Source organism: Hordeum vulgare, chromosome 4H (assembly GCF_904849725.1).
Source record: "Hordeum vulgare subsp. vulgare chromosome 4H, MorexV3_pseudomolecules_assembly, whole genome shotgun sequence".
Lineage (NCBI taxonomy): Eukaryota > Viridiplantae > Streptophyta > Magnoliopsida > Poales > Poaceae > Hordeum > Hordeum vulgare.
Window position 1 is genome coordinate 214,435,571 of NC_058521.1, and position 72,089 is coordinate 214,507,659.

Here is a 72,089-nt window from a genome sequence, read left to right on the forward strand (position 1 = left end):
GACTACGTTACTAGACCGATAGCAAGTTTTATGTGGGAGAGTCACTTGCTAGCATGTCATCCCTTACTTGGAATTCTATGCACTTATGATTGGAACTATTAGCAAGCAACCGCAACTACTAATGTTCATTAAGGTAAAACCCAACCATAGCGATAAGAAATATTGGTCCCCCTTCAATCACGTATGCATCAATTTCTATGCTAGGTTGAAGCTTCTGTCACCCTTGCCCTCCAATACATAGTCTTATCAACATACTACTAACCCTATGGTGTGACCCACGCGCGCGCTCATATGATGGGCACCAAAGGACAACAACAAAAGCACAAGCAAATGAAACCAATCATAGCAATTCATCAATCACCGATAGGACACCGAAAATCTACTCGGACAACATAGGATGGCAACACATCATTGGATAATAATATGTAGCATAAAGCACCCTGTTCAAGTAGAGGGTACAGCGGGTTGCGGGAGAGTGGATCGCTAAATATAGATGGGGGAAGATGATGGAGGTGTTGGTGAAGATGACGGAGGTGTTGGTGTAGATCGCCGTCACACGATGATGTCCCGAGCGGCGTTCCGGCGCCGCCGGGAGAGAGGGGGAGAGAGCCCCCCTTCTTCTTATTCTTCATTGACCTCCTCCCTAGATGGGAGAAGGGTTTACCCTCTGGTCCATGGTCTCCATGGCGGCGGAGGGGCGAGAGCCCCTCCGAGATTGGATCTCTCTCTCTGTGTCCTCTGGTTTCTGCGCCCCGAGATTCTGCCTTTCCCGTTTCTTAAATTCCTAGAGATCCGTAACTCCGATTGGGCTGAAGTTTTAACACGATTTTATTCCAGATATTGTCTACCTTGGCCGCGTCTATGGGGCTTGTGACCCCCTCGGGCATTGTTTCACGTTGATTCTTCTTCCCAAAAATCATAAATATTCCAAAAAAAATCCCCATAGGTTTTTATTGCGTTTGGAATTCGTTTGGTATGGATAATCTGTGAAACAAAAAACATGCAACAAATAGGAACTATCACTGGCACTGTATCAATATGTTATTCCCAAACATAGTATAAAAAGTTGCCAATAGTGTATGAAAGTTGTAGAATATTGGCATGAAACAATCAAAAAATATAGATACGACGGAAACATATCACGCTCCATAGGGCACGCCCGAGCCAGAGGAGGCTAGTCCCAGCCAGGCCTCGCCCCCACACACGCTGTTTGAATTTTGCAGCCTAGATGACCGGAGCCAGAGCCGCGTCAGCCCCCTCCTCTCTCCCTTTCTCCTTCCCATGGTGATGTGTACCCGCGTACACCCGAAGTGGTCACTTGGAGTTTTCCACCGCGATGCACCTATGAGCCAGCGTCGCTCCTCCCGAGTCCTTCATACGGGCATGAACCTCACCCACGAAGACCATGGGCTAATTCCCGAGCCTTCTCCTCTTTGTTAGCCGTTGCAATGACCTCGCCGACATATCACCCTTCGATGGACCACGCCCCGTCTATATAAAGGCCACCCCGGCCACGCTCTCCCCTTTTAGAACACCTCTCCCACCTTCAATCGCCAACCCATTCACCCCATTTGAGGTCCTCAAGCACCACTGCTCAAGATCGACCGCCGCGCCGTCGCGTCGGGGCTCTGTTGATCTCGGAACACATGCCCGCTCTAGCCTCCATTCCACCTCCATCATGACTGCGGTAGGCTCTAGCTACACCTCCGCCACCTCCCCACTCATTTCCCATCGCTGAGCGTTGGCACCAACCACCTCTTGACGCCCTCCTCCCTAGCCTTCTCATCACCGGTGACTCCGGCAACTTCAGCCACTCCTTCAACCCACATCCGAACGACGGGAGTGCGAGGATTCCATTCCTGTGCTCACCTCCCCTCGCCATCGATGGAGCTGACGCCGGTGAGCTCCTCCTCCTTCCTTCGCCAGGTTGAAGATGTCCCTGATAGGGTTGGCCCATCTATCAGCGTTAGTCTCTCTCTCTCCTACACTCAGTCGCTGGCCACTAGGCCGTGTGCACCAGGTTTAAACCTCATGATGTGCACGCCTAGGCTGGCTGGCTGGTTGGCTGGTTGGCTGGCTGGGCCGACCCAGCTGCTGGCTGTGTCTGGCCTACGGTGCTAAGACCTTTTCTTTTTCCTATTTTCTGGGTTTTGCCAAAAATCCCACAAGGAGAAATATTCCCCCAAATTTAATTGTTTTCCACAGTAAATCTTGTAAAAATATATAGAATTTAATAAAACTACTTGTGTAATTTTTATAAAAGCTTGTATACACAGCTTTATTTTAAAATCTAGATTTGAGTGTATTTAACATGTGTTAAAATAGATCCTAAAACCTTTTTCACTCCAAAACCAGGAACAAATATTTTTAAATGTGAAGTTAATATTTTACATAATAGGTTAACATTTTAGGAGTGTTTTTTATGCTCTGTTTTGTTGTGGTTCTTATTATTGTTATTACTATCGTGACCGAAGATCACATGGTTGACGAAGGAGTTGGACCCGGAGACATCAAAGACCCCACAGACTTTGCTGACCATGGCAAGCAACCCTTTGACCATGCCTAAGAAACGTTTACTTGCATGTCGTATGATGCCTTACTTATGTATATATTCCTGTTGGATCAGAGACCCCATATTGTTGCGTTGTCCCCGAAGAACACTTCGTTGAAACTTGCATTTGGGCATGACCCTACCATCTACGAGGGTTGTGCATGTGGGATTTAGTTAGTTGTTAGTAGTTGCTACAGAAGAAGGGGATGAGTATATGCATTGTGATGATGAAGGGTGTCTTACCAACGCTTTTCAAAAACCCCTCGGGTGCCACTAATGCCTGAGGGTGATGGTGTTGAGATGGATGCTCAGTTGAGAAAGAGCTGGTGTACCAAGAAAGCTTTTGTGTGTGTGGTTTCAGAAATGGGATTAGATTTAAGATGTGTCGACCATCCCAACCTTACACGTGCAACTACGATACCCTTTGTGGGACGACACGTTGTTGATTAATATGATTGACCCTAGCAAAGAGCCTCCTATACTAGTGACGGGATTGACGTGGTCACTCTCGGGACGGGGTCATGCCAGGAAGGACGACAATGTTATTATTACTAGTTCCGGGCACACCGTTGGTCCCTGCATGGATGATACGATGTAGAGCGAGGCTCGTAAGATATACATCATGTGGGTTGTGTACAAAACGAGTAGACTCTTTGTTTAGTGTCATCATGGGAAAGGGATTGTCCAGGTGCTTACCTTGGGTATCTTATATATACCGCGAGTCATGCATGACATGGAAGTTTCTCGAGTCTCGTGGGTACAACGCGCAACCTTTGTAGAGTGTTAAACTATTCGAATTGTCGTTCCACGGTCAAGGATAGTTGGGTAATCCTTCTTAAACTATATCCAGTAATTTCTGGATAAACCAAGTGTGTGTGTGTGGGGTAAAAATGAGAAAATATGGTGACAAGGGGAAACACAATGATCGAGCTAAGTCCGAAGGCTTCACATGATGGGTGGACATGGGATGTCTGACCCGCAGTTGATATTGATATCTATAACCCGTTCATCGGGTTTCTGCTATGCCTTGTGGTGCATGTCGCCCAAGAATTTGATCATGTTGTTGAAATAGGAAAAACCAGCTTTACGCAAAAATCAGCATACTAGTGTTATGTCATACTTCGTATTTCCTTGTTCCATATCATGGCTTCTTGCAAGTACATTCAAAGTACTAATTGCCTTCTCACTGGTTATTTAATTGGCCAGGCATGGAAGAGCCGGAGTTCGGAGAAGAGTTCGTCAGGGACGAGCATCCGATCTAGGACGCTTCTGAGTCAAAATGCCTGTAGGTTAAGGCAGATGGCATGGGTTCACGTTATCAACAAAGTTATCCCCTTCCGGTAGTAGGCGTTGGTGTGTTGGCCTTCGAGGCCGTATTTATTTAATGATTCATCCTTAATGGACCTACTTGTATTCAGACGTTAAGTATGGATGTAAGACACTTGTTATTTAGTATTTGTGTGTTCAGTGAGCATTGATCTCTAGGATCACTATAGAGGTACATTCAGCGATCTCAACTTACAAGTCAGGGTCCCCAGACCTTTCGGGGAAGAAACTTTGTCTTGGGGTATTGATCTTATTTCCATTCAACTCCATTGTCATTGAACTTTTGTTCACAACAAGTACCTTGGTTCTTCCGGCATCCTTGCTTGCGTACGATCTCCACAAATTGCTTACTTCCAGCATGACTCTTGTAGACATACTTATCTATAATTCCTTCCAATAAATCTTTTTCTTCCTCAAGTGCAACTTGGCTAAGAGAATCATTAGTGGAAGCATTACTAGAAGAAGCATTTTTAGATTTAGCATTTTTACTACTCCTACTAGATGAAGAACCTTCCTTGGCCTTATTATTAGCTTGCTTAGATTTAAGTTGTAGCAGAAAATTAGACAATATTAATCGTTTGGCAAGATGAGAAGAACTCTTATTTCGAAGATCATCATTGCGCTTTAAGAAGGTCAAGCTCTTGCTCTAAATTTAGTTGTCAAAGCGTAGCTACTTACGAGTTCTTAGAAGATATCTATGGTATTATTGAGTAGATTCATGATCTAACTTACGAGTGCTTCGTTCTTTAGTTAAGCACTCAAGCTCCTTATCATCATCACATGTTTTATCTTGACTAGCATGATTATTATCAAGTTCATTTTGGCTAACATCACTAGTTTTATCAAAGAGCAAGCCATCATCTCCTAGTAACTAATCCTGATCACTATTAAAGTCAATGTATTTGGGGTGTGATACCTTTGAAGCTTTAGCCGTGAAGCAACATCCAGTTCCTTCATTTGGTAATAAAATAAATCATAGCATGTACCGACCCGACCTGGTAAGAATCGGAGTATCTGTGCTTACTATGCTAGTCCCTAGATTTACTTTCTAGCACACATATTACTCGTTGAAATAACAGAAAAAAGACACATCTTTATTACATCAATAGTCCAAGACTAAAATATTTCTTACAATAATGTGGCCTGAGACCAAATAAAACAAATACTGCGGAATCAAAGAAGTGTGTTTCGTCCATTGTGGTGGTGACTGTCGTTTCCTCCATTCCCATTGCCATTCTTATGACCATTGTGGTTGTGTCCATTGCCTCCATTCTAAGAATCACCATTATGGTAATGATGGTTGTACCGTCCAAACTTATTGGGTCCTAACTAAGAATATCCCGAGAAAGATGGAGAGCAAGGCTTCCGCTGAGTTCCAGACTACATCTTTCCTTGACCACATTTCCTCTTGCAATTTTCCATCTGCTGATGTTTTCCTTCTAGAGTGATAGCCTTGTCCACCTACTCTTGATAGTTCTCAAAAGTCGCTATGATCAACTAAACTCCCAGTTCATATTTCGATCCATCCAGAAACTTCTCCTGGTTAGCTGCATCAGTGGCCACGTCACTTGGAGCATCACGAGACAACCTGCTGAAGTCAACAACATACTCTCAAACTGTGCAACCTACCCAACACAAGTTACGAAACTCCCTCTTCTTGAGAGACATAACTACAGTTGAAACATGAGAAGTGCGGAACGCCTGCTGGAACTAAGCCGAAGTCACATTCTCCATGGGGTACATGATGGTGTAGTCCTCCCACCATGAAGCTGCTGGTTTATCTAGTTGGTGAGATACAGAACTCACCTTCTCCTGATTAGTGCATCCTACTATCGCCAGCTTCCTACCCATGTTGTAAAGCAAGTCATCCGCGAGGATAAGCTCCGGGGTGCTCATGCAAATTGGAGGATCCATCCTTATAAAACGGGTAAGGCTGTTAACTGGTGGTGGACGTGGAAGTGGCGGTGGAGGCGTGTTATTGTTGTTCTGGTTCATATTCTGCACCAACAATTGCATCATTTGGTTCTGAGTCTGAAGTAACCATTGTAAGGTGGGTGTCATATTGTTCCCCAAGCCTTTTCTTCAAGTGTCATGCCTTGGTGGCATTTGTTGGGTCAGGATAGAAGAGATATAGAGAGAATTAGTCCTAAGGGAGAAACACTACCCATATGTAAATGATAGCCATAAAAAAGAAATCACTCCCATTTAAAATTCAATCAAGAAGGTTCATAGGAAAAAAAATCTAAGGTGAAACATGTCACAAGAGTTGACAAGGTTTCATAAATAATAGAAAAAAAATTACTAAGCAAATATCGAATCGTAATCTCTTAAGGTGGTCTAACTCTACTCCTCGTAAGAAAATATTAGGTCTATCATTTCAATGTCAGCTCCAGCTGAACCATTTTGTATCTCTTCATCGCCATCCTCATAATCCTAGTCTTGGCTGACATAGCACCCATAAGAGCAGTCGTCCTAGAGATTCTCCCTGTGACCGAACTTTTCCATGGCATCCTCTAGCGGAAGCTTTAAGTTGTGAACCTTCTCCTGAAGCACCTTGATCTCCTTGTCGTGTTCCGCCAGAGAGTTCTGGAGGCCTTCTTCCGGCTCGGACTTGTGGGTCATCAGGTTGTGGGTGGTGATCATACTATGGTCCATCTATTCCTTCATCCTGCAGATGTGCTCCTCGAGGTCTTAGATATGTTATGCACGATATTCCTCTCGAATGTGCCCAACGTTCAGGAGGGCAGCGAGACCCTTGCCAGTGCCCCATGACTATACATCCAGGTTAAAGCTGATTGGCTCAGTGGTGTCTCCAAATGTTCGCCTTAGAATGTGGACGTCAATCCTCTAGCACATCTCGTCGGGAAAGTGGTCGTGAAGGTCCTACTTAATGTTGGCAGTGCAATGTGTAGGTATCTTGCGATATTCACCAGCTGCCTTCCGTAGGGCATGGTCGTGTTGGGCTGAGAAAATTAAATGATGACGGTAGACATCTACATTTGGAAAGAGGGGAGATATTAGTAATGAAGCAGGGAAAAGTATGAGACCAAAGTCGGAGGTATAAAAGAGTTGTAAAATAGTGTTCTTATCATATGGCTTCCCATTTTGTAGGGCCATGTCCTATAGTCAAAATGTGCTCTAATACCATCTTGTAGCGACCCGACCCGGTAAGGGCCGTATTTTGTGTGCTTATTGTGCTAGTCCCTAGATTGACTTGCTAGCACACATAGTACTTAATGAAATAACGGAAATAACACACATATTTTTTACATCAATAGTCCAGGAATAATTTTTTATTACAATAATGTGGCCCAAGGCCAAATAAAACAAATACTGCAAAAGCAAAGAATTGTAACGATTCCGTCACTCTACGAGAAAAATCTAAGTGTGGAATATCGACCTATTGCACCGTAATCCTCGTCGGATAAAGACGAAACGTGATAGGTTATAGCCATGTAGGTGAGTACATGGAATTTACTAGCAAGTCACATCATAGGAGTGTAATAAACCTACTTGTAGATGAAATTTGTCTAGTGGAAATCTCTAAGTTAGATTTTCGATAAAGGTGGTTTTATTCTACCTCTCCAAATAGGATAAGACTGAGATGTAAACCCCAACTCAGTCCATTCCCAAAGTTGTGTCAACCAAGTTGGTTAAATTAGGAATGATATCTCCTGGCAATTCCACAAGTAAAAGCTCAAACTGTCCAGAACCGGGGACACGGCTAATCGATTACTTTTCTCCACAAGACTCAACCACTTCCTTGATCGAAAGATAGAGACATAGTCTTTTGAAAGCATCTTAACCTATGAATAGGTGGTCACACCTACATCATCTAAATCTGCTAGCCTATCCTGGAAGAGGTCATAATATATACTCAACTATGCCAGAGGCCATGTTGTCTTCTGGTTGCACATGGAAGCTTCTATATATGAAAACACGTTTGATCCGTTTTAGCCTGGGCGGACAGACCACTAGTGTGCACTCCCACGGATTCACCATCAATACTCCCACTTACTTCACCACCATTCAAACCAATTTCCGCCCAAGTAGTTCATTAAAAGTATTGGTCCTATTTACTACTTTGTCACTCGTATCTCAATGTGAAAACACTCCCCAATCCACGTCTAGTTTGGCGAAGTATTACAATCTAACACGATGGAAACAAAGTTTGTACAATTAAGACCTACCTCAAATGAACTACTAGTTGCAAAGCATAGTTACCCGACATAAATCCCTACCATGTAATCCTACCACAAAGGCCTAAATGCATATAAAAACATAGGTAAATACAAAGCATGATCAAGATGTAAACTTGCGTTGGTGCTGGGTGAGAAGTTCTAGAGAGTGGTAGTATTCTTCTTCGCACTCGAGATAATATATCGCAAAAGTAAAATCAATTCACATAAGCAAAACATTCACATAGTCCAAAGTAACATGCAACAAAATACTCGCAAAAGACAAATAAACTCTTCTCTCTTAATTTTTTCTGGGCAAGAGAGAATATATAGAGCTGGAGTTGGAGGCTGCGGAGTCACGTGGGCCTCATGAGCCTGCCAGGCGCGCCCTAGGGGGGGGGACGCGCCTCCTGAGCTCGTGGGCCCCTGGATCCATGTCTTCGGGTAATTCTTGCGACGATATTTTTTCTATATTCCACAAAAAATCCTCGTCAGTTTCCAGGTCATTCCGAGAACTTTTATTTCTGCACAAAAACAACACCTTGGAAATTCTGCAGAAAACAGCGTCAGTCTGGGTTAGTTGCATGCAAATCATGCAAATTAGAGTCCAAAGCAAGGGCAAAAGAGTTTGGAAAAGTAGATACGATGGAGACATATCAACTCCCCCATGCTTAAAGCCTTGCTTGTCCTCCAGCAATTCAGTTGACGAACTGAAAGAGAGAAAAGAAAAACTTTTACGAACTCTGTTCGATCTTGTTGTTGTAATTATGTCTAACTCGTATTCGGATTTTTCGCACGATCATAAGCTAATCACATAAGCAATAACATTTAGGTTTCATGGAGTACTCATATCAATGGCGTAATCAACTAGCAAACGATAATAATAAGTTTCAAACATCAACACTTCAATCAAAACAATCATGATACAATATGAACAAATGGTATCTCGCTAGCCCTTTCTGAGAACGCAAAACATAAATGCAGAGCACCTTCAAAGACCAAGGGCTGACTGAACATTGTATTTCACGGCAAAGAAGATCCAGTCATAGTCATACTAAATATCAATTAATAGCGAAGCATAAAAATGACGGAGGTGCTCTCTAATTGGTGCCTTTTATAATAAGTGGATGACTCAACAGTAATGTAAATAGATAGGTCCTTCACAAAGGAAAGCATTGATTTAGAGAGGTACCCGAGCTCAAGCTTTCAAAACAGAGATAATTAATTTTGGCTGGCATGCTTTCATTGCCAACGCGATGACAAGAGTTTTCACCATCTTCCATGCTACACATGTTATAGGCGGTTCCCAAACAGAACAGTAAAGATCTGACTCCCCCACCACCGATCAATCACACTCCATGACTAGCCGAATCTTCAGGTGCCGTCCATACCAACAACAATCCAGGGGGAGTTTTGTTTGCAATTATATTTTCAATTTGATTTGAGCATGGAAATGGGCATTCCGATTACCGGCCCTTTCTCGTGAGTGATAGTGAATAAACACGTATCAAGGATAACACGCCTAGCATGGAAGATACTGACTGCCCCTTGTCACCACATGACCGGTTCGGGGATACAAAACAGATTATTATTTGGAGATTTAGAGAGTGGCACCTGCAAATTTACATGGAACGGCAGGTAGATACCGCATATAGGTAGGTATGGTGGACTCATATATAACAACTTTGGGTTTATGGAAGTGGATGCACAAGCATTATTCCCGCTGAGTACAAGTGAAGGCTAGCAAAAGACTGGGAATCGACCTACTAGAGAGTGACAAAAGTCATCGATATGCATTGAAATTAACCAATGTTGAGTGCAAGCATGAGTAGGATATAAATCACCATAAACATGAATATCGTAGATGCTATGTTGATTTTGTTTCAACTACATGCATGAACATGTGCCAAATCAAGCCACTTGAATCATTCAAAGGAGGATACCATCCTATCATACTACATCATAATCATCTTGAAATTCATGTTGGCATCCAAGACAAACCATTATAAGCTCCTAGCTAATTAAGCATGGCATCAGAAACTATGATCTCTAAGTTGTCATTGTAATCATGTTTCTCTCATAACAATGTTGAATTAGGAACGATGAGCTAGTCGTATTTAGAAAAACAAAATAGGTCGATTTCATACCAGCTTTTCCAGGCTCAGTCACTTCATCATATATCGTCATTATTGCCTTTCACTTGCATGACCGAATGATATGAATAATAATAAGAGTGTTCGTGCATTGGACTAAGATGGAATCTGCAAGCAAACTCAGAGGCAAAGACAAAGTAATATGGCTCTTTGACGGATAAACAATGATGCATATGAGAGCCACTAATCATTTTAATCATGGTCTTCTACCTCGACCCAAAGAAAAAGAAAAGTATTTACACAGGAAAGCTCCCAACAAGCAAAAGAAAAAATGGGAAATCTTTTTGGGTTTTCTTTTTAATTACCACTAAGCATGCTTGAAAGTAAACTTAGAACTAATTTTTTTTGTTTTTCTCTTTTTTAAACAAACACACGTGACGAATTCAAGCAAAAGAAACAAACTAGCATGGATGATACAATGGTAAAGTGTGAACATCGACTATCAAAGTGAATGTGTGAGCATGAATATAAAGTCGGTGAGAAACACGTACTCCCCCGAGCTTAGGCTTTTGGCCTAAGTTGGTTTAGTTCCACGACTGGTCCGGGAGATATCCAAAATCATAATGGGGGTTGTACTGGAACGCGGCAGCTACCGCCTGAATAGCTGCCTCACGGAGGCGAGCAGCCTTCACCTCCCTCTCATACTACGCTGCCTCTCCTCTCGTTATGTAATATCTCCGTTTTCCCTGAAAGTCAAAGAATATGGAAAACACGTTGTCGGTTAAATATTAACCGGTATAGGAGGGATTCATTATCCCTCTCAAGGAACTGATAATATATCATAGCGGCGCGATCAAGGAAAGCTCTATGGAGCGGGGGATCTCCTGTGCAGATGAGTATTCCAAGAAAATTTGCTATGCGAGTGGCATAGATCCCACCAAAGAAATCCCCTTCATTAGCATTATTATTTAGCCTCCTCGCAATTATAGCTCCCATTTGAAACTTCTATCACCCATTATTGCGCTCTTAAGAAAGGTCAGGTGCGCAGAGGTGAGTATGCTCATGCTTGCCGTTAATGCATCTACCTATTAAGAGAGAAAAATAATGTAAGGCAGGAAAATGGATGCTCCCCATGGTAGCCTACGTAATATCTCTAGTTTCTCCAACAGTTATACTAGAAATAAAATCTCTAACCGGAGACTTAGAAGGGTCATTGGGGCTACCCGAATTAGGTATCTTGCATATTCTATTAAAATCCTCTAAATCCATAGTATACGATTTGTCATAAAGATTTAACAGTATAGATGTGTCACGGGCAACTCAAAATTTGAATCTACGAACAAAAGAGGTACTGAGTGTAGTATACTGTTCACATTTATTGGAGATGAATTCTTCGAGCCTGGCGTTGTGAACAAATGTATCAAACTCGTCCTTGAAACCTACATCAATCATGAATTCATCGGAAGGCCATTCACATGGTTGCACCGGTGCGTTCCTCGGCTGATAAGGATCGGGCTCCCGAATCGCGAGACGGGGACCCCTTTTGCTTGAGGAACCACCATGATAGTTTTTCCTGAACATCTTCCTTTTTCTGAAATAATTCTGAAATTTTTAGTGACTCAAAATAAAAGTGAACAAGGCTTAACAAAACTCATAGCAACAACTCCTATAAGTGCCTAGAGGCCATATCATGCGTCAAAACTACTTGGGCACAACTAAAATTAACATGCAAAGCTCAATAACAGGGTCACCAAGGCAGAAATAATATGCGATGAATAAAGCACTAGAACAAAAACTAATTGGACCAATGGAGGAGTCACATACCAAGGAACAATTCCCCAAATCAGTTTGGTGAATGGGACTTTGCAGAAGGAGATCAAAAAATGCAGCAAAATGAGAAAGAACATGGGTTTGAGCTGTGGAATGATTTTTTCTGGAGGTAGGCGAAGGAGATGGGAGCTAGAATAAGTGGAGGGGGGCCACGTGGGACCCACGAGCCTGCCAGGCGCGCCTAGGGGGGTGGGCGTGCATCGTGTGCTCGTGGCCCACTGGTGCATCCCCCTGACTAGTTATCTATCTCAGAAATTTTTAAATATTCCATAAAAAATCATACTTCAATTTCAGGGCATTTGAAGAACTTTTATTTTCAGGTCACTTTTTTATTGAACGGAAAAAAGCAGAAAACAGGAAAATAATGCTATAATTGTTATTTTATAACTAAATAACATAAAGTAAAAGTTGGGAGCAGAAGGTTGTGACTTCTAGATTCATCCATCTCATGGTCATCAAAAGAAATTCGTCAATGAGGTTCATCAAGTCTCGTTGACAAACTTTTTTCGAATCACATAAAACCGGAGAATTTTTGAATAATCACTAGGTTACCTCAATGGGGATGTGCATATGGGCAATAAGTATATCATATTTCATCTTGATAGTAGGAATAGGGCATTCAAAGCTTCCCATAATAATTGATGAACATTTTTCAATAGCATTAATGCAATGAACTCGATATTGTTTCTTCGGAAAGTGCACCGTGTGCTCATTACCATTAACATGGAAATTGGCATTGCCTTTGGTGCAATCAATAACAGCCCCTGCAGTGTTTAAAAAGGGTCTTCCAAGGATGACCACCATGGCATCATCCTCGGGAATAGCAAGAATAACAAAGTTCGTTAAGATAGTAACGTTCGCAACCACGACACACACATCCTCGCAAATGCCGATAGGTAAAGCAGTTGATTTGTCGGCCATTTGCAAAGATATTTCAGTAGGTGTCAACTTATCCAAATCAAGTCTATGATATGAAGAGAGAGGCATAACACTAACACCGGCTCCAAGATCACATAAAGCAGTTCTAACATAATTTCCTTTAATGGAGCAAGGTATAGTGGGCACTCCGGGATCACATAGTTTCTTAGGACTCCCACCCTTAAAAGTGTAATTAGCAAGAAAGGTGGAAATCTCAACAGCAGGTATCTTCCTTTTATTAGTCACAATATATTTCATTTACTTAGCATAAGGAGACATTTTAAGCATATCAGTCAAACGCATTTGCAAAAAGATAGGTCTAACCATTTCAACAAAGCGCTCAAAATCCTCATCATCCTTTTTCTTGGATGGTTTGGGAGGAAAGGGCATGGGTTTTTGAAACCATGGTTCTGTTTCTTTACCATGCTTCCTAGCAATAAGATCATTCTTATCATATCTCTTGTTCTTAGGTTGTGGGTTATCAAGATCAACAGCAGGTTCAGTATCCACATCATTATCATTACTAGGTTGAGCATCATAAAGAACATCATTATCAATATTATCACTAGGCTCATGTTCATCACCAGATTGTGTTTCAGCATCAGAAATAGAAACATCATTTGAATTCTTAGGTGTAATAGTAACAGGTTTACTAGCATGCAAGTCCATATCATCTTCCTTTTTCTTCCTATTACCAGGATGACTAGGTGCATCAGTATTAACTCCTTGAGAATCTTGTTCAGTTCTCTTAGGATGGCCTCAGGATACAAAGGTTCCTGAGTCATTCTACCACCTCTAGTGACAACTCTAACATAATTGTCATTCAATTCATTAAGCAAGTCATTTTGAGCCTTAAGTACTTGTTCTACTTGAGTAGTGACCATAGAAGCATGTTTACCAATAAGCTTAAGATCATTGACATTTCTATCCACACAAGCACTTATATGATTAATCATACAAGCATTTTGTTTTAGTTGTCTGCTAACATAATCATTAAAACTTTGTTGTTTGGCAACAAAGTTATCAAATTCATCCAAGCATAAGATAGCAGGTTTATCATAAGGAATATCACTCTCATTGAATCTACGAAGAGAATTTACCTCTACAACCTGTGTCGGGTTATCAAGACCATGTATTTCTTCAATAGGTGGTAGATTCTTAACATCTTCCGATTTAATACCTTTCTCTTGCATAGATTTCTTGGCTTCTTGCATATATTTAGGACTGAGTAATAGAATACCTCTTTTCTTTGGAGTTGGCTTCGGAGGTGGTTCGGGAATAGTCCAAGCATTATCATTTCTCAAGATATTATTCAATAGAATTTCATCATGTTCCACAATTCGTTCCCTGAAAACACAACCAGCACAACTATCTAGGTGGTCCCTAGAAGCATTGATTAGTCCATTATAAAAGATATCAAGTATTTCATTTTTCTTAAGAGGGTGATCAAGCAAAGCATTAAGTATCTGGACAAGCATCCCCCAAGCTTGTGGGAGACTCCCTTACTCAATTTGCCCCAAGTTATATATATCCTGCAAGGCAACTTGTTTCTTATGGGCTAGAAAATATTTCTCAAAGAAGTAGTATATCATATCCTAGGGACTACGCACACAACCAGGAGCAAGACAAGTAAACCAAGTTTTAGCATCACCCTTTAGTGAGAAAGGAATCAAGTTAAGGATATAGTAATAGCGATTTTTTTCCTCATTAGTGAATAGAATGGCTATATCATTTAGTTTAGTAAGATGTGCTACAACAGTTTCAGATTCATAACCATGAAAAGGATCAGATTCAACCAAACCAAAGTGAGTTTCAGATTCATATTCCTTATCAGTACCAAAGATGGGTGAAGTAGCAAATTTGGATCATATTTCATTCTAGCATTCAGAGATTTTTCTTTCCACTTGCGTAATAAATTCTCAAGATTATAGATATCCTTACAAGCAAGGAAGTCTTCATCTACCTCTCCCTCCATAACATAACCCTTAGGTATATTAGGCAATTCTTATGTAGGAGAGCTAAGCCTAACAGGTGAAACAACAGGTTCCACTTCAATAATATCATCAGTTTCACAAGTATCATCAGATTCAGCAGTAACTCTAGCAATTTGTGCTTGAAGAAATTCACCTAGTGGCATATCATTATCAAGTAAAGCATCATCACAAGCATCATGGATAGAAGAAGTAGCATCATAAGCACATGCGACATATCAAAATTACCAGTAGGTGGTGGTGTCGCAAATTTACTTATAACTGAAGGTGAATCAAGTGCATAGCTAGATGGCAGACTTTAGTTGAGGGCAAGACTTTAGTTTTTGGATATCTCGGATTCCTCATAGTGATCAACAGATATAAATCCCATATGACTCAGAGAATAGAGCTATGCGCCCCGGCAACGGCGCCAGAAAAAGGTCTTGATAACCCACAAGTATAGGGGATCGCAACAGTTTTCGAGGGTAGAGTATTCAACACAAATTTATTGATTCGACACAAGGGGAGCCAAAGAATACTCTCGAGTATTAGCATTTGAGTTGTCAATTCAACCACACCTGGAAGACTTAGTATCTGCAGCAAAGTTTTAGTAGCAAAGTAGTATGATAGTAACGGTACCGGCGGTAACACTAGTAGTAGTAATTTGTATAGCAAGTGTGACAGCAGTAGCGATAAAGTAACTTAGCAAGGACAAGTATAGGAAAATCTCGTAGGCATTGGATCGGTGATGGGTACTTATGTTGAATGACATTCATCATGTAACAGTTATAAGATAGGGTGATTTGTAACTAGCTCCTGTTCGTCAATGTAATGTAGGCATGTATTCCGTATTTAGTCATACGTGCTTATGGAAAAGAACTTGCATGCCATCTGTTGTCCATCCCTCCCGTGGCAGTTGGGTCCTAATGGAAACTAAGGGATATTAAGGTCTCCTTTTAATACAGAACCGGAACAAAGCATTAGCACATAGTGAATACATGAACTCCTCATACTATGGTCATCTCCGGGAGTGGTTCCGGCTATTGTCACTCCGGGGTTGCTGGGTCATAACACATAGTAGGTGACTACAACTTGCAAGATAGGATCAAGAACACACATATATTGATGAAAACATAATAGCTTCAGATCAGAAATCATGGCACTCGGGCCCTAGTGAAAAGCATTAAGCATAGCAAAGTAGTAGCAACATCAATCTTTGAACATAGTGGATACTAGGGATCAAACCCCATCAAAGCTAATTTGATTACATGATAGATCTCATCCAACACATCACCGTCCAGCAAGCCTACAATAAGATTACTCACGAACGATGGAGAGCATCATGGAATTCGCGATGGTGGATGGTTGATGATGACGACGGCGTCGATTTCTCCTCTCCGGAGCCCAGAACGGACTCCAGATCTGCCCTCCCGAGGAAGAACAAGAGGTGTCGACGGCTCCGTATCGTGAAACGCGATGAACTCTTCTCTCTTGATTTTTTCTGGGCGAGAGAGGATATATAGAGTTGGAGTTGGAGGCTGCGGAGCCACGTGGGCCTCATGAGCCTGCTATGCGTGACCTAGGGGGGCCCCTCCTGAGCTCGTGGGCCCCTGGCTCCGTGTCTTTGTGTAATTCTTGCGCCAGTGTTTTTTATATATTCCACAAAAAATCCTCGTAAGTTTCCAGGTCATTCCGAGAACTTGTATTTCTGCACAAAAACAACACCATGGCAATTCTGCTGAAAACAGCGTCAGTTCGGGTTAGTTCCATTCAAATAAAACAAATTAGAGTCCAAAACAAGGGCAAAAGAGTTTGGAAAAGTAGATACGATGGAGACGTATCATAGGTTTGTGGGGGAACTACTCACATATCATCATGAGGGCAACAAGGTTGATGAAGAGGCCCTCCATGCTCGATCCCCCCTCCGGGAGGATACCAGAATGGAGCTCCAAATGGCCTCCTATCGGAATAGAGACTTGAAGTGGCGTAAAACGTGTTTCGGGCTCCTCCTATTGTTTTTAGGGTATAAGAGAATTTATAAGCCAGAGAACGGTGTCAGGGGGGCCACGAGGGAGGCACAAGCCATCAGTGTACCACCAAGCCGTGCCCTGTTGGCTTGTGGGCCCCTCGAGCGACCTCCAACCTCTTCCCGATACACCTCGGTCTTCTTTTGGTCCAGAAAAATCAGCAAAAAATTTCACGTCAATTGGGCTTCATTTGGTATGGAAAACCTCAAAAGTGAAAAACAAATAGAAAACAACAACTCGGACTGGGCACTGGGTTAATAGGTTACTGCTAAAAAATAAAATAAATTGGTAAATAAATACCCCAAAAGTATTCTAAAATGATAATAAATACCCCAAAAGTATTGTGGGGAAAGGCATTTTCTCAATTGCATCAACCTTAGCCTTATCAACTTCAATGCGTTTCTCAGAGATTTTATGTCCTAAGACGATGCCTTCATTAACCATGAAGTGGCACTTCTCCCAGTTCAAGACGAGGTTGGTATCTTTGCATCTCTGTAATACTCGATGAAGGTTGTTGAGGCAATCGTCAAAGGAAGAACTGTAAACGGAGAAATCATCCATGAAAACCTAAACAATCTTTTCACAAAAGTCAAAGAATATAGCCATCATACATCTTTGAAAGGTGGCAGGTGCCGAAGGGGGCAGGTGAAAGTGGTTTTCTCTTGATCAGATTGTGCAACAGGTATTTGCGAGAAACCTGAATAACCGTCTAGAAAGCAGAAGTGTGTGTGTTTAGATAGGCTTTGTAGCATTTGGTCGATAAACGACAAAGGATAATGGTCTTTCCTGGTTGCCTTGTTCAGTTTCCGGAAGTCTATCACCATCCAATAGCGAGTAATAATCCTTCGTGGGATTAGTTCATTCTTATCATTAGGAACGACGGTGATACCTCCCTTCTTAGGTACGCAATGTACTGGACTTACCCAATCACTATGAGCAACAGGATAAGTGATACATGCTTCCAGAAGCTTTAATATTTCTTTTCTGATGACCTCTTTCATCCTCGGATTTAATCTCCATTGATGATCAGCAACTAGCTTAGAATCAGGATCGGTTTTAATCTTGTGCTGACATAGAGTGGGACTAATACCCTTACATCAAGAGTATATCCAATAGCAGCACGGTGCTTCCTCAAAGTTTTTAGTAACTTCTTCTCTTCGTGATTCGAGAGGTGAGCACTAATAATAACATGATAGGCATACTTAAGAGTATCTGGTAACTATTTTAGCTCGAACACAGGATCACCCTTTGGTGGGGGAGGATCCCCAAGAAGTTCAACATGCAGATTATTCTTGAGAATAGGATATTGTTCTAAAACAATTTTATCTATCTCATCTCTTTCATCCATATGCATATCATTCTCATGCTCAAGCAGATATTGCTCTAAAGGATCCATAGGAGGTACGGCAATAGAGGCAAGAGCAATGATTTCATCCCTACCAGACGACTCTTTTTCATGAGGTTGTCTTCCAAACTTGGAGAAGTTAAATTCATGAGACACACCCTCGAAACTAATAGTGACAGTCTGTTTAACGCAATCAATATGAGGACTGACAGTGTGGAGAAAGGGTCTACCAAATATGATGGGACAAAAGCTATCTCGTGCAGTAGCTAGGACGAGGAAATCACTAGGATACTTCGTCTTACCACACAGGACTTCTACATTTCTCACAATTCCCACAGGGCAGATAGTGTCTCTATTAGCTAGTGTAATAGTGACATCAATTGGTTCTAACTCAACAGGTGCAATCTCATCTTTGATTTCATCATATAGCGACCGGGGTATTGCACTAACACTAGCACCCATATCACATAAACCATGATAACGGTGATCTCCTAGCTTGACAAAAACAACGGGCAGGCCATCTACACGTCTGTATTTGTCTTTCGCGTGAGGTTTAGCAATTCTAGCGGAGTTCTCACGGAATTTGATAACATGCCCGTCTATGTCTTCGGCTAAGAGATCTTTAATAATAGAAACACTAGGTTCAACTCTAATTTCCTCAGGGCGTGCAAGTGGTCTAATGTAACCCCTATGTATCACAGTCGGAGCTTTAGAATAATCCGTTTTCCTAGCAGGGTAAGGTAGTTTCTCAGCGTAGGCACAAGGAACAATAGGATCACTAAAGGCAATGACTTTCTCTTCAACTAGATTGGGTTTAACTATGTTGACTTCTACAGGAGGATGATACTTAAACCACTTCTCTTTGGGAAGATCAACATGAGCAACAAAAGATTCACATAGAGAAGCTACTATCTCAGAGTCAAGTCCATACTTAGCTCTAAAATCTCTATAAGTGCTTGTTTCAACAAAAGATTTAACGCAATCAAACTGGAAATTCATACCTGACTCCTTACCTTCTTCAATATCCCAATCTTCAGAGTTACATTTGATTCTTTCCAATAAATTCCACTTGTGGTCAATATCCTTCGTCATAAAAGAACCGGTACAAGAAGTGTCAAGCATAGTACGATCTTCATGAGAAAGCCGAGCATAAAAGTTTTGACTGATAATTTCTCTCGAGAGCTCATGATTGGGGCATGAATATAGCATTGTTTTAAGCCTCCCCCAAGCTTGAGTTATCCTTTCCCTGTCACGAGGCCAAAAGTTATAAATATAATTCCGATCACGATGTACTAAATGCATAGGAAAAAAGTTTTGATGAATTCCAATTTCTAATGATTGTAGTACCATGATCCAGTATCATCACATAGCCCATACCATGTCAACGCCTTATCCTTCAAAGATAAAGGAAATACTTTCTTCTTTACCTCATCCTCGGGCAAACCTTCAAGCTTAAATAAACCACAAACTTCATCTACATAGATTATATGCAAGTCTGGATGTGAAGATCCATCTCTTGTAAAAGGATTAGCCAGTACTTTCTCAAGCATACCCATAGGACTTTCATAGAAGATATTTTCAGTAGGTACCTTAGGTTGAGGAGCAACTCCTCGTGCCTCCGTTCGTGGTGAAGATACCCCGAACGAATTCCTCAAAGGAACAGCTTCCATAGGGACAAGTGACAATAAATTTCAGCACAGTATATAAATGTTTCCTTACCAAATTCCACATACCAAAGGCGCTTCACTCCCCGGCAACGGCGCCAGAAAAGAGTCTTGATGACCCACAAGTATAGGGGATCAATAGTAGTCCTTTCGATAAGTAAGAGTGTCGAACGCAACGATGAGAAGAAGGCTCTGATAAACAGTTTTCAGCAAGGTAATAACTGCAAGCACTGAAAGTAGCGGTAACAAGTGATGGTGTAGTGAGGTGAAACGTAGCAAGCAAAAAGTAACAAGTAACAAGTAGTAGCAACAGTGCAGCAAAGTGGCCTAATCCCTTTTGTAGCAAGTAACAAGTAGTAGCCAGGGGGTAGGCCGCGGCCACCAGGCTTGTGGGCCCCTGTTAGCTCTCCTCTAGCACTTCTTTCGCCCAATATTTTTTATATATTCCCAAAAAATTCCACGTTGATTTTCAGGGCATTTGGAGTTGAGCAGAATAGAGGACTCAGACTTGCTCCTTTTAGTCCAGAATTCCAGCTGCCGGTATTCTCTCTCTTCAAATAAACCTTGCAAAAGAAGAGAGAAAAGACATAAGTATGGTACCAAAAAGTATAATAATAGTCCATAAAGCGATAAATATCAACATGCAAGCATGATGCAAAATGGACGTATCAATGATGAGTGTCCCAAATGGTTCCTAGTCGAAAGGGTTGTGTGGATGTGGAACCAGTTGGACTAGCATATGACATGGTGGATGGTCTGGTCTCACTAGCCATGTGGAATTGGATGCTAGACGAATAACATGGACTTAAAAAGATCTGGTCGGATCTGACGTAGTCAGATCTGAATTGAGATAAGGTCTGAATTGGGCAGATCGAATTATGATACACAACGATCGGTCATTTGGGAGTTTCTAGTACAACTACGTTCTATGTCCTAAGAGCTGAGCTAGCGCATGTACTCGGGATGGTGACAGACTTGCTTCTGGCCGACCAAACGCTACTCCATGACTGGTTAGTTACAAAGGTAGGTTTCGTTCTTTTCCAAACCCGTGCGGTGAGACATGGTCGAGCAAGATGGGATTTGCCCCTCCGATCAGGAGAGATATACTCTCGCCCCCTAGGGTGATCTGACCTTGATACGCATGGCCATGCAACGAGTATTATGAGATAATCCGAACTGTTGGTCAGATTTACGGAAATGAGAAAGAGGTCATGTTGCAACAAGGATGACCATGTCACCTTGTGCACGATAACATATATCTTGTGGCGAAGGGAAAATAAATCAGCCTCATCAGACACTTGGAGTCGGCATGCTTTGCTAGAGGCCGCTACCCACTGGTCGAGTCGGATGTGATTTCACTCGCGACCAAGTGAACTAGAACCAAAGGGTCGCGCGCTTAAGGGAAGGAACACATGGGCTTTAGGGTCCATGCAAGGCCCAAGAGTTGAGCCCACACTGGACACCTAATGTAGTGGAGGTGAGGCACACTTATTCAGTTGATCGTTTCGGTGCCGTCATTAGGGCTTTGCATGTGTTGTAACTAGCCACCTCCACTTATCGCCGCCGATTGTGTGATATAGACATAGCCGTCCGACGAATGGTGTTCCTTCTGCATGCACGTATACCTTTAGAGGAGGTGCAGTTGCGCCGCTTCGGGGGAGAGGATCCGACGAACGACTGTTCGAGGGAGATCGGGCAAGGAGGAGATGGACCATGCGGATGCGCTGCCCCAACTCTACTTTCATGGCATGACACAATGCGTCTAGTGGTAACGATATGTGATCCATCTCTGTAGCATGTTTTTTGTTGTTCTGCGTGTAAGATTATTTAAAATTTCCATGGGATACACCTACGGTGGAACCCAGTAGTGGTACCACATCCTCTGCTATAGGTTTTTGTTTCAGATCGGATGTATATTTGATATGTGGAGGCGGCGGATGAGATCCGTCGTCATTCTTGAGATCGGGTATGGTCATGGTTGATGAGATCAGCTACACATCAGGATCGTTGAGGCAATATTTTTTGTCAATCAGAATCGATGAGGTCGTGACATAACGTACCCCTACCGATCGATTTACTCCATTGGGGTTAACACTGAAACATAAATCCCGATGACCTCTGTGTGTTCAGCGCCATGTATTTCGTACACGATCACACAAACTGGTAGAATGTGATTCTATGTATAAGTTTGTTTTGAAGGTTTGATGTGAATAGTATGGATCATGTGTTTGTGATGCATGTGTGTATATTAGTATGACCTGCGTGTCATGATTGCCAGTCGGCAGGAGCCAAGTGCTGTCATTATATTGTGATTCTCTCTAAATTCACTACTAATTGTAGTAGTTGGAGGACAGAGGTCATGTTCGAGGTTTTGTTGTCCTGGCATGGGACAAGATGGAGTTACGCCCTTGTCATCGTAGTGGGAGACGGCCATGGAAGGACGTCCATGAAGGAGCCATACTATTTCACATATTGCCGGTGCACTGAAGATTATGGTCTCCTGTGCCCCAAACTTGTGCACAGGCGTCGGCAACCCCTTTGACAGCACGGCGCGATGAAGGTTGGCAGGAGGATTAATCCCCAAGCTCACTAGGGCCACACCCCTCGAAGGGTGTGAGGAACATGTCCAAGCTACAAGGCCCCGACATTCGAGGCCCCGACAGGTCATCCTTGCCAGGAAGATAGACAAGGCCCCGGCAATTCCTCCTTGCCTGGAATATAGGCAAGGCCCTGGCAAGCTTTCCTTGTTGGGAAGGCAGACTAGGCCACTGGTGAGAGCAACAGCCAGCCAAGCACCCTTCGCCTGCCACGTGTTTCCTCCTGCCACAGTGCCACCGACTACCACAGCGCCAGCGCATCCCTCATGCGCCAGCACAACAACCAGGTGTCGGAACACCTAGGTAGGTGTGAATACCATCCTGAGGAAGGTCAGGAGAATGATGAAGCATTTACTGCCCTTGACACCATGATAGATGGATAACAGTGAACCCTGTTCACTTTACAGCTCATGAACCCACTGTTGAGCACTGTTGCTGACCCCTTTGCCTATAAAAGGAGGCCCAAGGCTCAGTTATAAGGGGTTAGACACTTTGGGCATCGGCCAGTATGAAACCACTGTAGCAAGGAATCCTACATCAAACACCTAATACAACAAACAAAGTAGGAATAGGTTTTTACGCACTAAGCGGCCCGAACCTGGGTAAAAACATTCCGGGTGCTGATCGCTAGCTCTGGTCTTGGCGTTACCCCTCTCCATGTTGAACGATCAAGGGATCCGTGGAGGTTCTGTAGCTGTCTCTCGACATCTTTGGCACGCCAGGTAGAGGGTGAGAGCATTTTTGCTAATCTGAGCAAGTTCTGCGTCGGATTTTTAGAAGGTGAGCGCACGGCCGCAGATCCCCGAAGTGGGACACAATGATGGTCACTCCACTCTGTTATGGCCTCCTAGCGCGTGCATAGGCGCGCTGCTGTGCAAGCGCAGGCCGGGGAGGCGGAGAGTCCAAGTCTGGCGCCATCAGGATGATGCGCTGCTCCAGGACAGTACATTGCTTTTGAGGGTGTGCCTAGGAGCTTCGGCGAGGCCTCCGACGCATACTCTGGCGGACGCACCTCTGCGGAGTGATGCATAGCCGTCAAGGATGCACCAACAGGTCCCAAAGCCCCGGCACGCACTCCAGCGAAAACGTTTTCTCCTCTGGAAGTGTCGCGTTGCTGCCAAAGATGAGCTCGGGGGCTCCGTGAGCACGACCTGGCAAAAGAGAAAAAGGAGTTACACCCTGGCAAACCCTTTCCTACGCGACGGTCAAAGATTTTCGGCAAGAGCCTTGCCGGCGAGGAGGTAGCCGGGGTGTGTAAGATCCGGCATGCCGGGGATCTGAGGCCCCGACAAAAGATTTAGACGTCGCGAGAAGAAGTGTCGCGGCACGATAGGTAAGTGACAAAAACTCTAGATGAGATTTTTTAGATGATAGATTGTTTCCATTCAAAAAATCCCAATCTTTGTATGACAAAGCTGCGTGCAAAGGAACCTTGCTAGGATCAGTGCACCTTGGTTCTGTTTCGAACTCGTTCAACGACCTGAACGGCCACAGAGCGCCTTCACACTGATTCGAACTTGCTCAACAGACTAAGCGGCTACGCAGCACCTTATTTCGCCTCAAGTCGCGGTCAACGATTTAAACGGTTGCACCGAGTGCGGCAAGGAGTCTTGCTAGTAACGTCTCCTCCAAGGAACTGCTAAGGAGCCGTTCCCCAAAGCACTAACAACAGGACCAGTCAAGCCGGCAAGCTTCCAGAAAACACAAGGGGTGTATCATACAAAAAGAGGGATCAGACAAAAGGGAAACAATATTTCATTCATTTGTTTGAGACAAACTCACACATAATACATGGATGAATTTTACTACGCCAACCTATGATATTGTCTTTGGCGAGGGGCAATGCTTGCTAGGAAGAAGTTCAAGAAGACAAAAAACGGAGAGGCGTGCGACTCAACCCAGGCTGGTTCCTCCTAGACTACCAGTGCGCAAAGGAGAACGGGGTCAGAAGGGACGGTGGAAATAGGAACCAGGGGCTCCCAGGAATATGGGGCAGCGTCGGTTTTTCCAGCGCGTCAGTCCCAACTCTGGAGGAGGAGAGCCGCGGACTGATGGTGATGGTGCAGCCGGCGGTTAGTTCGAGGTCAAATCCTCGTACCCAGGCTTAGCCTACCGAGGGTCTGACCCGTACCCGCCGTCGCCCCCATCTTTCCCTTACTCGTCGTTCCCACACGAGGAAGGGCTTTCAGTCTCGCTCAAGCTCTCTTCGCAGCAGCTGAGGCGTACACCTGAGCTCCCATATAGCTTGAAGGAGAGCAGGTTTTACGCAATCATCCTGAAGTGGAGAAAGTGCCCATCCCAGAGATTGTGGGAATGAGCGTATCTCTTCCACCCACGGCCAAGGAACAGGAATCGACGCCCCGGATGCTCCACGGCCACCGGTACGGCGCCATTGTCGCAGCCATGCCCCCGAGCCACAGCATCGGGAGCTTCTCTTCCTCCATCGCCTTGGCGAAGGCGTTGGGGCGTTGAAGCCAGGTCCTGATGCGGCCTCGCAGCTTGACAAGGAACTCCAACGGAGTCATTTCAACATGAGTATCCTCAGGAACGAGCCTCGGCGAAGGCGGGGGTGCTGGAGTAGCATCCCTCCTTCCCCTACCACGACCCCTCGCCCCTCCGCCACCTTGGGCGCTCGAGCCGTTCTCCGCAGTTGCGGCTCTTGAAGTTGTGGCATGAACCGAACGGGATCCTCTCGCTGCTCTCGCGGATTATGGTGGCCGCCCTCGTCCCCTAACCATAATTAGGGGCGAGCACCACCTGAATCTAAAGAAGACACCCAGAACAGGCTGGGGGTGTTGTGCATTTCAGGAGTTGGATGGATGAGCAAAATCCCCTTGCAAACAGCCTAATTTATAGGGCGAAGCACGGGGGCTAGCCCTCCTCACTCTAGAAACCGCCGCCCCTCTCACCCAATCTCCCATGGTCATGGGTGAACAAGGAGCCGCCCTACTGCACCAATGCATGCACGGGAAGGCCCTGCCGCGGCTGCGACTTTTAAGGCCACGATCGCCACTTGCGTGACCGTTACTGCGCATGCCTCACGCGTGGCAGGAACGCTTCGGGAGGTGGGACAACCACTGTGCGCATGCCTTCCCACCTCGTGCGTTCAATGCGCGACATAGGGAAAGACCACTAGCAACGGCTCCAACATACAAGATGCCCTGTCACACAGGCCCGTGCACCACTTTGGGCCTCGCCCAACAACGCTTCACACACGTGTGTGGCCCAGGCTCGGGGGCTCCTGTTGGTGCACTAAAGACAGGGGTCTCCTGTGCCCCAGACTTGTGCACAAGCACCGACAACCCCTTTCACGGTAGGGCAGGACGAAGGCTGGCAGGAAGATTAATCCCCAAGCTCACCAGGGCCACACCTCTCCAAGGGTGTGAGGAACATGTCCAAGCCACAAGGCCCCGGCGAGCCCTTCTTACCGGGAAGACATCCAAGTCCTGGGTAAGTCCTCCTGTCGGTGAATACTCACAACATAAGGCAAGGGTAGGCTAAATATGGTGGGAACCGAAGTGGCACCGAAGGACGCTGGGAACGTGGTTGGTACAAGCATGGAACGCACGATGTACCCAAGTTCAGGGCTGTCCGCAGAGATGATACCCCTATTCGTGCTGGAGTGTATGATGTATGGAATGGGACTACAAAGTGCTCCTGGAGCTGTATGCGCAGGAGGAAGAAGGAGCAGCCGGCTCGCGTCTACCTCTCCTCTGTGATTGGTGTGTTGGCTAAGTTGACTGACCCTCTGCATGGAGGGGGCCGGGGGGTTTTATAGATGAACCCACCGACCTACAATATGGATAAAAGTACAAGAGTGGGACCCGGCTGGCAGCCTCGCCGGCTGACCAGGGGGCCCACGGGGGTCTTTTCTTGTCGGGGAGGGGCCCGTCGGCTGCGAGGCCCCGTCTGGCTGTGGGACCCGCCCGCTAGCCAATAAGGCTCTCACGTAAGGTTGACGCATGATACGTGTTGTACGTCCGGCGTCGTCCAGCAAGATTCGTCATGGGCAAGCGGTACGGCCATCTCCACTGTTCCCACGCTGAGTGCAGTAATGGAGTGGGACTTTGACGCCCGACACTGTGCAGGGTGATGGATCAGAGCTGGAGGAGGTCAGCGGCATGGCTGCCAATGCTGGTACCTGCCTTGCATTCCAGTCCAGTACCTTTGCTGACACGTAGCCACCTTTAACCGTAGGGTCTCGTCATGACCTACGGTCTGATATGACTTGAGATCCCAAGCCAGCTAGCATGATTCGCTAGCCCGCCTGGGCACGTCCGCCTCGTCCCTTGCCGGCTGGCTTGGCCTAGGCGGCCAGGGGGAGATAGTCGTCTCGTCTCTAGCCGACAGGTGCTTTCTGGCCGGCCAAAGAATTCGCCGCCTCGCCCCCTAGCCGGTAGGTGCTTCCTAGCCGGCCATGGGACTTGGGCTTTGTAGAACTGTTTTGGTCATTCCGTATGGGCTAAAGGTAAAGGAGGAGGCTCGTTGAGCCTACCCCGGGGTTATCCCCTCGACAGTCGTCCCCGAAGCTGGGGACGCCCGCTGCTTCGGAGCGGGTGGCCTCACCGGCTTAATTGTTTGTTTTTGTATTCATGCCGCCTCCTACGGCAGGGGACGCCGGCTCGAAAGCCGGCTCGCTTCCAAGCGACGCTTGGGCTTCATCGTAGGCTTCATAAATCGCGCCTCGTGCCAGGCCTGACCTGACATGATGATGGTTTACACAGGTGACGGGACCGGGCCTCCGCCCTGGGTCCCGCCAGGACGCCCCCTCTGCCCCCGTGTGGAGGATCCTCTGCGGATTTACTCCGCGATGGTTAGGTCTCGGGAAGTGTTATCGCCCATAATAAACGGGATTAGTGGGGCTTTGTCTGCACCGTATCCCCCCCCCATGATCCTTCGTGGGGTTTAAATGGGGCGCGGGGGTACCGAGGAGGCCATTCGCCCCCTTCTCGCCCCGCATCGACGCCCTCTTCCTCCTTGAGACCACAGAGAAAGAGATCGTATGCCTTCATCTTCAACCACTCTGCCGCCGTCGCACCACCCGACGCTGCCAGTCTTCCCAAGCGCCCGGTGCCGCAGTCATGGCGAGCGGCTCCTCTTCAAAGAAGAGCGCATCCAACGGAGCTTGGCTCGGCAGTGAGATTTGTGACAGCCACATAGAGGCACTCCGCCATCGCCGGATGATGCCTCCGGCCTCTTTCGTGACAGTCCGGATTCCCAAAGCCGAGATCGCCCCGACGCCGCAAGAGGGCGAGATCGTCGTGTTCGACGAGCACTTTTACAGGTGCTTCGGGCTTCCGGCGAGCACCTTCTTCTCCAACTGGCTCACTTTCTTCGGCCTGAAGCCGCACCACCTGGCGCCGAATGCCATTCTCCAACTAGCCGCTTTCGTCAAGAAGTGGCAGAGAGGCTTCTTCGATGTGAAGAACGCCTGCCCTGCACACGACGTCCTCAATATGCCTCCCTTTGACATCGAGCCTCCGATGGTGAAGCTGAACTGGCAGGCTAAGTATCCGAAGCCGATTCCTGAGGTGGTGTAGATTGGTGCCTACCTTGATAGCTTGAAGAATCGCGGCCTCTTGGGCCGCGACCTGCTCACCACCATGATCACCCGCAGGATCCTGCCCCTGCAGAGGCGGCCCCATCTGGTTTGCTAGATGAGCGGCCGGTATGATCCATGCCGGATCTCCACCAAGAACTTCACAGCCAGCGCGGTTGATCGGGGTGTGAACCAGATCACCACCACCCGCCTGGATGATGGTGGGAACTGGGAGTTGGGGCTGGTCCCTTACGACAGGGCCCATCCGCCTCCGATGGTAAGCATTATTGGTGACGTTGTTCTTATCATTTTTCTTGTAGTCGATTCATCTTTTTGAGCCGGCCGCCGACTCCATTGCGTAGCTGTTCGAGAAGCTGCAAGCGCTCAACCCGCCTGCCACCATCGTGGTGACGTCTCACACCTCGGAAATCGAGGAGGAGGGCATGATCGAGCCTCGCTCTACCGCCTCCGTGGGTTCGTAGGATGCGCTGGACTCGGAGAGCTCTGAGCCGTCTGGTGAGCATCTGAAGCCCTCCATTGTTGATTGGATGGATGATGATGAGACACCCCCTCCTTATGTGATGCAGCCTTCGAGGAAGACTCTGATGGGGTGGAGGAGGTCACCAGCCCACCCCTGATGCAAGGTCGCTGCCATGCGGCCGAGATGGCCGGTCTTGGCGAGGAGGCCCGGAAGAAAGGCAAGGGTGCCACAGCTTCCGGACCGGCTCCCAAGCGAGTCGCGATATGACCTCCAGCCGGAGGACGAGGAGGCAGCGCTAAGAAGCGTCGTGCTTGGGCCGGCAGGAGGTAGGTGCCCATCATTGCAGGTTAAGGGTTCCCTTACATTCCTTTTTGCTTTGTCTCACGTGAAGACTTGTTCCTCAAAGCAACACTTGGCAGGGAGGCGGAGGACGTAGAGGAAGATACCGCCTTCGCCACTGAGCGAGCCGGCTGGGCAGCGGCTGGCACTGCCACAAGGAAATATAAGAACAATCTGCCCGCTGCTGGGAGGTAGTGGCGAACAAGATGGCCGAAGGCCCATCTCAATCCAGCCGGGCCGAGCAGCCTACCAAGAGGCGTACGAAGGCTAGACATGACCCCTCCATGCGTTCCTGCGTGGAGGAGCTGGCTAGCGAGGCGGCCCCGAGGCGTACCCAGAGGGCCGAGGCGGCCAACCCATCCGAGCTGGACGCCTCTATGCCAGTGGACCTCGAGGAGATCCCCGAGTCACCGGAGGCCGAGGCGGCGGCTGATGCGCCGGAGCTGAACCTGGACGCGCCAGAGTTGGTCATGGATGCGCCAGACGTGGCCAATCCAGCTACTCCTGCGGAGACGGTGCCGGCTGGGACGTCGACGGAGCCGGCCACCAGACCGACACCCGGAGACGGCACCATCATCGTTTCCAACCGTGGCCCGGTTGCTCCAGGAGCCAGCCTATGAAGGCTTGGCGAGCGGCCAACCTTGAGCGCCACATGCTGCTCGCTGGGACCATACTCCAAGGCATGCCGGAGCTGGTATCGCTATTTTCCACAAGTCGGTACAAGGTGGAGCGGTAACTCGCGTGGCTGACAGCGATCTGGAGTGCCTGGAGGAGCGCACCAGGGTGAGTGTTTTATCCTTTGCATCCTCCTCGTCTTGGATTTTATTTTTCTTCTCTTGAATCAGTGGGGGCGCGCCAGCGCACTGACTGGGTGTAGCCCCCGAGAATCGGGCCGGCCAAGCATTGGCCGGGCCGAATCTCTTCGAGCTTTTTCCTTGTCTTTGACTTTTTAGTGGGGGCGCGCTAGCGCACCCACTGGGTGTAGCCCCCGAGAATCAGGCCGATTATGAATTAACCGGGCCGAATCTTACTTTGCTTGTTCTTTGCTTTGCTCGTAGGATCTTTACGATGCCCAGGTGCAAGCAATAACGTGTTGTGGGCTCAGAACCAGGTGGCTGACGGCCAGGTTGTCGAACTTCAGGTCCGGCTAGGCGAGGCCGTCACGGAGCAGGACACCTTGCGTAAGGCGGACTGGCGACTCCAGCAGCAGCTGGCTCTTCTCCAGATAGAGAAGAAGGAGCTCGAGGCGGCCGCTAGGCTGAGCAGGAGCAGTTGCGCGCCACCCTCTAGGAGAAGGACGACTTCTATGTTGCCGACACGGAGCGTCTCAAGACGGCTCATCTCGAGGAGATGAAGCTTAAGGATGCTGCCCTAAAGGAGAAGGAGGAGGCCCTGATCTAGAGGCACAGACAACTGGCCAATGCGCTGGAGACGGCAGCGGCCCTGCAGGAAGAAGTCTCCTGCGCCACTCAAGTGAGCAAGGTGCGGGAGCTCGAGGCCGTGGAGAATGCCCACGAGACTGACAGCCATTTCGACCGTAAGTCCTATTTATCTTGTCTTGAATTTTCTTCTTTGATGCCTCCTCTTCTTATTCTTCTTCGCACCCTTTCCCCTATCCCAGGTTTCTTCCCTGAGACACGGGAAGCAGCTAAAATGACCGTCGAGGTTGGCCGTGAGGAGCGCTGTGTTGCTGGGCAGGAGGTAGTCGTCACTGTCGGCTGGAGCATGGAGGAGATTGACGTGGGCCTCCGAGCCCGCCTGCGTGCCCTGGCCGAGTTTGTGGAGCGTCTTCAGAGCATAGGCTCGTCAATGATCAAGGCTCTGTGGCCCCGGGATGTGGAGCCAGCGTCGATGAGCCGGCTCTCCCGTTGGCTTGCGGACGACGACCATCGCCTTAACACCTGGCGCACCTCAGCCGCGCGTGCTGGAGCCTACATGGCCCTGCGCTTGGCCAAGTCCTGGTACCGAAACCTGTACTTGGGCAAGCGTGTCGTGCAGCACGACGGCTCGGAGGGGGAGCTGCGGGCCGTGGAGGAGCTGCAGCGTGTGAGGGCCAGCGACATCGCCTCGTATGCCGCCTCGGATGAGCTCAACTTGGAGCGAGGTGAAGACGGCAACGTGGTTCCTAAGGACGTGCACGGTCTTCAGCCCTATGATGCTGATGGCAGCTCCGACGAGGCGGCCCGTGAGGTGGAAGACGTCGCCTCCAGCGGCGAGGCATATACCGACTCCGCCAAGGATAGAGCCGAAAGCTCTCACGGAGGAGACGACGCCACCGCCTCGGGAGCAGCCGGCGATGGTGAAGCCACCACTTCAAGAGCAGCAGCCGGGGCAATGGACGAGGCCGCCGCCCCTTAGCCGGTCTTGTTTTTTTTGTTGTATGCAATGAATTGTCAGTCCAACAGTTTAACCCACTTGGGGTTGTGTAATGAACTTTCGGCCATGGGCCAATGCTTTTCAATGTATGAATTCTGCATTATATTCGTAATGCCATACGTGCTGCTTTATGTTTTCATCTTTTGATTCCTTCTAGACTTCTTTTTCTCCAACCCGTTTACTCCCTCTAGCGTCTACCAAGCCAGCCCGACAGCCGGGAACCGGTCTGTGACTGGGTCAAGGCTTCTGCCTTTGGGAATATTGGACATAGATTTTTTGAAGCCATCAAGACTTAAAGACTCAAACATAAACCAGCAGAGGCCGGCTAGAATAAGATCGTAAAAAGATCGAACCAACCCGAGCCGACAACCTTTTTGTAGTTGAACTTTGTATGCATCCGGCCTTACCTGGCGTCGCCTCGCTAGCCGGACAGCCGGGAGCCAGTTTGTAGCTGTTACGAGATGACCAGGGATCGGTCCGGCGTACACTATTTGTTCTTCTACAATTTAAGGAAGTCGTTCGGGCGGCTCGCAAGGCCCCGAGCCCGTTGGAGCCGGACCAAGGGACTCATAGAATGAGTGAAGACTCTAGTCATGAATCTAAAAATAAGCATATGTGCATGCTCTTTCCATGTTTGTTACTTTCCTTCAAGCAATAGAACGGGCGAAACAACGCCGCGTTTCATGGACGTTCCGTCTCCTGGACGGAGTCGTCCATGTTGTGCTTCCTTGGCTTATGGGCATCGATCAAGTACTAGGCCTTGTTGTGCAATGCTCTTCTGATGATGAAGGGTCCCTCCCATGGGCATGAGAACTTGTGCTGGCCGACCGTTCATTGGATTCTTCTGAGCACCAAGTCCCCCTCTCTGAAAGAGAGGGGCTTGATTTTCTTGTTGTTGTGGTATCTCAGCTTCTGTTGATAGATTGTCGTCCGGCTCAAGGCTAGGTCCCGTGCCTCCTCGAGTAGATCGTCGCCATCTAATCTTGCCTCCTTCACTTCTGTTTCTGTGTATAGGGTGACCCAAGGTGAGTCGAACTCGACATCCGTAGGGATGATAGCCTCTTACCCATATACCAGAAAGAAAGGGGCGAGGTCGGTGGATCGGTTGGGCGTAATGCGGAGGCTCCACAGTACTGCCGGCAGCTCTTCGATCGAGTAGCCGGCTGACCTGACCAGTGGTGCCACCAGTCTTGGCTTGATGCCGGCCAGGATGACGCTGTTGGCCCTCTCCACCTCGTCGTTGGACTGTGGGTGTGCCACTGATGCCAAGTCGAGCCGGATGCCTACCTTGGAGCAGTAGAGCACCAAAGCACCCTTGGCGAAGTTGGTGCCGTTGTCGGTGATGATGCTCTTGGGGACGCTGTATCGGATAGAGACGTCCATGATGACCTGGCGGCCGTGGGGCCGTCAAGCTTCTTGATGGGTCTAGCCTCGATCCACTTGGCAAACTAATCGATGGCCACCAAGAGATGGGTTATCCCACCGTGAGCCGTCTTGAATGGCCCCACCATGTCCAACCCCCAGACGGCGAAAAGCCATGACAAGGGAATGGTTTTGAGGGCCGAAGGCGGCATGTGGCTCAGCGCGCCAAAGCGATGGCAGCCCTCGCACTTGTTGACCATGTCCACTGCCTTCTCGAGGGTCGTGGGCCAGTAGAATCCATGGAGGAATGCCTTGGCCACCAGGGTTCTAGAGGCGGCATGATGCCCGCACTCCCCAGGTGAATATCTCTGAGGATATCCTATCCCTTCTCTGATTCGACGCAGCGCTGGAACAAGCCAATCACACTATGTTGAACCAGCTTGTGATTTATGATGGCATAGGCTGCAGATCGGTCCTGTATCTGCCTCGCCTCCGCCTCCTCTTGAGGAGTTCGCCGCGAAGAAGGAAGGCCAGGATGGGTTGATCTCATGATGGAGCCGACACAAGGGCTGGCTCCATTCGACCTGAGTGTCGGGGGCTTCTGCAGCCCTCGCGATTGATGAAGCAGTCGCAGGCTCGAGACTCTGTGTCTCTGATGTCGTTGTGGCAGCCGATTCGCCATCTACCTCCATGACGTCCACCCACTGGGTGTCGAGACGACAGGATTCGAGGCTTGCTGGAGCCAGATTTGTTGTTGTAGTCGGCGAAGTAGTCGTAGGCGGCAAAGTGGTTGTAGCCGGTGCCACAATCGGAGTCGGCAAAGCAAGTGCAGCCGGCATAGGAGCTATAGCTGGCGTAGCTGGCGTAGCCGACGACACTTGCACCGAGGTATCAGCCATCACGAAAATTGATGCCGACTATGGAGACGGCTTGTGAAGTTGCTCGAGGGATATGCCGGCTAGAATGGCTTGTCTTGTGGAGCCGATCTTGGCCTGTGTATCAGTCGCCTCGTTGTCCGCCATGGGAACGTGATGAAACTCACAACCCTCCAAAGGGCCGGTGAGCTGCTCCATGAGGAAGTTGTAGCTCGCTATGTTCGCGTCCCTGGCGTCTCATTCGCCAGAGACTTGCTGCACCACCAGGTCCAAGTCGCGGAAGCAAAGGAGCCGATGGATGCCAATCTCCTTGGCAAGCCGGAGGCCGTGAGCAAGCGCTTCGTACTCGGCAACGTTATTGGAGGCGGCGAAGTGAATCTGGAGAGCATACTTGAGCTGGTCTCCTTTCGGAGGCGTCAAGACAATGCCGGCTCCGAGACCAGTTCGCATCTTCGAGTCGTCGAAGTGCATCCGCCAATGAGTGGAATCTGGAGGCGGCGGCTCAAACTGGGTTTCAGCCATGTCGACAAGGAAGTCGGCCACCACCTGAGACTTGATGGCAGTACGGGGCTCATGGCAGATGTCGTGGTCAGCCATGGAGATGGACCACATGGCAATCGTGTCACAGTTGCCCATGATTTCTGAAAGTCGAGCAGTCCTCACCATAGTGATGGCATGCTCTTGGAACTATTGCTTCAAGTTCTTTGCGGCAAGGTAAATAGCATAACACATTTTTTGGTAGTGGGGGTAGTTTTTCTTGGAGGTGGAGAAGACCTCCCTGAGGTAGTAGATAGTGCCTTGCACTAACAGTACCTTGCCCTCCTCCTTGCGCTCAACTACGAGCACTACACTAACCACGCGAGTGGTTGCTGCAATCTATATGAGAATGGGTTCCCTTTCAGCTGGCGCTGCCAAGATTGGCAGGCTCAAGATGACTCGCTTGAGGTTGCGGAAGGCTTCGTCCGCTTGGTTGTTCCACACGAACTTCGTCGTCTTCTTCATGAGCTGATAGAGTGGAAGGGCCTTCTCACCGAGCCGGCTGACAAACCGGCTGAGGGATGCGAGGCAGCCGACGAACTTCTGGATGTCTAGGATTCGAGCCGGCTTCACCATCCGCTCGATGGTGCTGATTTTCTCGAGGTTCGCTTCGATGCCGCGAGCGGATACGAAGAACCCCAACAGCTTGTCGTCTGGAACCCCAAAGACGCACTTCTCCGGGTTGAGCCGGATCTTGTACTCGCCCGGGTTGGCGAACGTCTCTCGCAAGGCGTCAAGGAGACTGAAGTGCTGCTTGGTCTTGACGACGATGTCATCCACATAGAGGTGGATGTTTCTGCCAATCTGTGGCAGTAAGCACCGCTGCATGCAGCGTTGGAATGTCGCACCAACGTTCTTCAGACCGAATGTTATGGTGGTGTAGCAGTAGGCCCCGAAGGGCGTGATGAAGGAGGTCTTCACGCGTTCATCTGGATCCAGCTTGATTTGATGGTAGCCGGAATAAGCATACAGAAATGACAGCAGTTCGCAGCCGGCTGTGGAGTCGATCACTCGAACTATCTGGGGCAACGGGAAAGCGTCTTTCGGGCATGCTTTATTCAGGCTTGTGTAGTCGATACACATTCGCCAGGTGTTGTTTTTCTTCGGCACCAGGACTGGATTGGCTAACCAGTCCGGGTGGAAAACCTCCATGATGAAGCCGGCTGCAAGGAGCCGGGAAATCTCTTCTCCGATTGTGCTCCGCTCCCCCTCGGTGAAGCGGCCCAAAGGTTGTTTCACCGGCTTTGCATCCGGTCGCACGTGAAGTTTGTGCTCGGCGTACGTCCTCGGAACACCCGACATGTCTTTGGGGGACCATGCAAAGATGTCCCGATTCTCACGGAGGAAGTCAATGAGCTCGCCTTCCTATTTGAGGCTGAGGCCAACCCCGATGGTGACAAACTGCTTCAGGTTTGCAGGGTCGAGTGGCACCTGCTTTGTTTCTTTGGCGGGCTTGAAGGAGCCTTCGCTGGCCGACTGGGATGGAGGAGTAGGGATAGCCGGCTGCTCGGCCGCCTGAGCTACGAGCCGGTCAATCTGCCTTCTCTCCTCAGTAATCACCATGGGGTCGGCTAGGCGGCTGCTGTCCTGTGCACACTCGAGCGACTTCTTGTAATCGCCAGCAATGGTGATGATGCCCTTTGCACCTGACATCTTCATCTTGAGGTAGGCGTAGTTGGGGATAGCCATGAACTTGGCCAGAGCCGGTCTGCCCAGCAGCGTGTGATACGGGCTGCTGAGATCCACCACCTCGAACCATACGGACTCACGGCTGAAGTGAGCCTTGTCACCGAAAAGGACGTCCAGCTGGATTTTGCCGATTGGCGAGCATGACTGTCCCGACACGATGCCGTGGAAGACAGTGCTGGTCGGCAAGATGTCCTTCTCCTTGAGCCCGAGCTTGAGGAGGGTGTCGAGGTGGAAGATGTTGATGCTGCTGCCGCCGTCGACCAACACCCGGGAGAACCAGCAGGTGAGCCTCTGGGAGGCGATGGTAGGGTCGAGGATGAGCGCGTATGAGCCCGGGTTGAGCATCACCGCAGGATGGTCGACCCGGCTCCATGTGATGGGCTTTTCAGACCAGTGCATTTATTGGGGAACCGGGGGGACCGTGGCATTCACATCACGCCGTCGCTGGTGCTGGCTATGCTTGTCGTCGCCTTCACTGCTGAAGACGACGAATGCTCCGTCTTGATGGGGGTAGTCGTCGTGGAGGCGTCCATCGTCGCGAGGCGGCGGTGATGGAGCCAGAGCGGGACCAGGAGCCGGAGCTTGAGGTGCGGCCTGTGCACCTGGGGCAGCCAGTAGGCCCTCCCCTTCCGACAATCGTTGTGCGAAGCTGCACTATCGAAGTGTGTGGGTAGAGGGTTGTGCCCGAGAAAGCATTTTGCAGGGCGCATGAAGCATCTACTCGAAGGTCTGCTTGGGATACTAGTTGCCCTTGTTGGGCCATCTTCGTTGGGAGCCGGCCTCAATAGCCGGCGCCTCTCCCTCCACGTTGGCTACCAACTTGTTGTTGTAGCGTGAATCTAGCTGATCCGCCTTGCGCTTGTTGTTGTTCTGGCCGCCTCGATTGTCCGCAGCCGGCTTGGGAGTAGCCAACATGGGAACAGCCTTGTCCGAGGTTGTCACCTTGACCCGCATCGTGCAGTCGGCCGTGGCGTACTTGTCCGCCTTGGCCATGAGCACTGCTAGAGAGGTGGGCTCGGAGCACATGAGCTTGTGCTTGAGGAGAGTGCCATCTCTACAGCCGTCGATGGATTACTGGATGTAGTCGCGAAGGGGTTCGTCCGGCCTCTGGTCGCACATGGCCAGCTCGCGAGGCCGGCCAGGGCGCTTGTAGGTGCCGGTGAAGTTGCGGACAAACGCCTCCTCGAAATCAACCCATGAGTTGACGCTGCCGCCTGGAAGGCTGTTAAGCCATGTCCGAGCCGAGCCAGCCAGCATGAGTGGCACATAGCAAACTGCTACGCGCTTGTTGCCCCTGGCAATGCCAACGGTAGTGGTGTAGTCGATCAACCAGTCTTCTGGCTTGGCGGTACCATTGTACTTGGGAGTGACCCGAGGCAGAGTGAAGCCTTGGGGAAACGGCTCCTCTAGGAACCGGGGGCCGAAGCATGCCGGACCGATGGGACCATCCTCCTCCAGAAGAGCTGACTGCGCCAGTGCATTGAGACGCATGCGGGAATCGTGGTCGCCATGAGGGACGCGAGCGCCGATCCGAGCCACGATCGGAAGGGCGTCTTGTGAGCCGGTAGCATGGGTCCTCCCCGGACGAGGAACCTCATATACGGAATCACTTTCATCATCTCCACAACGCCGGCTTGAAGTATGCTCGCTCTGGCGCTCAGAGTGCATGTCGTGGCTGCCCTCGCCGTTCCGGCCAGAAGTGCGATGCGAGGAAGATCCTTTGGCTTGTTGATGACCGTTGGGGTTACGGGGCGCTCCGGGGTTGGGTCCCGGAGACTCCGATTGAGCTTGACCGGGGTCAAGACATGTCTGCTGCTCATTGGCGGCGTCAAGAAGATCCTTGACCCGCTTATCCTGGAAGGCGCGCTCCTCTCCCTCCAAGCTTGGCATTTCTGCCATGGCCGCCAGGGCTGCCCATAAGTTGGCTGCAGGAGTCTCGTAGATGGGCTTCTTGCCGCCTAGAATCTCGGCGATAACCCGGCCGCGGCCGCGGACTGAGCCTAGCCGGCTAGGGGCCTCGGAAACCGGAGTGAGGCTGTAAGCGGAGTTATACTCGCGCTGCGTGGCCTCCATTCGGTGTTTAGCCTGGGAGCCTCCTCCAGCGAGTCCCCTGCGTCCTTGGGGTTTGTGGAGGTGGTGATGGGCATCTTCAGGCCGGTAAGCGCAGCATGAAGAGTGTCAGCGGTGACAGCAGTAGGCTCACGACCGTCTGCTGACGCCTTGCCAAGAGCCGTGCTGGTGCCAACGCCTATGACCATCACCTCCACAGTGTTGGAGACGGCGGCGACATGATACGGGGTGAAGAACCCCACAGACGGCGGAGGGCCGTCGAAGATGAGTACATTGCTGGGGTACACATCGAAGGTAGGCGTCTCAGCGATAGAGAGCCTACTGAAACTGGCGTATAACACCTCGACATCGAAGTCCTTGCCAAAGTAGCAAGGACCATCATTGAGGGACAGATCGCTGAAGAGAACGCTGAGGTTCTCCATAGCAGTGACGACGACACTGGGAGGTGCCTTGTCATCGGACTCCCCGTCCGAATCCGCGTGACGGATAGGGACGTTGATGATCATCGATGAAGCCTCATCGAAGGTAGGCTCCACGGGCTTGCATATCTGTCTGGACGCGGTGCATCCGGTGGTGTAAGTGCGGGGCCCTGCCTAGAGTGTGAAGCCAGCCGATGCCGTGGACGGCCCCATGGTGGGCGCCAAATGTTGGTGAATACTCACAACATAAGGCATGGGTAGGCTAAAGATGGTGGGAACCGAAGTGGCACCGGAGGACGCTGGGAACAAGGTTGGTATAGGCATGGAAAGCACTATTGAAAGTGCGTTATATCGACTAGAGGGCGGGTGAATAGGAGATTTTTAGAATTTCATCACTGAGGAAATTCCTTTTGAGGAAATTCCTCACTGATGACTAACTTACAGCGGAAACAGTTAAGGATCAGTTGTGCAATCGTTCACAACAACATTATTCCAGAGTGAAGATTATGAAAACAGATTGCACAGCAAGCAGGCACGCAGAATACAGATGATGATTAACTCAAGTGAAGAATTTGGGGTTGAGGAAATTCAGAGAAAGTCTTCAGCAAATTCTTCAAACAGTTACAGTGAAAGTCATCAACACATAATACAGAGAATGTAAAGAGTTCAGGAATTAGAACCCGATTCTTGGTGAAGACTGTTGTTGATGACCCAGTTCCAACTGCTGTGACAGTTGTACATCTGGTTTGGAGCGGCTTGGTATTGAAACCAAAGGACACCCAGTCCCGGAACACACAGTCCCTACCGTACTCTCCTTGAGCTAAGGACACACAGTCCTCGCCCAACACTCGTGGTAAGTTTTCAGGGCAGACTTCCAAACCCTCACAAACTCGGTCACCCGGCGATCCACAATTGACTGCTGGATTGCTCTAGACCATGACGCCTAACCGTATGGAGGATGCACAGTCCTGAAAGGTAAAAGGCTTCAGTCCCACACAGGAACAACTTCTTCAGTGATGCTCAATCACTAGGTTTGGTTTGTGGTTTCGGTGGGTGGTGTATTTCCTCACTGATGATTTACTCTAGAAAGCTCTGAGGAATTGGATTGCTCTTATGACATGTGTCAGTTTCTAATGGAGCAGCCAACCAGCTAGTGGTTGTGGGGGGCGGCTATTTATAGCCTAGGAGCATCCCGACATGATTTGACATTAATGCCCTTAAATAATATGACCGTTGGAGTGGATAAGATCAGTGACTTAGCGTGGCTTATCGAAACGTTCGGGACCCTCAACTGTGAGAGTCCTCATGTCACTCATATTCCTCACTTGAGACTTTTGGTAGGATTTGGCTTGGGTTGAGCATCATGAGGAAATCCATTCTATAGTATTACTTTGACCCCCTTTAACAGTACGGTGTTCCTATTCATCAAATGCGAAGAAAGTAAAACAGAAAACGAAAATCTTCACGCTTCAATTTCTTCAGAATGATTTTCTTCAGGAACCACCGATCTTCTCAATATCAATATCTTCATGAGGAATATCAATTTCAACGTAAATTCTTCGCGATTCATTTCTTCAGCTTCAGACCAATTTCTTTAACTGAAGACATATATTTTTAGGGGTCGATATTCTTCAAATATCTCAAACTCCTCAATGACTTATAGATCCTGTGTACACGCATAAACACATTAGATACTTAACCTATAAGTCTTCAAACCACCAAAATCACTAAGGGGCACTAGATGCACTTACAACTATGTACCCTAATCCTGCTGGAGTCTATGATGTATGAATGGGACTAGAAAGTGCTCCTGGAGTTGTATGCGGAGGAGGAAGAAGGAGCAGCCGGATCGCGTCTACCTCTCCTCTGTGGTTGGTGTGTGGGCTAAGTTGACCGACCCTCTGCATGGAGGGGGGAGGGGGGGTTTTATAGACAAACCCACCGACCTACAATATGGATAAAAGTACAAGAGTGGGACCGGCTCGCAGCCTGGTCGGCTGACCAGGGGGCCCACGAGGGTCTTGTCTTGTCACTCAAGGGGTCTGCCGGCTGTGAGGTCCGGTCTGGCCATGGGACCCGCCGGCTAGCCAATAAGGATGTGGCGTAAGGTTGACGCAGGATACGTGTTGTACGTCCGGCATCGTCCAACGAGATTCGTCATGGGTAGATGTTACGGTCGTCTCCACTGTTCCCATGCCGAGTGCAATAATGGAGTGGGAGTTTGATGGCCGACACTGTGCAGGGTGATGGCCGGAGGAGGTCAGCGGCGTGGCCGCCGACACTGTTACCTCCCGTGCATTCTGATCCAGTACCTTTACTGACGTGTAGCCACCTTTAACCGTAGGGTCTCGTCATGACCTATGATCTGATGTGACTTGAGATCCCCACCCGGCTAGCATGCTTTGCTAGCCGGTCTGGGCACGACCGTCTGGTCCCTAGCCGGCTGGCTTGGCCTAGGAGGCCAGGGGGAGGTAGCCGTCTCGTCTCTAGCCGGCAGGTGCTTCCTAGCCGGCCAGAGAATTGGCCGCCTCGCCCCCAAGCCGGTAGGTGCTTCCTAGCCGGCCAAGGGACTTGGGCTTTGTCGAATTGTTTTGGTGATTCCTTCTGGGCTGAAGGTAATGGAGCAGGCTCGTTGAGCCTACCCCGGGGTTATCCCCCCGACACCTCCTTGTCGGAAGCTAGACTAGGCCTCAGCAAGTCGTCCTTGCTGGGAAGATAGGCAAGGCCCTGACAAGCTTTTCTTGTCGAGAAGGCAGACTAGGTCACTGGCGAGGGCACCAGCCCAGCAAGCCCTCTTCCCCCGCCGGGTGTTCCCTCCTGCCACAGTGCCACCGACTACCACAGCGCCAGCACATCGCTCATGCGCCAACACAACACCAAGGTGTCGAAACACCTGGGTACATGTCGAAACCATCCTAAGGCAGGTCAGGAGACTGACGAAGCATTTACTGCCCGTGACACCGCGGTAGATGGACAACACTGAACCCTATTCACTGTACAGCTCGTGAACCCACTGTTTAGCACTGTTGGTGACCCCTGTGCCTATAAAAGGAGGCCCAAGGCTTAGTTCTAAGGGCTTTAACACTTTGGGAATTGGACAGTAGCCAATCACTATAGCAAGGAATCCTACAGCAAACACCTAATACAACAAACAAAGTAGGAGTAGGGTTTTACGTACTAAGCGGCCCGAACCTGGGTAAAAATGTTCCCGGTGCGGATCGCTATCTCTGCTCTTGGCACCACCCCTCTCCCCACCGGATGATCAAAGGATCCGTGGAGGTTCCCATAAGTGTCTCCCGACACATATTTATGTTTATATGTGATAGATTTTGCTTCTTGTTTCTATGCATGTTAGAATGGTAGAAAGATCCCTCGTTAATATCAAGCACATTTCCATTCCGGAAGTTGCACCTTCGCATGTCAAGTACGTCTAGTAGTGGGCTTATAAAATTGAGTTGCTACTAGGTGTCCTTGAACTGGAGGGTTCCTGTCGGACACGGACATGCACTTCATCAGGTTAACTTGACAAGGCTATCAAAATGGTTTTGGGCCTTGTGGCAAAGAAGATTGGGAGCCGGGGTATAAATACCTACCTAACCTAAAGGAGTTTTATAGAGATACGATTAGGAAGGAGTTTCTTACCGGATAGGCAACTTGGCTAGGAGTGATGCTAAACCTCACAAGTTGCTTGCACTAGTCGGATCCTGAATCACTGAGAGTTTGCGGAGGGATGCCGACTTCAGTGGGACTAGTTCTATTTTAGGATTGACTTACTCTACATAAACACAATGCTTAGTGATTACATATTTTTCTATTGTAGATCAATGGCACCATGTGGTCAAAACTTGGCATTGAAATCAATTCTGGAAAAAGATAAACTGAATGGAACAAATTTTACCACGTGGTATAGAAAGTTGAGAATTATTCTCAAGCATGATAAAAATGAAAAATGTTCTAGAGGATCCACTTCTATAGGTACCTACCAATAATGCTAATTCCACAACCAAGAATGCCTACTAGAAACTCGTTCATGAATCTAACGAGATCAGCTGCCTCATGCTGGCTTGTATGTAGCCTGATTTGCAATAGCATCTCAAACATAGTGTGGCTTTCGATATGATCGAGAGTTTCAAGACCATGTTTCAGGTACAGGCTAGGAGTAAAAGGTTCAATGTATGGCGATCCTTGATGGATTAGAAGATGAAGGAACATGATCCACTAAGCCCTGATAACCCACAAGTATAGGGGATTGCTACTTCTCAAACAAAAGTGCCCGAAATTGACACGTTGACGGAGATTGGGCTTGCGTTGGTTTTTCACTTGAAGAGGAAAGGGTGATGCAGCACAGGAGCAGTAAGTATTTCCCTTAGTTTGAGAACCAAGGTATCGATCCAGAAGGAGGGTCTCGTCAAGTCCAGGGTACCTGTGCAAACACAAACAAGCTTGCACCCAATGCTTCAAAGGGGTTGTCAATCCCTTCAAGATTGTTTGCAAAGTGAGATCTGAAGGCGGAGAGTGCAACGAAGTAAAAAGTGTAAGGCTGAAAATATGGTGAGGAGTAGACCCGGGGCCATAGTGTTCACTAGAGGCTTATCTCAAAATAGAAAATATCACGGTGGGTGAACAAATTACAGTCGAGCAATTGATAGAACCGCGCAAACTCATGGCAATATCTAAGGAAATGATCATACATGTAGGCATCACGTCCGAGACAAGTAGACCGATACTTTCTCCATCTACTACTATTACTCCACACATCGACCGCTATCTAGCATGCATCTAGTGTATTGAGTTCATGACGAACAGAGTAACGCTTTAAGCAAGATGACATGATGTAGAGGGATGATCTCAAACCAATGATGAAAACCCCATATTTTTACCCTTGATGGCAACAACACGATGCGTGCCCCGCTACCCCTTCTATTACTGGGTGAGGTCAACGCACGGTATGATCCCAAAACCAAGAACTTCTCCCATTGCAAGAATCATAGATCTAGTTGGCCAGACAAAACCCACAACTCGAAGAGAATTACAAAGATATGAAATCATGCATAAGAGAGATCAGGAGAAACTCAAATAAGATTCATAGATAATCTGGTCATAAATCCACAATTCATCGGATCTCGATAAAACACACCACAAAAGAAGATTACATCGGATAGATCTCCATGAAGATCATGGAGAACTTTGTATTGAAGATCCAAGAGAGAGAAGAAGTCATCTAGTTACAAGCTCTGGACCCGTAGGTCTATGGTGAACTACTCAAGCATCATTAGAGAGGTCATGGTGTTCATGAAGAAGCCCTCCGTGTATGAATCACCCCTCCGGCAGGGCACCAGAACGTGCCCTAGATGGGATCTTGTGAAGATAGAAGCTTGCAGCGGCGGAGAAGTACTTTCGATGATCTCCTCAATTGTTTGGGATATTTAGGGAATATATAGGCGCAACCCCTAGGGCAGAGGGCGCCCAGGGGGCCCACAAGGTTGTGGTCCGCGGTCTCCCACCTGGCAGCGGGGTGGGTGCTTGTGGGGCCCCTGAGGCCCCCCTGCCATGGCTCTCAAGCTTCCTGATCTTCTTCCGTTACCGAAAAAATCTTTCCGGGGATTTTCTTCCATTTGGACTCTGTTTAAAATCTCCTCTGAAAGGGGTCAAAAACATGGAAAAAACAGGAACAGACACTTGGCTCTGAGTTAATAAGTTAGTCCCAAAAAATATATAAAAGGCATGCAAAACATCCAAAGTTTGACAACATAATATCATGAAACCATCAAAAATTATAGATACATTGGAGACGTATCAAGCATCCCCAAGCTTAACTCCTGCTCATCCTCGAGTAGGGAAGTGATAAAGAATGAATTTTTGATGTGGAATGCTACCTAGCATAATTGTCCTTTGCAACTTCTTTCACGTGACATGAATGTTTAGATCCGTAAGATTCAAAACAGTAGTTTGCTATTGACATGAAACCAATAATACTTCAAGCAAACTAGCAAGGTAATCATGAACTTTCAAAATAACAAGGCCAAGGAGAGTTATCCGTACAAAATCATATAGTCTGGCTATGCTCCATCATCCTCACACAACTAATGTAAATCATGCACAACCTCGGTATTGGCCAAGTAATTGTTTTCACACTCTTACTTTCTCAAACTTTTTATAACTATCATGCAATACATGAGCGTGAGCCATGGATATAGCACTATAGGTGGAATAGAGTGTGGTGGTAGTTGTGAGACAAAAACGGTGGAGATAGTCACATTGACTCGGCGTATCAAAGGGCTATGGAGATGCCCATTAATAGATACCAATGTAAATGAGTAGGGATTGCCATACAAGAGATGCACGAGAGCTATAAGTATGTGAAAGCTCAAAAGGAGAACTAGTGGGTGTGCATCCAACTTGCTTGCTCACGAAGACCTAAGGCAATTTTTGAGGAAGCCCATCATTGGAATATACGAACCAAGTTTTATAATGAAGAATCCCACTAGCATATGGTAGTTTCAACTCAATCATGAAGAACATTGTGCTATTATGGACCACAAGTGTGGAAAAGGATATTAGCATTGTCCCTTATCTCTTTTTCTCTCTCTTCTCTTTTTTCATTTGGGCTCTTAGGCCTCTTTTTTTTCTCCTCTTTTTTTTATTTTTGGGCTCGTTGGCCTCTTTTCTTTATTTCCTCACATGGGACAATGCTCTAATAATGATGATCATCACACTTTTATTTACTCACAGCTTCAAAGCTCAAAATGATGACGACTCTATAGGAAATGCCTCCATTAGTGTACCGGGATGTGCAACGATCTAGCATGGCGTATGATGTTGAAAACATCTCGCTAGCTATCTTACGATCATGCAATGGAAATATGAGAGTGACGGCACAAGTCATGAGACGGAACGGTGGGAGTTGCATGGCAATATATCTCGGAATGGCTATGAAAATGCCATAGTAGGTAGGTATGGTGGCTATTTTGAGGAAGGCATATGGTGGGTTTGTCTACCGGCGAGAATTGTGCGGAACTAGAGAGGCTAGCAATGGTGGAAGGTGAAAGTGCATCTATACCATGGACTCACATTAGTCATGAAGAACACACATACTTGTTGCGAAAGGTTTTATTAGTAATCGAAACAAAGTGCTAAATGCATACTCCTAGGGGAAGGGTTGGTAGGTGTTAACCATCGTGCGATCCCGACCTCAACACAAATGATGAAAATCAATAAATCAATTATGCTCCGACTTCCTAACATAGCGGTTCACCATACGTGCATGCTACGGGAATCACTAACTTCAACACAAGTATCTCTAGATTCACAACACCCAACTAAAATAGCTCTCAATATTACAGAATCCACGTCCCAAAACTAATTGAGAGGAATCAAAACTGCTCTTTCTACTCAATGCACATGAAGATGGAGGTTTTTACATCCTATTTGGGTACCTATCACATTTTGGACTACTTTCATAGCATAAGAAACTACGAAGTCACGCACCGCCATGCTCTAAAAGATATAAGTGAAGCACTAGAGCAAAAGTATCTAGCTCAAAAGATATAAGTGAAGCACTATGAGCATTCTAGCAAAATCACGATGAGTGCATGTCTCTCTCTCTCTCTCTCAAAAAGGTGTGCAGCAAGGATGATTGTGAAACAACAAAAAGAAAAGACTCCTACGATACAAGACGCTCCAAGAAAAACACATATCATGTGGTGAATAAAAATATAGCTCCAAGTAATGTTACCGATGGATTGAAGACGATAGAGGGGATGCCTTCCCGGGGCATCCCCAAGCTTAGGCTTTTTGGTGTCCTTGAATTTGGCTTGGGATGCCTTGGGTATCCCAAAGGTTGAGATCTTTCCACTCCTTATCTCATCGTCCTTGAGAACATCAGCCAAAACTTAAAAATTTCAGAACACAACACTTAAACAGAAACTCGTGATAACATTAGTATAAGAAAACAAACTACCACTTCTTTTGGTACTGTGGAAAACTTGAATTCCATCTATATTGGTGTTGGTCGACTGTATTCCCATTTTTTCCATGGCTAGTACCCCCCGATACTAACCATAGTTTCATCAAAACAAGCAACCAACTCAACAAAAACAGAATCTGTCAAAAACAGACTAGTTTGTAGGAATCTGTATACTTCGTATACTTCTAGTACCTAAAAAATTCTGAAAAATTACGAAGGCCTCGGAAAAAAGAATATCAACCAGCAGAAAGAAGAATCAACTCAAAAGCTCGTTCTGAAAAGAAATTAAAAATCATCACGTGAGCGCAAAGTTTCTGTCTTTTTCCAGCAGGATCAAACAACCATTACCAAGACTAGTCATAAAGGTTTTGCTTTGCTCAAACACAAAAAGAAACTCCAAAAACACAATCACAACAGAATCGTGATGGTATGGACACAAAAGAAGAAAAATAAAAAGATAAATTCATTGGGTTGCCTCCCAACAAGCGCTATTGTTTAACGCCCTTAGCTAGGCATACAAGTGATAGAATCACGTATCGTCATCTTTGGTGCTCAAACCATAAGTGGCCCTCATCATGGATTCATAAGGCAATCTTATTTTCTTTCTACGAAAATGTTCCATGCCCTTCCTTAAAGGAAATTTAAATATAATATTCCTTTCCTTCATATCGATGATAGCACCAATAGTCCTTAGGAAAGGTCTACCAAGAATAATAGGGCATGTAGGATTGCAATCAATGTCAAGCCCAATGAAATCCACGGGTACATAGTTCCTATTTGGAATAGTAAGAACATCATTGATCCTTCCCATGGGTTTCTTGGCAGTAGAATCAGCAAGAAGCAAATTAAGAGAACACTCTTCAATCTCATTAAAACCCACAACATCACATAAATATTTTGGAATTGCAGAAACACTAGCACCCAAATCACAAAAGCATTGCACTCATAGTTTTTTATTTTGATTTTGATGGTAGGATCCCACTCATCATGAAGCTTTCTAGGGATAGAGAATTCCAATTCAAGTTTCTCTTCAAGAGATTTCATCATAGCTTCGACGATATGATCGGTAAAGGCCTTGTTTTGGCCATAAGCGTGTGGAGACTTTAACATGGATTGCATCAAAGAAATGCATTCAATCAAGGAGCAACTATCATAATTTAATTCCTTGAAATCCACAGTAGTAATTTCATTACTACTCAAAGTTTTAACATCTTCTACTCCACTTTCTATGCTTTTAGCATCAAGATAGATGGGCTCAGAATCATTGGGGCACTTTTCAACCAAAGTGGATTCATATCCAGCTCCATAATCATTAGGTTTGACACAAGAAAACAAAGATTCAATGGGAGTCACACCAAGCACTTTAAGATCTTCATGATTCTCATCACGAGAACACGCCTTTTTAAGCCATTCATGTCTAGCACGAATTTGGGCGGTTCTTTCTTGGCTCTCAATCATGGAAACACGCATAGCTTTCAAAATTTCATCCATGTTGATTTTGGGAGGAGCACACCTAACATTCAAAGCATCAACATCACTAGACATTCTATCAACGCTCTTAGCCAAATCGTCAATTTTGAGTAGCTTTTCCTCTATGGACGCATTGAAAATCTTTTGAGAGTTGATGAATTCTTTGATATTACTCTCTAGATCAGAGGGTAATCTATTGTAATTTCCATGAGTATTGTTGTAGGAGTTGCCAAAATTATTAGAGGAGTTACTAGGAAAAGGCTTAGGATCAAAGCTTCCTCTAAAAGCATTGTTGTTGCCAAAGTTATTCCTACCAAGAAAATTAACGTCCAAGCTAGCGTTGCTACTCTCAATCAAAGAAGACAAGGGCATATCATTAGGGTCCAAAGGAGCACTTATACTAGCAACCAAATTCGTTAACTCGTCCATCTTAGCACTCAACGAGTTAATTTCTTCTATAGCATGTACCTTCTTACTAGTAGGTGACCTTTCAGTGTGCCACTGACAGTAGTTCATCATGATGTTGTCTAGGAGCTTTGTGGCTTCCCCTAACGTGATTTCCATGAATGTTCCACCTGAGTCGGAGTCCAAGATATTTCTAGAAGCGAAATTCAAGCCAGCGTAAAAGATTCGAATAATCATCCAAAGGCTAAAGCCATGAGCGGGACACTTTCTAATCATTAATTTCATTCTCTCCCAAGATTGTGCAACATGTTCATGATCAAGTTGCTTGAAATTCATGATATCATTACGGAGAGAGATGATCTTAGCCGGTGGAAAATACTTGGATATATAAGCATCTTTGCACTTATCCCAAGAATCGATACTATTTTTGGGCAAAGAAGAAAACCAAGTTTATGCGCGATCACGCAACGAGAAAGGAAAAAGATTCAATTTAATCAAGTTATTATCCACATCTTTCTTCTTTTGTATATCACAAAGCTCAATGAAGGTATTGAGATGGGATGTGGCATCTTCACTAGGAAGGCCAGAAAATTGCTCTTTCATAACAAGATTCTACAAAGCGGCATTGATTTCTTATGACTCCGCACTAGTGGCTGGAGCAATTGGAGTACTAATAAAATCATTATTATTAGTATTCGAGAAGTCACAAAGTTTGGTGTTTTTATTCATGGTGACGTTGGCAAGAAAGCAAGCACACAAGCGAACAAAGAGCAAGCGAGAAAAGGCGAACGAAAAAGGCAAAGGGAAAAAGGCAAACGAAAAAGGAAAATTGGTGAAGTGGGGGATAGGAAAACGAGAGGAAATTGGCAAACAAAGTAAACGCAAGAGATGAGTTTGCAACACCTACTTGGATGAGTTCTTGACTTGATCTTCCTCCCCGGCAACGGTGCCAGAAATCCTTCTGCTACTTCTCAAACAACAGTGCCAGAAATTGACACGTTGACGGAGACTGGGCTTGCGTTGGTTTTTCCCTTGAAGAGGAAAGGTTGATGCAGCACAGGAGCAGTAAGTATTTCACTCAGTTTGAGAACCAAGGTATCGATCTAGAAGGAGGGTCTCGTCAAGTCCAGAGTACCTGCGCAAACACAAACAAGCTTGCACCCAACGCTTCAAAGGGGTTGTCAATCCCTTCAAGATTGTTTGCAAAGTGAGATCTGAAGGCGGAGAGTGCAACGAAGTAAAAAGTGTAAGGATGAAAATAAGGTGTGCAGTAGACCCGGGGGCCATAGTGTTCACTAGAGGCTTCTCTCAAAATAGCAAATATCACGGTGGGTGAACAAATTACTATCGAGGAATTGATAGAACCGCGCAAAGTCATGACGATATCTATGGCAATGATCATATATGTAGGCATCACTTCCGAGACAAGTAGACTAATACTTTCTGCATCTACTACTATTACTGCACACATCGACTGCTATCCAGCATGCATCTAGTGTATTGAGTTCATGACGAACAGAGTAACGCCTTAAGCAAGATGACATGATGTAGAGGGATAATGTCAAACCAATGATGAAAACCCCTTCTTTTTACCCTTGATGGCAACAACATGATGCGTGCCTCGCTACTCCTTCTATCACTGGGTGAGGTCAACGCACGGTATGAACCCAAAACCAAGCACTTCTCCCATTGCAAGAATCATAGATCTAGTTGGCCAGACAAAACCCACAACTCGAAGAGAATTAGAAGGATATGAAATCATGCATAAGAGAGATCACAAGAAACTCAAATAAGATTCATAGATAATCTAATCATAAATCCACAATTCATCGGATCTCGACAAACACACTGGCAAAGAAGATTACATCTGATATATCTCCATGAAGATCATGGAGAACTTTGTATTGAAGATCCAAGAGAGAGAAGAAGCCATCTAGTTACTAGCTATGGACCCGTAGGTCTAAGGTGAACTACTCACGCATCATCGAAGAGGTCATGGTGTTGACGAAGAAGCCCTCCGTGTCCGTATCCCACCTTCGGCAGGGCACTAGAACGTGCCCCAGATGGGATCTTGCGGAAACAGAAGCTTGCGGTGACGGAAAAGTACTTTCGATGATCTCCTCATTTTTTTTCGGATTTTTAGGGAACATATAGGCGCAACCCCTAGGGCAGAGGGCGCCCAGGGGGGCCACAAGCCTGTGGGCTGCGGCCTCCCCCCTGGCCGTGGGGTGAGGGCTTGTGGGGCCCCTGATGCCCCCCTGCCTTGGCTCTCAAGCTTCCCGATCTTCTTCTATTACGGAAAAAATCTTTTCGGTGATTTTCTTCCGTTTGGACTCTGTTTCAAAATTTCCTCTGAAAGGGGTCAAAAACATGGAAAAAACAGGAACTAGCACTTGGCACTGAGTTGATAAGTTAGTCCTAAAAAATATATAAAAGGCATGCAAAACATCCAAAGTTTGACAAGATAATAGCATGAAACCATCAAAAATTATAGATATGTTGGAGACGTATCAGGGATCAATTGTAGCCTTTCGCAATAAGTAAGAGTGTCGAACCCAACGAGGAGCGAAAGGTAGAACAAATATTCGCTCAAGTTCTATCTACCACCGACACAACTCTACGCACGCTTAATGTTCTCTTTACCTAGAACAAGTAAGAAACTATAAGTACTTTGTAGGTGTGATATGATAGGTTTGCAAGATAATGAAGAGCACGTAAATAAAAACTAGGGGCTGCTAATATAAAGAAACAACTAAGTTAGTCTTAGTAGAGAGCTTTTTGTCACAAGAAGGTTATTTGTCCCTAGGAAATCGATAACTAGACCGGTAATCATACTTTCTCTACTTGGATCATATGCACTTATGATTGGAACTCTATTAAGCATCCGCAACTACTAAAGATCATTAAGGTAAAGCCAACCATAGCATTATAAGGTATCAAGTCCTCATTATTCCCATACACAAACAACCTACTTACTCGGGTCCGTGCTTCTGTCACTCACGCCACCAACCATAAGCGAATCATAAACATATTTCAAATCCTACAACGGGGATCCCTCACGTTTACACGACACGGAGAGCACCATAGTACATCACCAACAATAAAACATGCAACTCAAACTACTCAAGATCATGAATCAACCGATAGGACAAAACAGATCGACTCAAACATCATAGGATAGCCATAGATCATTGGAAAATAATATATAGCGTTGAGAACCATGTTTAAGTAGAGAATACAACAGGGGGAAGTGGTGTTACACCGCTGCATAGAAGGGGAGAGACTTGGTGATGACGGCGGCGAAGTTGTTGGTGTAGATATTCGTCACGATGATGGCCTCCGCGGTGTTCCGGTGCCACCGGGAGAGAGGGGGAGAGAGCACCCCTCCTTCTTATTATTCCTTGTCCTTCCCCCTAGATGGGAGAAGGGTTTCCCTCTGGACCATGGCCTCCATGGCGGCAGATGGACGAGAGCCCCTCCAAGATTGGATCGCTCTCTCTGTTTCCTTCTTTTTCTACGTTTCTCTCTATTCCAGATTCTAGCGTTTCACCGTTTATTATATTACCGGAGATTCGTAACTTTGATTGGGCTGAAATTTTTAGATTATTATTTTTCGGAAATTAGCTTTCTTGCGGCGAACGAAGGGAACCAACCACCTTATGGGGTGGCCACAAGCCTGCCTGGCGCGACCTAACCCCCAGGTCGTGCCCCTATGGCTTGCGGCCCCCTCGGGCACCGCCTTCTGTTGATTCCACTTCCCAAAATTAACAAATATTCCAAAATAAATCTCCATAAGTTTGTATCCCGTTTGGACTCCGTTTGCTATGGATTTTTTGCGAAACAGAATACATGCAACAAACACGAACTGGCACTAGGCACTAGATAATACGTTAGTCCCAAAAGTAGTATTAGAAGTTGCCAAAAAGTATATGAAAGTTGTAGAATATTGGCATGAAACAACCAAACAATATAGATACGACGGATATGTATCAACATCCCCAAGATTAGTTCCTTCTCGTCCACGAGTAGGTAAATGATAAAAAAGATATTTTTTGATGTGAAATGCTACCTTGCATAATCTTGATCATATAATCTAATCATGGCTTGAATATCATGACACAAGTGATTCAAAGCAATATGCTATCATTTGACATTAAGACAATAATACTCAAGCATGTCAACAAGCAACCATGTCTTTCAAAATATCAACACTAAAGAAAGTTATCCCTAGCCCATCATGCTCAATCATTGATCCATTCATGAAACACACTCAAAAATTATATATGCCCAATGCTCAAGTACGATCATAGGGTTCCCTAGTTGGTGCTTATAGGAGAAGATGGAGACTCAAAGCAAAAATAAAAATTGCATAAAGTAAATAGATAGGTCCTTCGTAGAGGGAAGTAGGGATTTTAGAGGTGCCAGAGCTCAAGGTTTAAACTGAGAGAGAAAATTATTTTGAGTAGCATGCTTTTCCTGTCAACGAAAACGACAATGTAGCTCACAATAGTTTCCATTCTAGATACATTATAGGCGGTTCTCAAACATAAAGGTATAATTTTTACTCCCCCTCCACCAATCAATCAAACCCACGGCGAGCCGTATCCACAGGTACCGTCCATACCAACAAGATTCCTGGGGGAATTTTGTTTCATTATATTTGATTTGATTTTGGAGCATGGAACTGGGCATCCCGAATACTAGCCACTTTGTCGTGAATGCTAGTGAATCAACACATATCGTGAGAATAACCAACCTAGGATGAAAAAATATTGGATACTCCCCACCGTTTCATGAGCGGTACGAGCACACAAAAGAGAAAAATTATTTTGAAAATTTAGAGATGGCACATACAAACTTGCTTGGAACGGCATGGAAGTACCACATATAGGTAGGTATGGTGGACTCATGAGGCAAAAGTTGGTTTAAGGATTTTGGATGCACAAGTAGTATTTCTACTTAGTACAAATAAAGGCTAGCAAATAGATTGTGAAGCAATCAAACCAAGAAACAAAAATTTACATAAGTGAGCATTGAGTCATAACAAACACTGAATAATGCATCACAGTAGGATATAACTTCATTGCATAACCATGGACCCTCGTTCATGCATAGGGAATCACAAACCTTAACACCAATATTCCTACCAATCCACAATTACTCACTAGAATGACTCTAATATCACCATCTTTATATCGCAAAACTATTGCAAGAAATAAAACATATCATATTTAGTGATCTAAAAGTTCAGTGTAGGATTTTATGACTAACCATGTGAATGGCCAACTCCTGTTAACTCTCTAAATAGATATAAGTGAAACATGAGAGTTTAATTCTTTCTACAAAATATTTTCCCATGCTCCAACAAATCTAAGTGAAGCGAAAGAGCATTCTACAAATGATAGTTTTCTATGTGTAGAGAAACAGGCAATCCAAACTTCAAATGATATAAGTGAAGCACATGAAGCGTTCTATAAAGCCATACTCCAAAGATATAAGTGAGGTCCAAAGAGACTTCTATAAATCAACCAATGACATTCTCATACAATCATGGTGCATTACTAAAAGAAAAATAAAAAATCACACGGCGCTCCAACATTTACACATATCATGTGACGAATAAAAATATAGTGGTTCTTAGAAGAAAGAGGGGATGCCTTCCGGGGCATCCCTAAGCTTAGTTGCTTGGGAGTCCTTGAATTTTACCTTGGGGTACCTCGAACATCAACAACCTTAGTCTCTGTCCACTCTTTATTCCTTCATCCATCGTGATCTCGCCCAAAACTTGAAAATTTCAATCACACAAAACTTAACAAAACCCTCGTGTGATCCGTTAGTAATAATAAAGAAAATTACAACTTTAAGTATTGTTGCCAACCTATACATATTGTTTTTCATTGTATCTGCTGTAATATAAATTTTCCATGGCTTATACCACTGATACAATCGATAGTTTCATCAAAACGAGCAAAATAATGCATCAAAAACAGAATCAGTCAAAAACAGGACAGTCTGTAGTAATCTCTATATTAACCATACTTCTGTAACTCTAAAAATTATGAAAACTTAGGAAGAAATAAACAATTTGCATAGTAGTACTGTGTAAAAATTCCAGAAACTTTTGACATCCGAGTAAAAAATATAAGTTCACGCACTACAACCAAAGTTTCTGTTTTTGCATTGCACACACCAAACAATCAATCTAATAATCCTAAAGGCAAATCTTGGCACATTCATTTTATAGTACAATGTATTGATACAAGGGGATAATTATTTTTGTTGAAAAGTTTCTATAATTAAGATTCACAAAATTGCCATGGGCATGAACAAAGTTCAAGGAGCCCCCCCCCCTTCAACGGTGCTCGTCCTTCTTACTTTCACTTCTCTTTTTGAAAACAATTTAGGTTCCCCTCTTTATTTTTTTTGTTTTAAAACTATATGAAAGCACACAAAAAAATAAAATGACTCTCTAAAACTTCCGGGTTGTCTCCCTGGCAGCGCGTTCTTTAAATCCATTAAGCTAGGCATAAAGTGCTCAAGTAATGGATCCACCCGGATTCCATGGTATATGAAATCCAAATTTCATTACCAATGATTTGTAATTTAGTAGTGATCACAAAGTAACATATATCACACAACAACGAAGTCTAACTCTCTTCCTATGCATCGGCATGTCATAAAAGAACAATTCATGCACACAATGTAAAGGCCAATGCATAGTATACACAATTTCTTGCTATCTTATTGTATTGAAAACATAGAGAGGCGGAGATGTAGTTCCTCTCTCATAATAATTGCAAGTAGGATCAACAAGCACATGCATATTATATCTATAAAAATCATCATGTGTAATAGTAAATGGAAACTCATCTATATAATCCTTAATATGTGCAAACTTCTCCAATATAGTGTAGTTGGGAGAATTCAAAAAGATAATAGGACTATCATGTGTGGGTGCAATAGCAACAATTCCATGATTAACATAAGGAACTATCACTACTAGAATCCAGTTATTTGCTGTCAGCCAGTTCTTTGTCGTCTGGTGGCTGATGGCAAAGAACCTCTTTGCCGTCCATTGACATCAAGCAGACGGCAAAGGGTTGACTGATGGCAAACACACTATTTGCCATATGTCACCCCTTTCCCATCTGCCAACAGACGACAAAGAGACCTAGGGCAGATGGCAAAGAGGACAGATGAGTCCCATGCCTGCGGTGTCCGATGGAAGGGGCTCTTTGCCATCCGGGGGCCTTTGCCGTCCGCCATGGGGCCCTTTACCGTCCGAGGGCGGACGGCAAAGGGGGAGACCCTATAACGGCCGTCACCCCTCCCCTCGCTCACTGTCTCTCTCTCCCCTCACCCACTTTCTCTCTCCCCTCACCTCACCCGCCCCCGGTGTCGCCCCGCCTCGCTCCAGCACCACCGGCGGCCGGTCAACCCTCCACCGCCCCCTGCGCCGCCCCCGTCCCCACGCCGCCCCCGCCCTCTGCGCTACCCCCTGCGCCGCCCCTTCCCTCACCCGCCCCCTGTGCTGCCCCTCCCCTCACCCAGCGTCTCCGCTCCTCTCACTGGCTGCGGGCACATCCCCCTGCGTCGCCCCCTCCCCTCACAGGCTTCCGGCGATGCCTCTGGTACGTACCCATATTTTCTGTTTTTTAATTAGATAGCTAGTTTTTTTCTTTTTTTCTATTAAATTATATAGTTAGTTTATTAGGTAGAATAAAGTAGATAGAAAAAAATAGATAGAAAATAAAAAACTTAGAAGAAAATAATAGAAGAAAAAACTAGAAGAAAAAAGAAGAAGAAGAAGAAGAAGAAGAAGAAGAAGAAAGAGGAGAGGAGGATAAAGAGAAAAGAAAGAAGAAAAAGAAGAAGAAGAGGAGGAGGAGGAGAAAAAAGAATAAGAATAATAATAATAATAATAATAATAATAATAATAATAATAATAAGAAGAAGAAGAAGAAGAAAAAGAAGAGAGAGGAGAAGAAGAAAAAAGAGGAAAAAGGAACCCCGGCACCCCGGCACTGACCCTCGACCCTCGACCCCTGACGCCCGATGCCACTGACCCTCGACCCTCAACCCCCGACGCCACTGACCATCGACCCTCGACCCCCGACGCCACTAACCATCGACCCCCGACCGTCGACCACCGACGCCACTGACCATCGACCCCCGACCCTCGAGCCCCGACAATCGACCCCCGACCATCGACCCTCGACCCTCGACCACCGACGCCCGACGCCACTGACCCTCGATCCCCGACCCCCGACACCAGTGACCCTCGACCCCCGACGACACTAACACCCGACCAGCGACACAACTAACCCCCGACCCCCGACGCCACCGACACCCGACACCACCGACCCTGTAAATTATGAGTTAGGCCACATATTTTCCGATTAGGTTAATTATAAAAACATCATATTTGTGTTGATCGTTTGAATTTCAATGTGCAGTTGTTCGACGACCTCCACGTGCGTTGTATGAGCTACGCCACTGTGTTTGTTGGTGAGCACAAATGACTTCTCCTCCTACCCCCCTTAATTTGCTCTATTCCGGTCTTCGTGCCGATGAAACTTGCTAGATATAGGTTTCTTCAATCATGAGTATGCGTGACCAGTATGCGTCTCTCGTTCGAAAGGGCGACATCAATAAATATGCATGTCTTTGCATATTTATAACCGCCATCCTTTCGAATTGTCCAACGTTACCCATGGAAAGCCTGAGTATGTGTAGATTGTGTTCGTTTTCCTGTATACTGTGCTCCGAATCCGATGCGGAATTTCGTCAGTGCCTCCCTATTGTTCTCCGGGTACACATCCTCTCTGCTTATTGTCGAGACGTGTATCAGGAGAACAGCGGGGAGGAGCTGCCGAAATTCTGCGTCGCATGTGGAGGAGAGCATGGGAAAACAAACCCAATCTACACATACTCGGGTGGGATTAGGACCTATCTTTACCTATTAGCGTGTAGGTTGCATGGACGTAATAAAACTGACAAACTTGATTAGCGGATGAATATAGATGATGAAATTATATATATATTTCTTGTGCGTCCATAGGTAGCTAGGCAACATGAGTGATCGTGCTTGGATGTACACTGGTCACCCTAGTAAGAAAGACATGACCAATGAATGGTTAACAAAAACCAGGGGGTTTGTGAGATCCGCATTTGCAAATGGCTAGCAAAAAACATGGTGCCCCTGTCCCAACTGCGACAACTGGAAAAAGCAGACATAGTTTCAAATGGGTAAACACCTGCAGAAGTGGGGTTTTACGCCTAATTATACGATGTGGACTTTTCATGGTGAGTCTGACCAACGTGCCAGAGCTGAGTGGATTTTTCGTCGCACCAACGAGCATGGTACCGGGATCGAAGAGATGGTGCAAGACTTTGATGATGCTTGGGATTCAGACGATGACATGGAGGAATTTGCAAAGGCCTTCTATGAAATGTTTGAGTCTTCAAAACGTCCTCTCCACCAGTAGACTGAGCTTTGTCAGCTAGATGCCATCGCAAAAGTAATAGCTCTAAAGGCTCAATTCAACCTAGGCAGAGAATGCTACGATGCGATGATGACGATATTTGGACGCTTTCTACCCAAAGGCCATGTACTACCTGCAAACATGTACTAGTCAGAGAAAATCCTCCGTGTACTTAAGATGCCCTATGAGAAGATACATGCCTGTGAGATTGGATGTGCCTTATTTAGGCTTGAGTATGCGGCCTTGAACTATTGCCCCATTTGCAATTCTTCCGGGTATATTGTGGTAGACAACGGTATGGGTGAGAAGAATCAGACCAAAATCCCCATTAGTGTTCTTTGGTATCTGCCAATCGTACCAAGACTTCAACGTCTTTTCATGCGAAGAGACGGCCAGACATATGACATGGCACAAATTGGGAAAAAGAACCGAACTAGATGCGGATGGGAACAAGATGCTGGTACACACTTCAGATGGTTTTGCGTGGAGGCACTTCGATGCATTACATAAGGATAAATCAGAAGATCCAAGGCATCCTAGAGTTGCCATCAGCACAGATGGGTTCAGTGTGTATGGTACGACGACAGCACAATACAGTTGTTGGCCTGTATTTTTCATTCCACTCAATTTGCCACCCGGAGAGATTATGAAAAGAAATAACATTTTCTTGACATTTATAATCCCAGAGCCCAACTATCCGGGGAAGAATATGAATGTGTACATGCAACACGGCATGATTATCTCGGTCGGGATCTTAAGGATGAGTTGCAAGAAGCCTAGGATAATAGGATCAATACCTACGACACGGCTACCAAAACAAATTTCAAAATGCATGTGTGGTACATGTACTCGACGCATGATTATCCAGCGTTTGCGCTATTCGCTGGCTGGTGTTTGCATGGAAGGTTCCCGTGCACCACATGCAAGGCAGCTCTTCAGTTCCGTTGGCTGCAGGCTGGTCGCAAGTTTTCTTGCTTCGACATGCATAGACAATTCCTGGATCCTGACCATAAGTTCAGAAAAGACAATAAGAATTTCATCAAAGGTAGAGTTGTCAAAAACACTGCACCAGCTGCATTGAGAGGCCATCAAACCCTTGATGAGTTAAACACTCTCGAGCCTAATCATTTGCGTCCAGGATACTTCAAAGGGTATAATACGGAACACGCCTAGACTCACAAGTCATGCTTATGGGATCTGCCTTACTTCAAAGACCTCCTTTGCCCACACAACATCGACATGATGCACACTGAAAAGAATATTGCGGAGGCCATTCTTGGTACATTGCTCGACATAGAGGGGAAGTCAAAAGATAATCCTAAGGCTAGAAGCGACCCGGAGGCTCTATATGATAGAGCATTGCAAAACTTGCGACAACGGAAAGGAAAGAAAAGCATAGCGAAGCCAAAGGCATGGTTCAATCTTGAAGGACCAGCTATGAGGGAAATGCTATTGTGGGTGAAAATGCGGTTGATGTTCCCCGATGGGTATGCTGCGAATCTAAAGAGGGGAGCGAGTCTTGAGAAACTGAAAATATTTGGTCTCAAGAGTCATGATTAGCATATATGGATTGAGCGGGTAGTGCCGATGATGTTGCGTGGCTTTATCCTTGAGGATGAATGGCTAGTACTGGCAGAGCTGAGCTATTTGTTTTGTTCTCTTTGTGCGAAAGAACTATCGCCAGGCGTTCTAGGTGAAATGGAAGAGTTGGCGGCGGAGTTGATCTGCAAATTAGAAAAGATCTTTGCACCGGGCTTCTTTAATCCAATGCAGAATTTTATTTTGCATCTCCCGACCGAGGTAAGAATAGGGGGTCGTTGAAAATCGATGGTGCTACTCAACTGAGAGGATACAGAAGATGCTTCGAGCTAAGTGTAAAAATAAATGTAGAATTGAAGCATCGATGGACGAGGCATTCATTACTGAGGAGGCGGCAAACTTCGTGACAGCACACTACGAAGCCAAAAATCATCATTTGCATAACCCGAAGCCTCGGTACAATGATGGCGATCCAAAAAAAGTTCGATCCAACCTCATCCTATTCAAAGGTAAGCTCGCACCATCCGGTGTTTCGAAAGGGAAATCATTGGATGTCGAAGAATGGCGGACCATTTCATTGTATATCTTCACCAACCTAACAGAAGTGCGACCGTACATCGAGTAAGTTCTCGGTAAATTATTGTTCCTCAACTTCTAATTCCTTTGAACTACTCTTATTCCCGGATATTTGATATAGTCGATACATCGCCGAATTCTCGGATGGAGCGGTCATCGAAAAGGTTTCCGTCGAAGAGTATGAGCTTCTCGCAAAGCATGGAGGCCACTATCCTGGTTTCATCTCTTGGTTCAAACAAAGGGTAATTAATTACCATTAATGGCCCATTTGATTTCTTGGTCTAATTTGCAGCTAATGCATCCATTCCTTCGTATTAAACTTGTAGGCTGATGTAGAGTCTATGGACGCCGAGTTGGGACAAGTCGATAATGGTTTTGACTATAAGGTTCGTTCAATTGAGAAATACAACATCAACGGGTATCACTTTCGTACCTTTGGCAAAGAGCTATCTATGCCCGACGTAAAGACTACAAATTGTTCTGTCTCTGCTATCGGCAAAGGAGGCATCGAGTATTATGGAAGAGTTGAAGCAATTTATGAACTTTTATTGTATGGTGAAAACCCACCGACCGTCGTAGTCTTCAAATGTTATCAGTTTGAGCCGAGGGAGACTAGGACTCATGAACATATAGGACTAGTCGAAATCAACCAAAACACCCACTTAGATGTTCCCGATGTCTATATTACGGCTCAACAGGCGACACAAGTTTTCTATCTACTGTCGGCCTTCCAAACAGATCCAAATCTCAAAGGTTGGGATGTCGTTTATGAAGTGCCACCCCATTTTAGACCACCTACCCTCAATGAAGAGGATTACGAACCTCACATTAACCCAGACACATATGAAGGAGAATTCTTCCAAGAAACACGTGTGTGCAAGAAACGTTTCAAGAACCGCTCTACTTCACCCCAGTCGAGCTCGCCATCGAGGTTAGTTTAATGGACTCAACTATCTTTCCGCATTATGTTGTGCGTTGGAACCAATATGATTACAATCCTAACAAAGAGTTGTGTTGCAGGCTCCTATTATGAAAGAGAGAGAGGCAATGCGGGTGGTTTTGGCGAAGAAGGATAATGAGATTAGGGAGCTATACGAGAGGACGACTGCATTGGTGGAGGCAGAGAGGGCACGGAATGATGCGTCTAACAGGGCCATATACGAGCTCTTCGTGGTAAATTTCTTCTTCATATTATTTCAAATCTTGCATTTTTAATGTCCTTTCATTAATAACTAAAAAGTTTGACTTGTCAAAATCAAATGTACATTCTATGTGCGAGAAGACCGGTGAAGTCCCTCCGGCGATGCCTGTCATTAACATGGCTGGGACGGTGAGTTTCATTTCAATGGAGTGATATTAAGAGTGTCATCATGATAACGACACATTGCAAACGATGTTTGGTGCAGAATATCTCCCGAAACGCATCGCACGACCCTTCTACAGTGGAGCCTTCTCCAGGTGAAACAAGCCAGAGCCACCGTGCTTCACCGTCGTGATGACCATTATTGCTGAACAACCGCATAATGGTATAATATGGCTTAATAAGCATAGTTAGCTCCAAAATGACATATTTAACCCAAGTTAGCTCCAAAACGACATATAGTTAGCTTGGCTTCCACCTAAATGACATAATTAGCTTAGTTAGCTCCAAAATGACCTATTTAATAAAAAATGAGCTATAGTTAGCTAAGTTCTCTCCTAAATGACATAACAAGGCTTACGTAGCTCCAAGATGACCTATTCCCCTTAAATTAGGTATTAAATGGCCTATAATTAGCTTAGCTAGATCCAAAATGGCTTAATAAGCATAGTTCTCTCTCGAATAACCTATTTTACCCAAGTTAGCTCTGAAATGACCTATAGTTAGCTAGGCTTCCACCTAAATGACATAATTAGCTTAGTTAGCTCCAAAATGGTCTATTTAATAAAAATGACATATACTGAGCTAATTATTCTCCAAAATGACATAATTAGCTCCAAAAAGGCATAATTAGCTAATTTAGCCAGAAGAAGGGGACAAGAGCAAAAGGAAGAGGAAAAATGAAAAGAATGAAGAAGAAGAAGAAGAGAAGAAGAAGGAGAAGGAGAAGGAGAAGGAGGAAGAAGAAGGAGAAGAAGGAGAAAGAGGAGAGAAGCTCCTTCTCCTTCTTCTTCTCCTTCTTCTTTTCTTCTTCTTCTCTTCTTCCTTCTCCTTCTCCTCCTCCTTCTCTTCCTCCTCCTCCTTCTTGTTTTACTTCTCCTTCTTCTTCTCTCCTTGCTTCTTCTCTTTCTCTTATTCTACATAGCTTAGACTCATCCAACAAAGACTAAATTGGCTAATTATCCTACAAAAATATATAATTAGCTTAGTTAGGTGAAAACATCATAAGAACCTTGGTTAGATCATTAAAATGACCAATTTAGGTCAAAATGAAATAACAAGCTCAAAATGAAATAACAAGCTCAAAATGGCATAAGAAGCTTGGTTAGCTCATGAATATTATATACTTAGTTTGGCTTCCACCTAAATGATATAATTAGCCAATTTAGATCCAAAATGGCTTAATAAGCATAGTTTGCTGCGGGATGACCTATTTTACCCAATATAGCTCGAAAATTACCTATAGTTCGCTAGGCTTCCACCTAAATGACATAATTAGCTTAGTTAGCTCCAAAATGGTATATTTAATAAAAATGACATATACTTAGCTAATTATCCTCCAAAATGACATAATTAGCTCCAAAAAGGCATAATTAGCTAATTTACCCCGAAGAAGGGGACAAAGGGAGAAGAAAGAGGAAAAATGCAAAGAAGGAAGAAGAAGAAGAAGAGAAGAAGAAGAGAAGAAGAAGGAGAAGGAGAAGGAGGAAGAAGAAGGAGAAGAAGGAGAAGGAGGAGAGAAGCTCCTTCTCCTTCTTCTCCTCCTTCTTGCCCTTCTTCGCGTCCTTCTTCTTTTCTTCTTCTTCTCCTCTTCCTTCTCCTTATCCTCCTCCTTCTCCTCCTCCTCCTCCTTCTTCTTTTACATCTCCTTCTTCTTCTCTTCTTGCTTCTTCTCTTTCTCTTCTTCTACGTAGCTTAGACTCATCCAACAAAGACTAAATTGGGTAATTATCCTACTAAATGACACAATTCGCTTAGTTAGGTGAAAACATCATAAGAACCTTGGTTAGCTCATTAAAATGACCAATTTAGCTCAAAAATGAAATAATAAGCTAAAAATGGCATAAGAACCTTTGTTAGCTCATGAATACTATATACTTAGCTTGGCTTCCACCTAAATGATATAATTAGCCAATTTAGCTCCAATATGGCTTAATAAGCATAGGTAGCTCCAAAATGACATATTTAACCCAAGTTAGCAACAAAATGACATATAGTTAGCTTGGCTTCCATCTAAATGACATAATTAGCTTAGTTAGCTCCAAAATGACCTATTTAATAAAAATGATCTATACTTAGCTAATTATCCTCCAAAATGACATAATTAGCTAATTTAGCCCGAAGAAGGGGACAAGATGAGAAGAAAGAGGAAACATGAAAAGAAGGAAGAAGAAGAAGAAGAGAAGAAGAAGAGAAGAAGAAGGAGAAGGAGAAGGAGGAAGAAGAAGGAGAAGAAGGAGAAGGAGGAGAGAAGCTCCTTCTCCTTCTTCCCCTCCTTCTTCTCATTCTTCTTGTCCTTCTTCTTTTGTTCTTCTTCTCCTCTTCCTTCTCCTTTTCCTCCTCCTTCTCCTCCTCCTCCTTCTTCTTTTACTTGTCCTTCTTCTGCTCTTCTTGCTTCTTCTCTTTCTCTTCTTCTACGTAGCTTAGACTCATCCAACAAAGACTAAATTGGCTAATTATCCTACAAAATGACATAATTAGCTTAGTTAGGTGAAAACATCATAAGAACCTTGGTTAGCTCATTAAAATGACCAATTTAGCTCAAAAATGAAATAATAAGCTCAAAATGACTTAAGAACCTTGGTTAGCTCATGAATATTATATACTTAGCTTGGCTTCCACCTAAATGATATAATTAGCCAATTTAGCTCCAATATGGCTTAATAAGCATAATTAGCTCCAAAATGATATATTTAACCCAAGTTAGCTCCAAAATGACATATAGTTAGATAGGCTTCCACCTAAATGACATAATTAGCTTAGTTAGCTCCAAAATGACCTATTTAATAGAAAATGACCTATAGTTAGCTAATTATCCTCGAAAATGACATAATTAGCTCCAAAAAGGCATAATTAGCTAATTTAGCCCGAAGAAGGGGACAAGAGGAGAAGAAAGAGGAAAATTGAAAAGAAGGAAGAAGAAGAAGAAGAGAAGAAGAAGAGAAGAAGAAGGAGAAGGAGAAGGAGGAAGAAGGAGGAGAAGAAGGAGAAGGAGCTGCTCCTTCTCCTTCTTCTCCTCCTTCTTCTACTTCTTCTTGTCCTTCTTCTGTTTTTCTTCTTCTCCTTCTTCTTCTCCTTCTTCTTCTCCTTATTTTCTTCTCATTCTCCTTCTTCTTTTCTTCTTCTTCTTCTTCTCCTTCTTCTTTTCTTCTTCTTCTCCTCTTCCTTCTCCTTCTCCCCCTCGTTCTCCTCCTCCTCCTCCTTCTTCGTTGACTTCTCCTTCTTCTTCTCTTCTTGCTTCTTCTCTTTCTCTTCTTCTACGTAGCTTAGACTCATCCAACAATGCTAGGTAAAAACATCATAAGAACCTTGGTTAGCTCATTAAAATGACTAATTTAGCTCCAAAATGACATAATAAGGTCAAAATGGATTAATAATCATACTTGGCTACGAAATGACTTATTTTATCCAAGTTATCTCTAGAATGACCTATACTTAGCTAAGTTCTCTCCTAAATGATATAATAAGGCTATATAGCTCCAAGATGACCTATTCCACCAAACTTAGCTATTAAATGGCATATACTTAGCTAAGTTTTCTCCGAGATAACCTATATATATATACTTCTTCTTCTAGCATTCTTCTTCTAACTTTCTTATTTTTCATTTTGCAGATTGCATTCACTTCACGGGAAGCTTGGATCATATTGATGGAATGCTTGAATATGATTTCTTGTACCATGGCTTCACGGAAGCTTGTATTGAAACTATTGTAGTATATGGATATATATGAAACTTTGTATGCATGTATGAAACTGGTGTAATATATGGTTTGGTACGGATGCAACTTGCAGAATATGTATGTACTATGGATGAAAGTTATTTTAATATGGTTATGAGTACGGAAACAAATTTATTTTTGTCAAATATATATATATATATCGTGATTATTGTGAAAATTGCTGGATATAATAGGAAATAAAATAAAAAGGGGTTGTTTTCAGCCGTTGCCATCAGGGGTAAGACGGCAAAGGACTCAGGGAAGACGGCAAAGAGGGGAGAGAGAGGGGTTGGGTCCCCCCTTTGCCGTCAGCCCCCTCATGGTGAAGGGGGGAGGGAAAACGGCAAAAGAGGGGAGAGAGAGGGGATGGGTCCCCCCTTTGCCGTCAGCCCCCTCATGGCAAAGGGGGGAGGGCAGACGGCAAACAGGGGAGAGAGAGGGGCTGGGTCCCTCCTTTGTCGTCAGCCCCCTCATGGCAAAGGGGGGGCAGACGACAAAGAGGGGAGGCCTGCCGTTAACACTAAACGGGGTGGTGTGTGGATCTGCCATCCCATTTAATTTGCCGTATTCCCCCTCATGGGAAAGATTCTTTGTCGTCCGCCTTACAAAAGCAGACAGTAAAGAACCTCTTCACCGAATATTTTTTTGCCATCTACTTTGCCGTCTTCTGACGGACGGCAAAGCCTTTGCCGTCCGTGGTTCCCCTCTTTGCCATCGGCCATGGCAGACGGCAAATTTTCAGATTCCTGTAGTGTATAGCAAGTACATATCCATAATCATCATTTATATTGGCATCATGTCCAAAATCATAGCAAGCACTAGGTTCATCAAAAATGGATATTTCAAACGAATCCGAGGGATCATAGCAATTATCATAGCATTAATCCTTCGGTAAGCACGAATGGAAATTAAACAATGTATGAGTTGAAGAGTTACTCTCATTAGAAGGTGGGCACGGGTAGCTAAACCCCTCTTCCTCCTTTTGTTGTTCTCTCTCCTCCTCATCTTTTTCATCCAATGAGCTCACAGTGTCATCAGTTTCTTCTTCCATAGATTCCTGCAAAATATTAGTCTCTTCTTGGATAGCGTAGACTTTCTCGAATCAATCAATATGGGCATTATATTCATAATTGGCATAACAATAACAAAGCATAGCTAAATTCTGAGAACGGTAAACATCATCATCATAATCTTCAAACTTTTCAAACAAAGCTTAAATTTCATAAGCACCCTTAAAAGCAACAAACTCTTCTATTTTTTCCAAATCATAGTAATCATATATACCATTAGCATAAGAAGCCATGGTTTCAATATCATTAAATTTACATGAAAAGGGAAGGACTTTAGCCTTCATTAAAGTAGTGTATAATATCTTCTACATAATGAGCATCGAGGGTTTTAGGAGGTTCCACATATCCATGAATAGCAAGTACACATAATGTTTTTGGTATTTTGTGTTTCCTACCCATATCTAAAGATAGAAAACAAGCTAAACAGCAAAAAAAATCTACTTAGTGATAAAGCAAACAAGCACACACGAGAATATTCACCCCATGCTATTGCTCCCCGGCAACAGCGCCAGAAAAACGTCTTTATAACCCACAAGTATAGGGGATCAATTATAGCCTTTCTCGGTAAGTAAGTGTGTCGAAGCCAATGAGGAGGTAAAGGTAGAACAAATATTTCGTCAAGTTCTATCAACCACCGATAGAACTCTACGCACACATAACATTTGCTTTTGCTAGAACAAGTATGAACCTAGAAGTAATTTGTAGGTGTGATAGGATATGTTTGCAAGATAATGAAGAACACGTAAATAGAAACTAGGGGCTACTAATATAAAGAAACAACTAAGTTAGTCTTAATGGAGAGCTTTTTGTCACAAGAAGGTTATTTGTCCCTAGACAATCGATAACTAGACCGGTAATCATTACTGCAATTTCATACGAGGGAGAGGCATAAGCTGACATACTTTCTCTACTTCGATCATATGCAGTTATGGTTGGAACTCTAGCAATCATCCGCAACTACTAAAGATCATTAAGGTGAAACCCAACCATAGCATTATAAGGTATCAAGTCCTCTTTATTCCTATACACAAACAACCTACTTACTCGGGTATGTGCTTCTGTCACTCATGCCACCCACCATAAGCGAATCATAAACATATTACAAACCCTACAACGGGGATCCCTCACGCTTGCGCGACACGGAGAGCACCATAGGATAGCACCAATAATAAAACATGCAACTCAAACTAATCATGATCATCAATCAACCCATAGCACAAAACGGATCTACTTAAACATCATAGGATAGCCATCCATCATTGGGAATTAATATATAGCATTGAGCACCATGTTTAAGTAGATATTACAGCGGGGTTAAGGGGTGTTACACCGCTGCATAGAAGGGGAGAGAGTTGGTGATGACGGCGACGAAGTTGTTGGTGTAGATCGTCGTCACGATGATGGCCCCGGCGGTGTTTCGGTGCCACTGGGAGAGAGGGGGAGAGAGCCCCATCCTTATTATGCTTCATTGTCCTTCCCCCTAGATGGGAGAAGGGTTTCCCCTCTGGTCCATGGCCACCATGGCGGCAGAGGGGCGAGAGCCCCTCCAAGTTTTGATCTCTCTCTCCGTTTCCTTCTCTTTCTGCGTTTCTCTCTGTTCCAGATTCTAGCATTCACCATTTCCTATATTCCCGGAGATCTGTAAATATGACTGGGGTCAAATTTTAGCTCGATTTTTATCCGGAAATTAGCTCTCTTACCGCGAAAGAAGGGCACCAACTTCCTTATGGGGTAGCCACAAGCCTGCCCGGCACGACCTACCCCCAGGCCACGCCCGTATGGCTTGTGGGACCCTCGGGCACCGCCTTTTGTTGATTCCACTTTCCAAAATTCACAAGTATTCGAAAAAAGTCTGTGTAAGTTTTTATCCCATTTGGACTTCGTTTGATATGGATTTTTTGTGTAACAAAAAACATGCAACAAACAGGAACTGTCACTCGGCACTCGATTAATACGTTAGTCCCAAAAATAGTATAAAATTGCCAAAAGTATATGAAAGTTGTAGAATATTGGAATGAAACAATAAAAAGTATAGATATGACAAAGACGTATCAAGACCGCATGGGATCAAGATGATCAGATATGTGTAATCTTTGAATCGGTTGGGCTTCCCGCTCTTGGATGAGCTGGCTACTGATGCAGTTCTGGGTTCTCTTCCAGCTAGCTATGGGATGTTCATCTCGAACTATCATATAAATGACATGGATAAGAATCTCGCTGAATTGCATCGGATGCTCAAGGTGGCAAAGCAGGATATTAAGAAAGGCACGCATCAAGTGTTGATGGTGCAGAACTCGGCAAACTTCAAGAAGAGATGGTGCAAGAAAATGGTAAGGCGAAGGGCACAAAGAAGGTTCTATATGCCGCTGAGCCAATGTCCGGACCAAACTCAAACACCATTTGCTTTCATTGCAAGGAAGCTGGCCACTGGAAAAGAAACTGTAGCAAGTGGCTTGTTGCGCATGGCAGGAAGGCTGGAGATGCTTCTTCAGGCAATGGTACACTTGTTACATATGTTATAGACATTTACCTTGCTGACATACCTAGTAGCTCTTGGGTATTTGATACCGGATCGGTTGTTCATATTGGCAACTATTTGCAGGGGATAGTAAGAACTAGGCATGTGGCACAAGGGGAGATTGACATCAGGGTCGACAACAAAGCAAAAGTTGCTGCATTGGAGGTCGACACGATGCAGCTCCAACTTCCTTCTGGATTTATTTTTGAATTGAATAATTGTTATTATATTCCTGCACTTAGTGAGAATATTATTTCTGCCTCATGCTTGATGAGTCAGGGTTATGAATTCAATTTAAAGGACAATGGTTGTTCATCTTACATGAATGGAACGTTCCACACCTATGCACTCATTGTAGATGGGCTATTTATTTTGAATCTAGAAATGGAACCAGTCTAGGATGTGAATGTCAACAGGCATAAGCTTAATGAGATAAAGACAACATACTTTTGGCATTGCCGGCTTGGACACATTAGTCTGAAAGACATGAAGAAGCTCCATTATGATGGACTCCTAACTTTGTATGACTTTTGGTCGTTCGATACATGCGAATCATGCTTGCTAGGCAAGAGGACTAAGTCTCCTTTTCCAAAGAGTAGCGAGAGGGCATACGAGCTATTGCAGCTAATACAAATATATGTGCATTGTCCAATGAGCAGGATGGCCAAAAGTGGCTATCACTACTTTGTGACTTTTACCGACGACTTTAGTAGATGTGGATATATCTATTTGATGAGCACAAGTCGGAAACTTTTCAAAAGTTCACAGAGTTTCAAAATAAGGTTGAAAATCAGCTCGCCTAGGTGATAAAGCTTCTGTGATCAGATCGTGGAGGTGAGTACAGGAGCCTTGACTTTGATGATCATCTGAAAATCCGATGGATAGTACCTCAGCTCACACCTCCGGGTACGCTGTAGAGAAACGATGTGTCAGAATGGAGAAATCGAACCTTCTTGGACATTGTTTGATTGATGATGAGCAAATCGTATTTACTCTTGTCATTCTAGGGATATGCTCTATAAACTATAGCTTTCACACTTAACAAGGTACCATCAAAATCCGTAGACAAGACACCACATGAGATGTGGACTAGGAAGAGTCCTAGCTGGTCTTTTGTAAAGATTTGGGGTTGTGAAGCATTTGTCAAGTGACTCATGTTGGACAAGCTTACACCCAAGTCGGATAAATGCATATTCGTGGGATATCTGAGGAAATCCTTGGGATACAACTTCTACAAACGAGAAGAGAATAAAGTGTTTCTTGCTCGGAATGGGGTTTTCCAAGATAAAGAGTTTCTGAGTCAGGAAGCCAGTGGGAGAACAGTGCGAGTCAAATTAATTCGAGAGCCACTCATGGATGACTCGGCTGGTGATGAGATGATACTAGAGTCGGTCACAGAACCCGTAGTGGAGACGGCACCAGAGCCATGGAGATCGGAAAGGTTGCGCAAAGTGTGCAACGTGTTGTCTCTAGAAAGCGACAAGACGACCACTTTTGTGGAAGAGATAGTGAGCCCAAATTATGAGTCATGGTTGGAAGCCATGAGATTTGAGTGAATGTCTGGGAATTGGTTGATCCGCTGCTTTGTGTAATAGCCATTGGTTACATATGGTTATTTAGAAAAAAACCGATGTGGATGGATATGATCAGATCCACAAAGCCTTGCTTGTCACTAAAGGATATGTACAAGTTCAAGGAATTGACTGTGACGAGACCTACTCACCGTTAGTGATGCTAAAGTCGGTAAGGATCATACAAGCTCTAGATGCATATTTCGATTATGAGATATGCCAGATGGATGTCAAAACAACTTTCCTTCATGGAAATTTAGAAGAGGATGTATACATGATACAACCAAAAGGTTTTGTCGATCCAACTAATGCTGGTAAAATATGCAAGATCAAGAGATACATTTATGGAATGAGGCAAGTAGCTTGGAGTTGGAATACTCATTTTGATGAAGTTATTGTTGACTTTGGTTTCATCAAGAACGAAGAGGACTATTGTTTATACAAGAGGTTTAGTGGGAGCTCGATACTATTTTTGATCTTGTATGTGGATGACATACTTCTAATCGGAAATGATGTTTCGATGCTGAACTTAGTCAAGGAATCATTGAGTGGAAAGTTTTCAATGAAAGACCTTGGAGAGGCAGTGTACATTTTAGGCATCAAGATCTATAGACATAGATCAACGAGTCTGCTCGGCTTAATCCACAACATGTACATAGACAAAGTGTTGAAGCTGTTCAACATGAGTGGGGCCAATAAAGGGTTCTTGCCCATCTCACATGGTAAAAGGCTAAACAAGACTCAGAGCCCTTCAACTGTTGATGAGAAAAATCGGATGAGTTGGATTTCGTATGCCTTGTCAATAGGATTCGTGATCTATGCCATGCTATGTACACGATCTGATGATGCCCATGCAATAAGATTAACAAGCAGATACAAGGCCAACCGTGGTGAGAGTCACTAGGCAGCGGTAAATACTATCTTGAAGTACCTGACAAGGATTAAGAGATGTTCCTAGTTTTTGGATGTGAGGAAGAGCTCCATGTAAAGAGTTAGGCTGATGCTTTTTTTCCCAAATCAGAGGGATGATTGTCGATCACAAACTAGATTCGTGTATGTCATGAATGGAGGAGCACTGAGCTGGATGAGTTCGAGGCAAGATACGTTGTCCGATTCCACAATAGATCATGAATACATTTCGGCTTGTGAAGCTGCAAAGGAAGGTATTTGGATTCAGAAGTTCCTAGAGGATCTCGGTGTCTTCCCTGGCTTGTCAAAATAGTTGGACCTTTATTGCGATAATTCAGGTGCCATCGCACAGGCCATGGAGCCAAGACAACACCACAAGACCAGGCACATAGACCGAAATTATCAGTTGATACGAAAGCTCGTACAAAATGGTGATACTAATTTATGCAAGTTCCATACGGATGCAAATGGTGTAAATCCGTTGACTAATCCGCTTCCACAACCCAAGAATGAGAGGCACGTTAGAGCTATGGGCGTTCAATGTCTATTTGATTGACTCTAGTGCAAGTGTGAGACTGTTGGAGATGTACCCTATAGTCCTTGGACATTATCAATGATGTGTATCAACAAAGTACGTAGATTGTTTGTGAGACTATGCATTGTATGATGAGTGTCCTAAATGGTCCCTAGTCAAACGGGTTGTGTGGATGCGCAACCAGTTAAACTAGCATATGACACGGTGGATGGTCCAGTCTCACTGGCCATGTAGCATTCGATGCTAACCAGATAATATGCAGAAATATCTGGTCGGACCTAACGTAGTCGGATCCGAGCCCAGATAAGGTCCGAGTTGCACAGGCCCAACTATGAGACACAGTGATAGGTCATCTATGAGTCTCTAATACAACATACGTTCTATTTCCTAATACCTAAGCTAGCGTATGTACTCGGGATGGTGACAGAGTTACTTTGGGCGACAAAACGCTACTCCATGACTGGTAGTTACAAAGGTAGGTTTCAGGCTTGTCCAAACCCATGTTGTGAGACATTGTCAAGCAAGATGGGATTTTCCCCTCCGATCAGGAGAGATATACTCTAGGCCCCTCGGGTGATCTCACGTGGATAAGCATGGCCATGCGACGAGGATTATGAGATGATCCAAAGTGTTGGTCAGATTCACTCGGACTTGAAAGAGGTCGTGCTACAACAAGGATCACCATGTCACCTTGTGCACGACAACATATATCGTGTGGCAAAGGGAACCGAAGTATGAAGTACAAGTTCGCCTAAACAATGTTATCATACACCTAGAGT